The sequence below is a fragment of the Dasypus novemcinctus genome, chromosome 23 (genome assembly GCF_030445035.2).
Source record: "Dasypus novemcinctus isolate mDasNov1 chromosome 23, mDasNov1.1.hap2, whole genome shotgun sequence".
NCBI lineage: Eukaryota > Metazoa > Chordata > Mammalia > Cingulata > Dasypodidae > Dasypus > Dasypus novemcinctus.
The window spans coordinates 10590758-10662846 of NC_080695.1; the positions used below are offsets into that span (position 1 = coordinate 10590758).

General features: G+C 43.3%; 1 protein-coding gene across 2 annotated transcripts; it reads left to right on the forward strand.

The window, feature by feature from the left end:
* Positions 1–31928: 31928 nt before the first annotated feature.
* LOC101442567 (cytochrome P450 3A12-like) lies at positions 31929–58819 on the forward strand. 2 transcript variants are annotated; one of them, XM_004453947.5, is made up of 13 exons: positions 31929–32093; positions 35535–35628; positions 37466–37518; positions 40304–40403; positions 42296–42409; positions 42663–42751; positions 43950–44098; positions 47433–47560; positions 48557–48623; positions 51016–51176; positions 53744–53970; positions 55481–55643; positions 58442–58819. In XM_004453947.5, the coding sequence occupies exons 1-13, from the start codon at positions 32023–32025 to the stop codon at positions 58535–58537; spliced, it is 1512 nt and encodes a 503-aa protein (XP_004454004.1). In that variant the 5' UTR covers positions 31929–32022; the 3' UTR covers positions 58538–58819. The 2 variants fall into 2 exon arrangements, with proteins under 2 accessions (XP_004454004.1, XP_004454006.1); XM_004453949.4 differs by lacking the exons at positions 31929–32093; positions 35535–35628; positions 37466–37518 and adding an exon at positions 37556–39375.
* Positions 58820–72089: the final 13270 nt, after the last annotated feature.

Below are 72089 nucleotides of genomic sequence, written 5' to 3' on the forward strand. Positions count from 1 at the left end.
AGTAAAGATGTGTGGAAGATTATGTTTCCCAGAGTGGCTGCAAAAGTATCTTCTAGAACCTTGCCTCTATCCATCATGTCCACTCCCCTTGAGCCTGGACAGGCCTTGGAGATGGCCTCAACTAACAGAGAACAGCAGAAGCAGCGTGGAGTGACCTCTGGGCTCAGTAATAAAGCGTGATGGGGAAGCCTACTCTTGGAATGCAGCTACCACGAAGCCCTGCTGGCCCTGGCAGAGAGAGAAACTGAGGATGTCGATGAAGTTGTTCCTGCCAATGGCCTGGCTGAGGGCCGACATGTGAGCAAAGCCGCATCTGGATGGTTCCAGTCCCAGCTCCAGCTGAGTCCCCAGCATGATGGAGCAGCGAGAAGCTGCCCCTGTGCCCGGTCCAGATTCCAGGTACACAGAGGCTGCATCCCCAGTTCTCCTGCCATTCCAGGTTCTGAGGGTGCAGGTCCCCTTTCCATCCCTTCCCAGGCCCAAGTGACTGGGACCCTTTGGCCTCCCTAGGCAGCCCACCTCCACCTGCTCTGGGGGTGGCCGCAGCATTTGAGGACAGCTGCCATAAAGACTTCACTTCATAAGGAGGGGCCTTCATTTGTTTTGGGCCAGACCTGGAGGAAAGCATAACACACCCTTTAAAATTCAAACAGATTAGGCTCGAAATCAATTTAAAAACCTAAAGAAGCTGACCTGAGAAGCAAGGCCAGCTGAAAGGGGAGTGAATGAGTGTCGAGCCCCAGACCAGGGCCCGCAGTGCAGCCGGTTCTGCTCTGCTGATGGAGTTGTGCCCTTCAAGGAGGCGAGTCGTCTCTGCTCTTGGTCCTCATTAGGACGTCACGAGCCACTGCCTCAAATGCAAAGGGAACCTCCAACTTGGGGACGTCCAGCCCTGACCGCCATCCGCGGAGGTTCCCTGCTGCCCCAGCTCTGGCTGCCCCAAGGCCCGAAGATGCCGGCCCTGCCTCTTAGGGAAAGGCAGCAGGGCTTAGCCTGGCCCTAGTGCCGCTTGTGTCACGTCGTGACAGCTGGGGGGGCCCATGCTGATGAAGTGCTCCTCTCCCCCAGAGTTCACGTGCCAGCTCAGTTCAGCACCAAGAGGCCTCCCCGTCCTGGACCTAGATAGAGGAGGTGTTTGAACAACACGGTAAATGTGCTAATGCCACTGACTTGTTCACTTTCAAATAAGTCATTTTATGTTCTTTGAATTTCATGGTGAGAAATTTAAAAAGAAATAGCTCCTTGACAAGGATACTATTCTGCCATTTTATGACGAGGGCTTGAGGCCCAGGGAGGTCACTTGCCCACGCTACCAGCTGGTTCACGGAGAGGCTGGGGGTCCAGTCCTGGTGGGCTGACTCCAGAGCCCAAGCTTTTAACCACCAGGCAATTTGGGAAATATTTTGCAAGGCACAGATCCTTCTTTACACGTGTGAGGCCGTGGTCATGGATGATTTAGAGGTTTTTGAGAAAATGCTTTCTTCCATGAGAAGCGAGCCCATGCTCATGGTATTTAGTGGCCTTTATATTGCCTCTGTATTTTGCATCTTCTGCTTCTGGTTTTTCGAGACTCATATTAGCTGGGCATTGTGGGACCCCAACATCAGACCTGCATGAAATGTTCATGTAAGCCACAGAAAGGCAGGAAAAAGAAAAGAGAGAAAGGAAAAACAGAACAGAGAGAAAAAAAACTAAAATGGCAGACTTAAACCCTAAATTTTTATGTATTAGTTTCTTTATCTGTAAATCGGGAGCATTAATATCACATATCTCAAAGAAGATGCACTATATAAAAGGAGTTTAACTCCAAACTCAGTAAAAGTAAGCTATGGTTATTATGGTGATAATCAGTATTATTTCCCTATTAGTTTTATGCGGTTTCTGTGAGGGTAGGAAATTTGCTCCTTTTCTTCCAGTTGATCCAGCTTTTTTTAATTGTGTCTGGCACGCAATAAATAGTTAAAGGAATGAACAAATAAGTTCTGTAAGTATTTAAAATCCAGAAAGTCTGGGCTTTATCGTTAGAATTTGGATTGCAATGTACCTTTTCCACTGTTCTGCTCTCTACTTCTGTGCAAGCCCCTCGTGGCATATGACAGAAAAGACAGTACCCAGGAGGCTCTAGGAAAGGCTTGCTGAATGAATGATGCATCACAGAAACTCACTTGGCTCATGTGAGTGTGGAAGATTTTGGTCATCAGCGATGCCATGGCTGGAGTTAGATCGTTCCTAGAAGTTGGATCCAGCTCCATCAAGCCCAGGAATGCTCACATTAACTCCAGAAGCCTTGAAGTCCAAGTGGAACCCTGCCAGGTCCAGTGGGCAGCAGCGTGAGGAAGGAGTGACACATCCAGAGCTGCTGGAGGACAAAGAGCCCATGCCTGTGTCACTAATCCCATGGACAGTCCATCCCCCATGCAGTAGGAGTCTGCCCACAGATGGAGACTGGCAGAACATGGGGGCTCAGTGGGGTGGCCAGTTACTGCCAATTGGTGACCCAATCGGGTAGCGGGACTCTGAGTGAACAGGTGGACCAGGTACATGGCCTATAGCAGCAGCCAGTCCACAGGCATGAACATTTCCAGACAGGGAGCCTTCCAAAGAAGGTAGAGCAGGAGACCTGGCAGGAACAGAGAGGGGAGTGGGCCGGGGGAGGCTCACTGCTCCCACCTAATGCTAAAATTTTGATTTTGTCACATCCACTCTTTTGTGACACTCAGTGAGAGCCCCACGGACTTTCCTCCATTACACTGAGTCCAAACTTCCATGTGCCACCCAATAAAAGAACATTTTGCTCAGAGACATAGCGTTGCTACCCTCATTTTTGGACCCTCAGGGCATGTTTCCACAAACATTTGAATTCTTTACTATGTTTTGCCTGATTATCTCACAAATAATATTACCACAAGTTTTCTAGTGCTAAAACTAGTGATGAGAAGTTTTTGAATGCAGAAGCAATCCAAATGGAGAGGAAGACAAATCTCGAAGTGTAGAAAGTGGAGAACCGTTACCTCAGGTAAATTCAACAGGGAAGGAAAATCAAATGAAGGAAAGTGTAAAAACTTGAAATGTATCAACAAAGACTGTCTCTACAAGCCTTTGTGCTTAATTAGAGATTTTACAGTGTTGCTGGGCTCTCAGAGGAGCCTCCCCAGGGACAGGGGGGTTTGGGTGTTGATTGACCTTTCGAATGTGTGAACTATAAGCCTGATTCCAGAAATATATTATGCATGAAGTCAGAGGGCTAGTGGAGTGTCTTTATCTTCCTACAGCCTTTTTGACATTCTTATCTCCTTCCTGCAGTTCTGGAAATCTGCTTCTTCATTTTCTGATAGATTGTTTTCTGGAACATCAATAATGAGATTTTCTAGGCCTTCTGATTAACATCCATTCCTTCAATCTCTTTAGATTCCTTTCTTTTTTTTTCTTCATTTTCTTGGTTTCCAGATCTTCATTGTTCTGGAATAAAGCTGCAGCTGTGGAGCTTTATAGACAAAATGTTGTAGGTCATCCAACAGTTAAAGGAGTTCCCTTTGTCTTCACGGGGCTGAGGGAGGATACCAGTGCCCTTCAGCTGGAGCAGGTGCATCCTCTGAGCCTTCGCCTCCTGCAGAGCTAGTGTCAGATAGCTGTGCATCCTTTCTCTGCTTTTTCTGGGAAGCTACTGATAATCCCGTCTTTGTCTTTAAACCTTTAAAATTTGACATTTACACTGTGGGCCCTGAGGGAAAGGGGAGAGGAATAGAATAGATAGAAGCAGGGTAACTAGGGGGCAATGGAAGAGTTCTACAAGATCGTGCAATGATGGATATAGAACATGTTAAATTACACCAAAAATGAATAAAAGTCTATAGGCTAAAATATAAACCATAATGTAAACCAAAATGTAACCATGTTTGGTAGCTATGTTTCAATATCTGTACATCAGCTACAGCAAATATAACATGAGCATATATGAAAAGTCATTGCTGGGGAATGGGGAAAATGGTTTGATGTTGGATATAAGGGAGTCCCTGTATTGTATATGTGACTTTACTGTGATTTAAAACTTTTTTGAAGACAAAATTTAAAATTATAAGAAAAAAAAAGGATGTAGACACTGAGGAAAGAATGAAAGAAATTGCCTTGACCCTGTACAAACAGGGAAACACTTATTACACTGATGAAAATTAAAACATCAAAAACAAAGTTTTGTGATATTTTTCATTTTTTAATACCCTAATTTATTTTTACTTTATTTTCGTTTTTCTAAATTAGTATGTATTCTATTTCTAATCTTTAAATTTACCACTACTATTTCATTTTCCTATTAATTGAATTTAGCAACATATTAGGCTTCATTTTTTAAGAAGTTTTGGACCACAGAGGGGTTCAACTATGGCAGGGGAGGAACACTGGTGTGGGGTGTTATTGACGGGGGATACATGGTTGGGAGGGATTTCTCTAGGGTATGTATATAGAGTACATAAAAATGTTCAGATATATGTTGGGCATTTTCATAGTAGTTACAGTTACATGACAACTGTGGGAGTGCTCGGTTACTAGCCAGGGGAGCTCTGTCACATTTCCCAATGAAACAGCAACAATCCCCCAAGTGCAAGGGCAAAGACCAGTGAAGAAGGATGGTCCAATGATGAGCCATTGATACTTATGATTATGTTTATGAACCTGTGTGCCTGAAATTTGAACTAGGCCTAGAGACGCAGGGTGCCTAAGAGTTACCTCCTGAAAGCCTCCAAGTTGCTCAAATGTGGCCACTCTCTAAGCCAAACCCAGCATGTAAATGCATTACCTTTCCCCCACCATGGGACATGATACTCAGGGATGAGCCTCCCTGGTGCAAATGGATTACTACCAATCACTAACTGGTGATTCAACTAGAAAAAAGGGGGAAATGTTAAAGACAAATGAATATATATAGCTAAGAGTCTTCAAAAAAGAGCCAGGAGGTCATCAGAAGGGTCGCACTTATACACGTATCAGCAGGATCCCAGAGACAGCCAAAGTGGACACAACCCTGAGTACCAGTGCTCCTGAGGGCTACGGAGACACACAGGTTCTACGATCATGGCAGTTGCCTCTGGAATTCAGTGCCTTGTCAGTGGGCCCTACTTTGGAATTTGTGCTCCTGGGTGTGATGGAGTTGGGCTCAGATGTGAACTTTCTACCCATGTCTCTTCTGTCACTTTTACTGAACCTGTGGTTGGTGCTGGAGTTGGTAAATATGCAAGAGACATCAATCTCTGGACTGGCCATGTGCCAGCAGAGTTGCCGCTCCTACTCTCAGGTTTGTTGGACTTGCACAGGTCAGCTAACAGGGAGGTGAAGATGGTCAACCACCACATTTGGGAACCAAAAGTGCCTACAACTCCAAGCAGGAGAATTGCATGCATCAACCATGTGGGATCTAAGCCCCCTCTCAATATAGAGGTGGAGTGGACATCACCAACCCAGGGTTCAGAGGATGGAGGAACAAAATATGGATTAGAGTGAACTTACTGGTATTCTACTACAGAACTATTGTGCCTAGTAACGGAAGAAACTGTGGTTCTGGAGAAAGTGGCCACAGTAGTTGCTGATTGCAGAAAGAGGGAAGAAGAGATTAGATGTGGGGGCATTTTCAGGACTTGAAGTTGTCCTAAATGATATTGTAGGGACAGATGCTGGACATTATATATCCTGCCATAACCTACTGAATGGACTGGGGGAGTGCATAAACTACAATGTAAACTATAATCCATGTGGTACAGCAGTGCTCCAAAATGTATTCACCAAATGCAACGAATGTGCCACAATGATGAAAGAAGTTGTTGATGTGGGAGGAGTGGGGAGGGGGGTGAGGGGTATGTGGGAACCTCATATTTTTTAATGTAACATTTCTTATTATCTATGTACCTTATAAAAAAGACAATTTAATAAAAGAAAAAAGAAAAGAAAAGAAAACGACATTTACTTCTTAGGGAGGGTTCTTGTAATTGTTTTATTTCAGACTGTCTTACAGTTCAGAAGTTTTGCCTTTAATACCTCCCCTGAAGATGGTTTCCAATTTGCGGCATTTCTGGTCTGGTACTGAATCTCCTTGACCCGTTTTCCAGGTCTTTCTGCTCCCCTTTCATTCTTTACCTATGAATCAAGCTAGTTGTCTTGGCACAGCCTCAACACCCCTGATTCTGTGGCAGATCCATTCTCTTCCCAAGATGTCCTCTAGACTTTGAGTTCCCTTAATGTTTTTGAGTGTGACCTTGTTTTCTTGTGATAGGTTTCAAAACTGGAGACTCTATCTCTACCAGCCCATCATAATGCTAAGGGGTTGCTGCACCATCCCTGCCTCATTCCAGAAAAGTCTTTGGAAAATCCTGGCTTCTGTTGTCACTAAAGCAACTTCATCAGCATCAGGCTTTTTTTATTAAAGTCCCTCAGATAATTTAATGGCTGTGAACCTATTATGTATCACCCAGCTTCTACAGTATATTTTCTTTAACAAATATAATTTCTGGGCATATAAGTAGCTGCCTTTTAGGTGGCAGATCAAGGAATATATTCTACAAGAACTGAAATGATTAAAGAAATCTCAGCTTGTTGTTAAGTGGCAAGTACTTATGTCTTCCTACAGTCAGCCGAGTTCATGTTCTCAACTTCCCAGAAGTTGACTGATTATAATCTGAGTTCCTAAGGCCATCTGTCCAAGCGAGGTCATCATTTAATATTTAACAAGAATTATGCCACCAAGGCAATGTTGTAACAAAACATAAGAAAGGTGTCATTACTGGTGGTTTCGTTCAAAGTGCAACACCTACCAGCCTGCTGTCTGAGTCACCAACCCTGCTTCTAACCCAGCCTTCTTGGAAGTTTTGGACTTTGGTCACAGAATCCTAGTACATGGACACTGAAAACATTTAGGGCAACTGCCCTCTTTGCCAGACGGAAATGGAGAGAGGGAAGGGCTTGTCTGAGATCATGTAAGTGAATGACAAAGTTGGTACTGAGCATGAGGACCCGAATCCCATGACGATGACCCCCCTGCTGTATTAGTCAGGGTTCTTGAGGGAAACAACTGACAGGAGATACCTGTAAATAGTATGAGATTTTATAAAATTCTCTCATATGACTGTAGGGATGCACAAGTCCAAATTCCAAAAGGTATGCTGAAAAACAGGGGCTCTGATGAAGGCCCTTAATGAGTTCCTCAGGAAACACTGGGTGTCTGAAGGAGAGATGGGAATTCTCTCTAAAAGCTGAAATCACTTCCCCTTTCAAGGCCTTCAGCTGATGGGATGAGATGTCACTCATTGCTGACAGCAACTCCTCAGTTGATTGTATATATAATCAGTCATCTATGCAATCAACTCACTGATAATTAAAGTCCATGAAATGCCCTTGTATTACAATTAGTCCAGTGCTTGCTTGACGAGACAACTGCACCCCATTACCTGGCCAAGTTTCACATTAGCCTAATCATCATAGTCCACCCCTTGTCAACTACTCAGGCATACATATCGGCCTAAGCCATACTTAATCTCTAAATAGAAACACTAACAGACATTTTCACCTAACAATGCTCATCTGTCCTGGGCACAACCAGAAATGCACTAAATCCCTCCAGAACAGGGTGCAAATCCTTGGGTAATATTCACTCTCAACCTTGACATCCTTAATACAAGATGAAACTAACACAACTTATGTCTTATGATAAAGGGAAAAGGTAGGTAAGGAAAAAGAGATCATTGTTTTACGTACATATACAGACATACTCCTAATAACACAGGGAAGAAATATTCATGACCATTACAGTCCTTTTTTCTGTAACTGGACATGTTGTCAAAGTTTATATATATCACTCCCTTCTTCCATTACCCATTCCATGTTCCCTTTACCCTCAACAAGCTCCTTGCTGGTCATGCTTCTTTGTCTGGTGGGTGACATAAACCTTCATTCCTGAATATTCTCAGCCACTGTTAGTCCTGTCTGGATTGGGTTATTGCAGTTTTCCATTGATTTTAATCACAGGCCATGGTAGTACTAAGAGATGCTGTGGGGATCTCCTGTATTCCAGGCAAATTCTTCTTTACCTCCAATGTGTAGTTGCAGTCCCATTTACCCTTGATAGGATCAATCATTCCATCCTGTGCAGTAATTCCCTTCTTTGCCTGTTGATGTAGAAGCATGAGAAACCCAAACTGGCCAGGTGGCAGTCTTAACTTCCAGTTCAGTGAAATCATTGTTATGTTCCATGGTAGAAGCACTCCTCCTTTTGGACCTAAGGCCTATAGACCAGCAGAGCTTAAGGTTGAAGAGAAAAACTTTCCTAGTGGATCACTAGGGATAATAGAGAGAGGTGCCACTCCCATTTTCATCCCTTGACTCCTGACCCATAAATTCTAGCTATGGGAGAATCAGCACCATAGAGTGGACTCTAACTTAGAGCATACACACCCTCGTACAGAATCTCACCTCAGCCCTGCACGGTATTGCCACCTGGTTGGAGCCATAACTGAGCCTTCAAAGGGCCATTCCACAGTTCTTCAATCCAGCTGCTGCAGGATGATGGGGAACATGGTAAGACAAGTGAGTTCCATGAGCATTGCCCATTCCCACACATAATTTGCTGAGAAGTGGGTTCCTTGATAAGAAACAATGCTGTGTGGAATACCATGGCAGGAATAAGACATTCAGTAAGTCCACGGATGGTAATTTTGGAAGAAGCATTACGTTCGGGGAAGGCAAACCCATATCCAGAGAATGTATCTATTCCAGTTAGAATAAACAGCTGCCCCTTCCATGATAGAAGCAGTTCAGTGTAATCAACCTGCCACCAGGGAGCAGGCTGATCACCTAGGGGAATGATGCCATATTGGGAACTGAGTGTGGGCCTCTGCTGCTGGCAGATTGGACACTCAGCAGAGGCTATAACCACGTCAGCCTTGGTTATAGGAAGTCCATTTGCTGAACCCATGCATAACCTCCATGCCTACCACCATGGTCACTTTGTTCATGAACCCATTGGGCAATGAAAGGAGTGGCTGGGGAAAAAGGCTGACTGGTATACACAGAATGGGTCATCTTATTCATTTAATTATTAAAATCTTCCTCTGTTGAAGTCACTCTCTTGAGTATTCACATGAGAAACAAATGTTTTCATGGTTTTTGCCCACTCAGAAAGGATGATCCACATACCTCTTACCCACATCTCTTTGTCACCAATTTTCCAGTCATGTTCCAACTTCCTGACCATCTAGCCAACCACTTGCAACAGCCCATGGACAGTGTACAAATGCATCAGCCATTTCTCCTTCCAAGAAAAATGAACAACCAGGTGCACTGCTTGACATTCTGCCCACTGTCCTTCACAGATATCCCAGAAAGGGGCTGGATTGCTGCAGCAGTCTACTTTTGGGAGTACCTGCATATCATGCAGAATCATCTGTAAACCAGGCCCAAGTATTCTCTTCCTTAGTCAACTTATTGTCAGGAACTGTCCAAGAGTCCATAGCTGTGGGCTAGTAAAGAAAAGGTAATGTGGCAGGTGTAGTGGCTATGGGCATTTGGACTACTTCCTCATGTAACTTACTTGCACCTTCAGGACCTGCTTGAGCCCTTTCTTGTATATACCACTTTATGATGGAGTGCTGCAGTGCACACCCAATTTTATGGTTTGGCAGGTCAGATAATACTCAGTTCATGAAGGGCAACTCAGGTCTCACAGTAACTTGGTGGTGACCCTTGGTTAAGTGATCAGTCTCTCCTAAGGCCCAAGAACAGGCAAAAAGCTGTTTCTCAAAAGAAGAGTAGTTATCTGCAGAAGATGGAAGGGCTTTATTCCACAATCCTAAGGGCCTATGTTGTGATTCCCCTATAGGGGTCTGCCAAAGAATCCAGATGGCAACTCTATTTGCCACTGACACTTCCAGAACTACTGGATCTGCTGGATCATATGGCCCAAATAGTAGAGCAGTTTATACAGCAGCCTGGACCTGTCACAGCCTGTCCTCTTTTTCCAGTCTCCACTCAAACTACCAGCTTTTCTGTTCACTCAGTAAATGGGCAAGAGTAGCACACCCAATTGGGGAAAACGTTGTCTCCAAAATCCAAAAAGGCCAACTAAGCATTGTGCTTCTTTTTGGCTGTAGGAGAGGCCAGATGCAACAGCTTAGACTTTACTTTAGAAAGGATATCTTCACATACCCCACACCACTGGATACCTACAAATTTCACTGAGGTGGAAGGCCCCTGTATTTGTGTTGGATTTAACTCCCATCCTCTCTCATGCAGATGCCTTACCAATAAGTCTAGGGTAGTTGCTGCTTCTTGCTCACTAGGTTTCTAATCAATATAGGATATCATCAATATAATGGACCAATGTGATGTCCTGTGGGAGGGAGAGAGGATCAAGGTCCCTGCGGACAATATTATGACAATATTATGGGTTGGAGAGTTGATATACCCCTGAAGCAGGACAGTGAAGGTATATTGCTGACCTTGCCTGCTGAAAGCAAACTGTTTCTGGTGGTCCTTACTAACAACAATTGAGAAAAAAGAATTTACCTCATCAATAGCTGCATACCAGGTACAAGGGGATGTGCTGATTTGTTCAAGCATTGATACCATATATTGAATAGCAGCTGCAACTGGTGTCACCAACTGGATAAGTTTACAATAATCAACTTTCATCCTCCAAGATTCGTCTGTTCTCTGCACAGGCAGAGGAGAACTGAATGGGGATATGGTGGGAATCACCACCGCTACATTCTTCAAGTACTTGCTAGTGGCACTAATCTCTGAAGTCCTTCCAGGAATCTAGTGTTGCTTCTGATTTACTATTTTGCTAGGTGGGGATAGTTCTAGTGGTTTCCACTTGGCCTTCCTACTATAATAGCCCTCACTCTACCAGGGTAGGGATTCAAACCAGTAGCTAAATACGTCTATTCCAATTATGTGTCCAGGGACCCACTGGAACCACTGTAACACAGATCTGAGCTAAAATTCCATCAGTCACCTTGTGTCCATAAGCTCTGACTCCAGTGGACCACAGTGACATTTAGGTCTTCTGGAATTAATGTCACTTCTGAGCCATTGTCTAATAATGCCAGAAATATCTGATCATTTCCTTTTCCCCAAGCACAGTTACACTGGTAAAAGGCCATTAGTCTCTTTGGGGAAAGCTGGGAGGACAATTAATAGTATAAATTTTGGGCATTGTAACAGGGTCCTTCCCCAAGGGGCCCCAGTCTTCAAGGGTCTCTGGCTCTGTAAGCTGTCTCAAGTCAAGGGATTGATTAAGGGGCAGTGACTCTGTTTCTGTAATTCATTAACTTTTGTTCACTTGACCTAGAACTCTTCTGCTTATATAGATCAAGTAGAAATTTAGTAGACTGCCCATCTATTTTACTTCTAGTGACCCCATGTTCTATTAGCCAATGCTATTGGTCTATGGGACTCAGGCTCTTTTGATTGCTGCCTTCAGTCTGCATTTCACGTGGCAGCCATGCCCACCTGGACTTTAGCAATTAAATGCTGCTACTTGGCTTCTGCCAGCCCAAGACCCAATGATCCCCATAGTGTTTAAGGATTCTAGTTCTATGACAGCAGTTCCCACAATAATATCTGACCTACAGAGAAGAGCTACCACAGAGCTCTTCTCAGTGAAGATGGAGTTAGTCTCACAAATTTATTCCTCACAGTCCTGGGGAAGTGTGTCCTCTGGACATTCCTGGGGTGGATGGATAGGTCTTAAATGGTAAATCCATTCCAGCATTCTAATCTCTCTAAGCCTTTGGGTCCCCTCATCTATAGCATACCAAGGTAAATCAGACATCTCAACCTCAAGCATTGTAGGCCATTTTTTGGCCCATGTTTCAGCCAGACACAAGAAAAAAATATTAGAGCCCTTTGAGCTACAGCATTGAATCCAGTATTTCTCTTAGTGGGCCCATATCAATAAATTCAGCCTGATCCAATTTTATGTTCCTTCCACCACTATCTCAAACACTTTATATTCCTATATATATTCCTCTTATTTCTGTCCATATTAATTGAAAAGCTCATGCAGTTCTTTTAGAGTATAGCATACTTCCTTATGAGTCACAAGTTCTCCTTTACCTTTGCCCAATGTGACTTTAGTCTAATTATAGGTTTGGAAGAGAGGAAGAGTGGTAGGAGTGAGTAAGAAGAAGCATTAGAAGTGTCTTGCTAGCCTTGCTAGTGGGTTACCTCAGGGCATTCCCTTGCGGTTTCATCTGGTGACACAGGATTAATCTCTTCAAGTAGGGGATGGATGGCAGACTCCTTAGGGCAGGGTGTAGGTTGGGTAATGGTTTCCTCAGGGCAGTACTGATTGAGGTTGGCCTGGACCATCTTCCTCTCATACCTCCTTCTTGTCACTCCAGATTCATGCTAACTTGATTTCGTCAGAGAGGACTTTCCTGAGTGACCATCCTGAGTGACCCTCCATCATTTCCTGGGGCTATTTTCATTGCTGCTAATCTGACCATCACAAATTCCTTGTTTATGGTCTGGTTCCTCCCACTAGAGCAGGGGGTCTTAACAAGGGGTCTGTGAGCTTGAAGTGAACTTCAAAAAAACATTATTCTTGTGAGGAAGTGTTCGTACAGGTGTGATATATTTATTAAATAATAAACAGTGTAGTGTGGACTTAGTAAGGGGTCCATGGGTTTCACCTGACTAGCAGAGGGGTCCATGGAACAAAAAGATTAAGATCCCCTGCACTAGAATGTAAGCTCTCCAAGTAGAGACTTTGTTGATTGAGTTCATTGTCATATCTTAAATGCCAAGAACAGAAAGTGGTAAAGAATAGGTGCTCAGTAAATACTCCTTGAGGAATGAATGAATCTGGACAATGGACTGGTGTCTATCAGCCTTTCCAAGTTAATAGACATATTTGCTATTTGCATAACTAGATGGTGAGGTCCTGTCAGGAGTAACTACTTTTCCTGATGCTATCGCACCCCAGAGCCCTCAAGGCTGCGTCAGGCCTGCATCTGAGGAAGATGTGTGGAAAGTGTGACCACTTCCTGCCCGGAGGCCCCACGCTCTCATGGTCTTCTGGCGTTCCCCTTTCCTCTGCTTCTCCCCATCTCTTCCTCTTTTGCTGATGCAACTTGTGAATCACGGTGCTTTCCTCACCTGCAGGTGCTCTACTTTGTGAAGACATCCTGAAATAGGTCGACTCCTCCTGCGATAACAGACATGTCTCTCTCCTAAGAGCTGGGGCTCTCTTATGACTTAACCCTCGCAGGAAGTTCAGAAGATGCCCACAGGAACTGAATCTTATTTGAAACCATTTTTGCCACAGCTAGCTTGAATCCTTTTTAATTTCCTAGGGCACAAACTTTGTGGCTTGAAACTACTGGAATTTTATTCCATAGACGTGGAGGTGACAAGTTTGAAATGAAGTTGTCAGCAGCACCTTGTCCATGCTCAGGCTAGAGGGAGCTTCCTCCTGGCCTCTTCCAGCCTGGGTGGCCCCTTGGCTTCTGGCCACATTACTCCAATCTCTGCCTCGGCCTTCACACAGCCTTCTTCCCTGCCTTGTGTGTTCAATTCTCTCCCTTTTCTCATAAGGACACCAGTCATTGGCTCTAGGGCCCACCTTAATTCTAGCATAATCTTTTCCAAAGATCTCAATTTAATTCTATCTGTGGAGACCTTATTTCCACATAAGACTACCTTTGCAGGTACCACAGTTAGGACGTGGACACATCTTCTTGAAGGGTATATTCAACCCTCTATAAAACCCATTTTGCCTAGCACAAGAAAAAAGCATTTGAACGAATTGCTGTTTCAGTATCTGGCAAACCACCACTGGGTCATGTAGGCGCAAGAGGGAAGGGTGGCCCAGTCTACTCCAAACATCCACCTGGATTCAGTCACTGACTTTTGTGCACTAATGTGGTCTCCTTCCCAGTCCTGATGGACTATTTTAAGTCTTCCACACCTCTCTTCAGGGAAACTCCTGAAGTTTTAGCTCCAGGCTAAAACTTGGGTGGTTGGTGATTTCTTGGATTGGGGGAAGGGGAAAGCCAAGTTGTGTCAAGTGCCTGGAAGTTAGGGCTCTCTATGCTATAAGGTCCTCTAAGAACCAAATTCTCCAGATGACTGTCACAGTAAGCTTAAATTTAAGCCCCGTGGTCACCACAAAGAAAATATCAGAGAGCACACAAGCTCACAAATTCGAGTACAGGTGCCTAGGGACAGGGGGCAGTGGGGAATTAATGCAAGACGGGTGTCTGGTTTCTGCTTGGGGAGATAGAAAGTTTTAGTAATGGAAGGTGGTGAGGCTACGACAACAAAGAGTGTGATTCATCCCCCTGAATGGTGTTCTTGGGAGGAGTTGAGACAAGAAAGTTGACATTGTATGTATGTTCCCACAATAATAGAAAGAGAAAAGAAAGAGTATTAAGCAGACAACGACAATGAAAGGCAATTCAATGGTTCTGTACAGGTTCCAAGAGAGGAGAAAAGGCTCAAAAGGACACTATTGGAACAAAGGAAAATTGGAATATAGAATGTAAGTTTTATATCACTGTTAAACTTCTTGAACTGGATAACTGTTTTAAGGTGGACACATAAATGAATATCCTTGTTTCTAGGAAATATACATGGCAGTATTAACTGTTCAAGGAGCATGTTGAATACAATCTACACCTAAGTGTTCAGAAAATGGCTTGATAAGTAGAAATACAGGTAGATGGATACATATAGTTGAACTGATAGATTAAGGAATAGATAAGACAATAGGGCAAATGTGGCAAAATGTTTAAATTGGTGGATCTGAGTAACTGGGGATGTAGAAAATGTTAGAATTCTCATATGGGGTTTGTATTATTTTTTTAACTGTCCTGTAAGTTTCAAAGTATTTCAAAACAAAAAGTTTAAAATTTAAAAAAAGAAAGAAAACACAACCTATCCAGAAGAGTCAGGATTTCTGTCATCCTAAACACTGAAAACTGCCTGAATGGGAAAAAGGAAAGTTGAAGAAACACATTCAGAAAAGAGAGGAAGGCTTGCAGGCAGATGGTTGGACGAAAAGCTATTTATAAATCCTTCCTTTAGCTAAATCTAAAATACTTCACTAGCCCACTCTGAGTAATAGTGATTTCCACTATAAATACACATATAAGTTTGTTTATGATACATCACGCACTTAGAAAGGCCTAATTTAGTTATCTAGGGATGGTCTCTAATCTGTTATTGAAATTCATTGCTCGCTTACATTTCATCTGGAATTGGGAAGACTGGACAGGTTATAAGCTACCTGATTCTGCCTCTGGTAGCTTGAATTTAATGTGAAATGCAAAAAATGGAGACTGCAAATCTCTGATCGCAACCCCAAGGTTCTGCATAAAAATTCTCAAAATTCTTCAGCAAAAATCAAATTCAGATGTCATTTTTCCTTATTCAAGCTCAGTGACCTTCAGTCATCCCATCATCTGTTTTTACAATTCCATGAAAAGCTTTATCTAAACCTCAGGCTCAGTGGACTCTATTACAGATTATACATCTAAAACTATGTCCAGTATTTACCATCCTTTACATCGAAATATTATACATATTTATAACCAGGAAATAGCTACCATTTCTCTCAGATCCCTCTCCAATTATTTCTTGGTATTACACAAATGTATCTCAAATTTTGTTTCCTACTCCTTTTTTTTCTCTAGTTTTTTTAAGCAAATTTTTATTGTTTTTTAAAAGATACACAGATCACACAAAATATTACATTAAAAAATAAAAGAGGTTCCCATATACCCCACTTCCCACCCTACCCCAATTCATCCCATATCAACAACCTATTTCATCAGTTTGGCACATTCACTGCATTTGATGAATATTCTTTCCTACTCTTTTGAATTCTTCCTTCCTCTTTCTTATATTATGCTCTATTATTCTTGCTGGTGCCATTGTTTTGTTTTTAATTTTTAAATTTCTTATTGTGGTAAAACATACATAACACACTATTTACAATCTTAACCATTTTTAAGTATAAAATTCAATGGAATTACTTACATTTACCATGTTGTGCAACCGTCACTTCTATCTATTTTCCTGTACTTTTTCACCATAAGTAACAGAACTCACTACTTGGTCCAAAAGAAGTCATCAAAATGATGTTGATGCTGATGGCAATGATGATAACACCAGGAAGACTTTTCCAAGTTCTTAATTTGCGACAGTCCCTGGGCTAAGCACTAGTCGTCCGCTTTTCTTTTTTAATCTTGACAAGCACCTTTCAGGAATGTTATTAGAATTATTGACCTTCATGCTATGGGAAATCAGAGGCCTATAATGCAGCTGAATTGGACGGTGACGAGACTCTTTCTTGGGCACTTAGTCATGTTGTTGTGGCCCTTTTCCAATTGTTTCCATAATCAGATTTCTATGACTTTTTCATCCTGCTTAGTTTAATTTGGGCTTTAAGAATATTTATAAATATAACTGCATATTTAATTTTTAACAATTTGAATAGACCTCTTTTAAGAATTTTTATTTGTTAATTTGATATTATCCTGATGTATGAAGACATACATTGAGCTTTTTTTTTTTTAAATGGGCAGACACAAAGAGTTAGACACAAACACAACTCATTGATATTACTTATAATTTGCATTATTTTATATACTGTTTAGCTTAATTAATTAGGGGTCCAGAAATACATATTACTTATATAACTGCATATTTAACCTCAACAATTTGAGCAAATAGGCAGACATGAATAGTTTGACACAACAACATGACTTTAGTTACTTTAAACTTTTCAAAGACTTTTGAAACTCTTAATTTGCACTATGACCATGCAGTTTACCACAAGAATTTTCTTTCTTACTTAATGGATTGTAATAACCAAAATGTTCTCAATGCCTTAGCAACATTTTGTTTTAGAACTTTATATTTTACTTTGAAATTAGCAGAATTTTGGATAAGCAACAAGATTAATTTTATATATATTTACTGAGGCTATTTGAAGCCTCAGGGAGACAGACTGCTTTCTCTCATGAATTGCCACTCTTAGGAACACTGACCGTCAAGGCAGGAGACTTCTCCCCCTCCACCCCCCTTTTGCCAAGCCTAGAGAGAACGGCTTCCCCCCAGCCTTCTGGGGCTACTAGGGTTCTCTTGGGAGGTGATCAGTCTCCCCTTCCTAGCAATTAAAGCTAGGGCCTTCCAGACTGTGCTCACCCGGGGAGTCTTACCTTCTTCCATGTTCGGAGTTCTTTTTCGTTCCCAGAATCTTTCTCTTCAGACCTTCCATTGCCCTCGATTTTTGTCGGGAAGATTCTGGTGGAGCCCACATCTTTTCTGGATTAAATTTAATCCAGGGGCGCCCAGATTTGGGGTTCACCCGAGTCCTCCCGGCTTCCTCGGGGATTTGGAAGGGGCAGCAAAATGCTACCGTCTCTGGCCTTCATTTGTAGTCCCACCAGAGTCGCCAAAAATGTTGTGGAATTTAAGAGAAGTTCAATTATTTGAGTATAGAGAGGCCAGGACTCAGGAATGATTTTGAGAAGGAAAAATGGTTTATTGACAGCCGGCCGGACTCGGGAGCTTTCAGTTTGAATCCCGAGCCCTGAACAAGATTTTCAAACGTCTTTTATACAGAGAGGAAAGGCCAAATGGTCCCTTTGTTTCAGTTCTCAATAGGCTTCAATTAGCATATATATCTTCCACATCTTAGGTAAGCTTTTAGCATGGACTCCAGACATTCTAGATAAGCCTTTAGCGTATTTGGTTTTTGCATTTCCCCTAAATACTTAAAGTTTATAGCCCTTGCATTGTTAAACATTTCCTGGGACTGGAGCCGCTGCCAGTCCCTAAGGGCAGGACTGCAGCCTCTTACCGTTCCACACCCACAAGTCAAACAACTTAGTTATCTCTGAAGAGACAAAGAGCCTTCCACCCATAGCCCACATCAATGTGAGACAGAGACACTCGGTGAAAATGGTCGTTGTTGCCGCAGTCACAGAAGCAGCAGAACTGGAGACAAGCTGGGGCAGGCGGGTGGCAGGTTGCCAACGTTGCTCTCCTGTTCACGGTGACGTTTCATCAGGGTAATGGTCACATGGCTGCTCAGATAATGTAGAGGTCATCACTGTGGCTTCCTCAATGGTCATTCTCCTTCTTTCCGCCCCACAGAGCCCCCACCTCATGCGCGAGGCAAGGTGTCCAGGCACAGGTATGAATTATCAGTGGTCGAGGCCAAACATGGCAGCCCCACTCCCCCTTGGCTGTGATTGGTCTAGGGCGGACATGTGACCCACTTCTAACCAATGAGAAGTAAGGGGGGATTTTCCAGGGGCCTCTGGGAAATACTTTCCTCCGTGATGAGAGCGGTATGTGAGAAGAGAACTGCTTTTACCCTCCCCAAACTTCCCTTTCTACATTTCCCCATTTTTCTGTGAAGATGTGAAAAAAATAGGTGGGGATTTTTTGACCCTGGCAGAATTGAAAGACGAAAGGAGCTTTGTGTTGATGCCACCATTGCACCAGCCCTGGCCCTCCCTACCCACCTCCCCCTGATTATGGGAGATAATTAAATATCCTTCTTCCTACTCTGGCCCCTATGATTTGCCTGTTACTAGAAGCCAAGGCATCCTTTCCGATATCGTTGCTATCTGACTCTTTTCAATATCCCAGTGTCCTGGGAATAAACTTCCTTTCCCAGTGGTCACCGAACCATATCTCTGTTCTCGGCAGCTTGAAATAGCCTGACACCACGTGTCCTTCCCCTGTGTGAGGCAGGGGCAAGCGTACGATCTAGGCAGTAGGTTCAGACCATTGAAGTGGCAGTAAGGGGGAGGCTGTGTGTGGTGACACCTGTTGAGGGGAACCACCCCTCCCCCGCTCCCAGGCCGTGTGTTTTCCTTTGGGTTATCCTGCTTCTGGAATGTGCCTTTGAGCCAAGCCTGGTCCACTGGAGTCAAAGCACCTGGCTAAGGGATGGGCATGAGTCCAATTTAGACCAGTAAGGCCCAGGCTTGTCATTTTTGCTGGAACAATTGAGCAAAAGGTATGTTCTTTCAATTTTTTGGAATATTAAGCTATGAGGATGTGAGCTGGGAATTGTTCCTGGCTGCCTTGCATTACCAGGGTGGAAATGTGTCAGGGAATGACGCCAACACAGTACAAGAAAGAGGTTACTTGAGCCAGATAATGCCCTTTTCTATTTAAGCCCATTTACGTTAAGTCCATTTTTCTTACTCACAAAGGTGAGAAACTTCTCTAATACACAGTGCTTCCTTTCCCCCCGCCCCCCAAACCTGTTCCCCAAGAACTTTTTTCTTTCCCTGCTGGATCATATCAGGGTTTCAGGGTTACAGAAAAGACTTGGCACCAGGAATGTTTCAAGTCTTGGCCCAGCATGCTCCCCTCTAGTTTGTGCAGGATAATCTTGTGTCCGGCCACACAGTACCCCTCCCCTGCCATACAGGGACACTGGGTCAAACTTCTTGAACCTGGACCTTTTCATGCAGATTACAATGACGTCCTGAGCTAGCGGGAGACTCTGCAGTACAGCAGACGGTGTCGAATGGAAATGGGACACAAGCCACTTATGTAACTTTAAATTGTTTAGTAGCTAAAATTTAAAAAGTAAAAAGGAAGAGGTGAAATTGTAATCCATATCTATTATTAACCCAATATCTCCAAAATCATATTATTTTCAACATGCTATCAATGTACAAATTAACAGTGAAATTGCTTACGTTCTTTTTAATATCAAGTCTTCCAGATCCAGTGTGCATTTAACACATTAGAGCATCTCTCCATCCAGGGAAGCCACATTCAAGTGTTCAGTGGCCATGTGTGGCCAGCAACTACTGGATAGGCCAGTGCAGGGCTAGAGAGTTACCTGGGGAAGGGAAAGGAGTCCTCAAGAGGGACAGGATAGGTGGGAGTAAAGGAATAAAAGGTGCATGGATTTCGATTCAGGAGTGTTTTGAACACAGTTGAAAGTAAAGTGAGCAAAGAGGCCGCAGATACTGCCACGAGGAGCATTTTTGCAGACGGGAACATGGTCCAGGCACTTGCCCCAGGTGTGAATCACAGCTCCAGCACAGACCAGTCGTGGGGCCCGTTGCAGCTTCCTTCATCTCTCTGGGCTTCACTTTCCTCATCTGTACAAGGGGGACCTTGACAACACCAACCTCGTAGTTATCGGGGACTCAACGCGCTGAGCTCATCAGGTACTTTGAGAAGTTCCCGCCACTTTGTAAGTATAGCCCAGCAATGTTCTGCTCCTTCAGGATTGTTTCCAAGGTGGCACTCCCAGGAGGGGGATTATGGGAGTGCGGACCTCTCCTTGGCTGTCAGCAAGGGAGGGTCATATTGATTCAAGCCGGGAATTCTGTTTTGGAGTGCTCCAAACTCTTCACCTGCTATTAGGCTGTCCTGAGGGATGGGTGCTGAATCCATAGGAGAGAAGTTGCCAGTTCCTGCAGAGATGTGAAACTCTGGGGACAAAAGGACCACCCACTCCTCCACAGGGAGAGGGAAATTCCTCATGGGAGAAGACGTGCCAAGAACCAGCCACTCTCAGAAGCAGCAGGTTCTGGAACAGGAGACTGGAGCTACCCGGAGAATCACACATGTGTTCCACAGCCCTCCAGAATTTGGGTTTAGTCAACTGCTATTTGTGGAAGTCCTGCTGGACAGATGTGCTCCTGGTGCTCACATGGGGAGATGGACAAACAACCAATCCAATACTGACACGTTGCTTAAGTGCCAAGGAGGAAACGTACAGAGGCCTAGGACAGCAAGTAGCAGGAGGATTGAGCCACTGCCCAGGGTCAGGGAAGGCCTCTGTGAGGAGGAGAGATTTTCATCTGATGTGTAGAGTCAGGCACCAGCCCCATGCACAGCGGAGCATTTCAGGTGGTGCCAACAGCCTGTGCAAAGGCCCTGCAGTCAGGAAGGGCTTGGCTTTGTTTGAGGCCTGGCAGAGCCATGTGACCAGACAGTATTTGAGTGAGGCAGGGTAGTAGAAGGAGATGAGGCTGGAGGAGTGGGCAGGGGCCGCAGGGGCCAAGGGCAGGGGGTAATCAGTGACAGGCCCTGGCTACCATCCAGGACAGAAATGAGGAGGGTCAGATGGGGCAGGGATAGTGGGGAGTGAGGAGAGAGGAAAATGTGAAAGACCTCTGAACTCTTCAAAGGAATTGCAAGGAGTTTTCCCCCAATATTTTAAAATGACCATTTTCAATACCAAACATTTGAACAGAAGGAGTGTGTACACCTGGGGCCAAGAGAACCTGAGGGGGCCGGCACAGGCGGACACAGGTGGGCCTGCTTCCAGCGTCCACTCAGCACTGCAAACACCACCAGCCCCACTAGAATCCAAGAAATTGAGATCAAAGATGTAATTGGCAGACGGCTGATTATTTTTAAAAGCAAGAGATAAGAAGGACAAGGCACATGGACCCAGCTGGGTGGACTTCCAACCTTTCTCTTACAGATTCCAGCCAAAACGTGAACTCCCATTGCCTTTTGCTGGTGGCGGAAAGTCCATTGTGCACCCGCTGGTTACTCAGTAACTCTTGCCCTCACTCAACTGCTCCTCTCAACTGACCGTTTTCCACGAGTTCACACTGAGCAAAGATGCCTGGGGAGGGCCGGGGGCAGGGCCCAGGCTAGCCCAACTCAGGGTGACTCATGGAACCACCACCCCCTGGGCTCATGTCCCCTGTAGCCCTCGTCGGTCTGGCCTCCTGTGGAAGGAAAGGTGTAATGGTCAACTCCCATTTTACAGATTAGGCAACTGAGGCGGGGGGGGGGGGGGGCGGTGGTTCAATGACCCCTACGGGGCCTGTGTCTCAGCGGAATTCTGTGCTCCCTCCTCACCAGCTGTCTCTGGAGCAGAGAGAAGAGACAACCCCAAGGCACAAGGCCCCCGGGGCAGGTCCCCAACCACACCCTTTCCTTACTGCCTCCCCACCCACATTTCACCTGCAATGCCAGGGGGTCCCTGAGGAGGCACATCCTCTGGTGCCCGCCACGTCCAGTGACTTTTCCCAGGGCCCTGCCCAGCCCCTGGCTGCTGGTGCAGGCCTGCGCCCTCTTTGGGAAGCCAGAGAACGCCATGTTACCAGTGAGCTGGATAACAGGGCTCCCCTGCGGCACTGCGCCTGCATCCCAGAAACAACGAAGGCCTGGGCCATGGGGCCGGGAGGGGGCCGTGCTCTCTCCCCTGTCCTTCTGCCCCACTCCTCTCTGTCAGGGACACCTCTGCTGTGGCTCCCATAGCCTTGATCCCACCTCCCCCACATTCCCAGTGCCTCTATGAAGTGCTCCCTGCCTGATTGCCAGAGCTCAAGGCCAAGGAAGACCCAGTTCAGTCTGCCCGGGGGTGGCCACGTAACTGCAGAATAGGGAGCCCAGTGGGGGCTGGAGTGGGAGGCAGCACCCTTGGAGAAGGGCAGGGCGTGGCGGGTGCCAGGGCCTCAGGGCTCCTTGGGAACTCCTTGGAATGGCAAACACCAACGTGGCTTCTTTCCTGGAGAGAGAGTTCGTTACCTTCAGTGATCAAAGGAGGCCGAGCCTCATGAAATGTCAAGGACCTCAGTGAACCCCCATCAACCAGCAGAGTCACCCGCTGGCTGACCCCTGGCTGCTGCCCCTTGCTGCCCTTGGACCTGGTCAGTGCAAGCTGCCCACAAGGTAGAAAATATTTTTATTTGGCTAGTCAATTTTTAACTTTACCCGGTTCATGCTGAGATCCATGTGCTAGATTCCTGCCAAAAATGAGGTCGTCCCCTTTACAACCAAAAGAAAAAATCAGTGGGATTTTCTTGATTTCAAAACTCTGGTTACTGTTTTTGCAAAGATGATTCATGCACTTAGCAAACATTAAAATGGTCAAAAAGGATCATGCTTTCTATTACTAAGAATGATATGTTTTTGTTTATTACAGAAGTTATGGGAATGTGGGAAATGAAAGGTTTTAGGTACTTTTCCCAGATTAAGGAAATTCCCTGTTATTAGTAGTTTCTCAAGGTTTTTTAAGTATTGAAAATGGGAGATTGGATTTTATCAAAAGCTTTTCCTGGAACAATTTAGATGACCGTATAACTTGTCTCCCTGAAGGTGTTAATGTGATCATGGATATTTGTATTGTTTCTGGTTAATCGTGCTTGAGTTCCAGGGTTGAAGCCAGCGCGGTAACGGTGGATCATCGCTGGCTCACTAGGAGATTTGGTTTCCTAATACTTTGCTTAGGACTTCTGTGTGTTGCTCATGGGTGAGAGTGGCATGGAGAAGCCTCCCTCCCTTGTCCTGTTTCTGTCGGCCTTGGATCAAGCCGGCCCTGCCTCTCACCATGAGTCGGGCACGATGCCACTTTTTGGATCCTCTGGAATGATCACATGCAGCTCCGCTCCTGGAGGCTGCCTCCACGATGGCACCCAGGACCCCGCCCTCCCCCTTGCTACGGCCCTGGGTCGTCCCTCTCCTGGGATGTGGGCTGCATCAAGCGACTTCCTTCTTCTCGTGAATGGAACACGGCGAAAGGGATGGGTGTCTCTCCTGAGACGAGGCTGCGAAGACTGTGGTTTCCATCCGGGGCCCCCTCCCACTAAGCCGGCTGCCGTGTTGTAAGCGCGGAAAGACCTTCGTGGCCAGGAACAGAGGGCAGCCTGTGGCCAGAACCCAGCGAGGAAGGGAGCCCACGAGCCTGCCAGGAACTGGATCCTGCCAGCCACCACGTGAGTGAGCTCGGAAGTGGGTGTTCCCCGTCCTGCTAGCATGGTTGGAACCCATGGGAGGCCTCGACAGAGGCTAAGCCACCTCTGGATTTCTAACCAAGAAACTGCGAGATAATAAATGGTGGTAGGTTTAAGCTGCTGTTGGGGAGGCAGGGGGTGATTTGATGTATAACAACAGATAGTCGATTTACCCCTCCTAGTTTTTGGCTGAGTTGAAGAGTCGCCCCCAGAATTCATGTCTGCCTGGAAGTTCGGAATATGACCTTATTTGGGAATACAGTCTTCGCCAATGTCATTAGATAGACGAAGATGAGTCTGCACTGGACTGTGGGGAGCTCAAAATCCAGGGACTGGTGCCCTGCTAAAAGGAGAGACATAGATTAGTAGACGCACAGGGGAGGATTGCCAGGAACTGCTGGAAAAGCTAGGAGAGAGGCACAGAGATGCAGGGGCCAAACGGCCTCTCAGAAGACAGTCTCTTTTGATCAAGGAATCCGTTTCTCCTCGTACCAAGTGCTGGACAGGTCGATATGAAGCCACATGTCGGCTCTCCCTCCTGCCATGTTTCTTTCCTGTTTTCTTTCCCTCTTGCCCCTCTGAGATTTTATTCTCTAATAAAATAGTAGCATCAAGCCTGTATCTCCAGCTCTGCTTTCTTGGGAACTAAAACATATTTGGGCTAAAACATAGTTGTTCCTTGAAAGTTACTGAAAAACTACCTGGGCATGATGTTTCCCTTATGGGAAGATTTTTACTTCTGAGTAATTTATTTAGGAGTTTTAGGTGTATTTAATTTTCTATTTCTTCTTGGGTCCATTTTGGTAAATTATGTTTTCCTAGGACCTAGTCTAGTGCTTCTAATATTTCAGTTAAGATTTTTAACAAGTATTGGGGAAAATGGACTTGGCCCAGTGGTTAGGGCGTCCGCCTACCACATGGGAGGTCCGCGGTTCAAACCCCGGGCCTCCTTGACCCGTATGGAGCTGGCCCATGCACAGTGCTGATGCACACAAGGAGTGCCCTGCCACACAGGGGTGTCCCCCTCGTGGGGGAGCCCCACGCGCAAGAAGTGCGCCCCGTAAGGAGAGCCGCCCAGCGCGAAAGAAAGTGCAGCCTGCCCAGGAATGGCGCCGCACACACTTCCCGTGCCGCTGACGACAACAGAAACGGACAAAGAAACAAGACGCAGCAAATAGACACAGAGAACAGACAACCGGGGGGTGGGGGGGTGGGGGGAGAGGGGGAAACAAGTATTGAGAAAAATTAAATGAATGGATATGATTTTCTTGAGTTTAGGTCTTCATCCCAAAGGTTTTGAGAGTTACCAGCATGTGCTACTAAACTGCTTTCATGTAAGTTCCTGCATCTGAGAAAGTGAATGCACAAAAAGCAAGCGAGTATTAATTGAAAAACTGATAAATGCCTTTTTCCTGATCTTGTGGACCTGTAGATATGATTTTATATTACAAGACATAAACCATAGTCTTATTTGTTGCTTAGTAATATATCTCAAAGCTTATATATGAGATTAAACTTATCAGTATTTCATGAAAATAAGATTTGGAGCTCGAGGAGGAGTTGTCTCCTAACCAGGCCTGAGAACCGCTGGCTTCTCAGATGCACGCCGGGCATGGAGCCAGCTGCACCCACTGTCCTTCTACCAACTCCCTGGTTTGACTCAACTCCAGCGAAGTGGGGGGCGGTGTTTTGCCCAATATTCTTGGTCAATAGAAATATCCAGAGACTCTCAAATCATAATGGAGATAAATTTATTTTACAATGGAAAGTATTTTGTCTCTCTCACCTCTATTACAAATGAATGCTGTCAAAGCCCTTAAAATAAGCATTTTCCTCAAAAGATGCTTACACTTCTTTTCCATGAGTTGTTGTTGCTTCACATTAACTGGATCCTTACTGGTTGCTGCTCTCATCAAGTGACCATTTCCAAAATTTATGTCCCTAGTTGCCACCTTACCAGCTCAGGAGCTACTCACCATTTGGTTTGTTAAGGTGCATGATTTGGGTTTTCCAGGCTTTTCCATGGTAGCCTCTGCCTGACTTTTTTCTAGGCATCATATATTTTATTTTTTCAGTCTGTCCTCTCATGCAGCAAACATCTACAAAGTGTCTGTGATATGCCAGGAATTGTCCAGGGGCCAAAGATTCAAAATAAACAGGACAAACTTGCTGCCCTCAAGGACAAAATCAATGCACTGCATCCCACCAGTAATTCCCATTGGAGGCTGCATGTTAGATTCTTTTGAAGGGGAGATTCATTTTTTGTTGTTTCTATCCCATGTGAGGCTGAATCAACTCACGATGTTACTTTAGGAGCCTGTCGGGGTCAAAGCAGGCAGGCCACGGGCACAAATTGGACTCATGAGGTCTGGCTCCTGGTTCAATCACTTGGGTAGAACACTTCCCACCCCTGAGGTTGCATGTCCACATGCCAATGGGAATCACAGTATCACACTCACACACACACACTCTTCACAGAGTGGCCATGAGGGTCGGTCAAGAGAGATGTGAGAGTCCTTTATAAACTATAAAGTGCTGTGGAGTGTTGGGGATTGCACTGTAAGGAAACACTTGGGATAATGGAAAGTGAGCAGCCAGGAGGAAGCCCTCCCCTCCTCCTCCTCTTTCCTTTGCCATGAAGTCCTGGGGCAAGGGGCAGAGAGGACATCACCCACCTGACCCCAGCCCTGATTGAGGAGCTTGCTGGGGCCCTGGCCTTCTCCCTGTAGAGGGGACAGGGGCCTGGGTTCTGGTCCTGGTCCCACCACTGATTCTTGTGGCCTTGGGCCTGTGTTAAAATGTCAAGTGGGGGAGACAGATGTGGCTCAGGTGACCGGGCTCCCATCTACCATATGGGAGGCCCGGATTTGATTCCTGGGGCCTCCTGGTGAAGGTGAGCTGGCCAGTGCTGCCATGGAGATCTGAGAGCAGACAGTGAGTGTAAACAACAAGGGAGGGTGGGATAAATTAATGAAGTAAAATAAATAAATATTTAAAAACAAAAAAAGAGATCAAGTGCTGGGGCTCTGAGCTAAACAGTCTGCATCTGAATGCGGTTCTACTAGTTGGTGTGACCTGGAGACAATCACCTAACTTTATGTGCCTCCATTAGCTCCCCTGTAAACAGGTATTCTGGGGCTTGTGGGTCTAGCCCTTGAAGCAGTAGCCTGCATCAGCTGTCCTTGCTCGGGTTAGATCTTGTTCCACCTGTGTGTGGGTGTGGGTGTGAGTGTGGGTGGGTGTGGTGTCCCTCTCTCCGCATCCCCAGCTCATGTCCCACCCTAGAAACTGGAGCAGAGGGCCTGGGTACCTCTTGCCTCCTCCAGGCCCATCCTATTCTTTCTTTGCTCTCCACCATGCCTGGGGAGCCTGGGGCTCCACGCCGGGCTGGAGGACCTGGAGGACCATGAAAGACCTTCCAGGGAGATATTAATAGAATGAAGGAGGAGGTGGGAAGTCTTAGAAAATCCCAGCAGGTCACAAAAGGCTGAGAGAGGCAAGAGGCCCTAAGGCTCCTGAAGTTTGGGGGTGGGAGGACCTTGGTTGTCTCAGGTCCACTCGGGTCAGTTTCCTACACAGACATGGGCAGAGATGGGCCCAGCCCTGCCAAGGCCACACTGCTCCCTCCCCAGCCCCCACCCCCAGGTCCTGTGGGTTCTGTCATAATCACACTTTCCAAAGGACGAGAATTTAAAGAAAGAAAGAAGGGTCAACTCTGCCACATACTGTTGGGAGCCTACATATCAGGGTTCTTTTTTTTTTTTTAAAGATTTATTTATTTCTCTCCCCTTCTCCCCCGACCCCACTTGTCTGTTCTCTGTATCTATTTGCTGCGTCTTCTTTGTCTGCTTCTGTTGTTGTCAGTGGCACAGGAATGTGTTTCTTTTTGTTGTGTCATCTTGCTGTATCAGCTCTCCGTGTGTGCGGCACCATTCCTGGGCAGGCTGCACTTTCTTTTGCGCTGGGCGGCTCTCCTTACAGGGCGCACTCCTTGCATGTGGGGCTCCCCTACGCGGGGACACCCCTGCGTGGCAGGGCACTCCTTGTGCGCATCAGCACTGCACATGGGCCAACTCCACACAGGTCAAGGAGGCCCAGGGTTTGAACTGTGGACCTCCCATGTGGTAGACGGACACCCTAATCACTGGGCCAAGTCCACCGCCTCAGGGTTCTTTTACTTCATAGCACTTCCTCCAATTTGTAATACAGGGTTCTTTGATGTCCTAGTGTTTCTCCAATAACCTTCGGTGTCTATTTGTGGAGTTACTTGCTCAGTGTCTCTCTCCCATTAGAGTGTGAGTGACATGGGTGGGAAGGAGGATTCTATCTCCTTTCTCCTTTATTTGTAGTGAGAGGCACATTGCCTGGTATATATACCAGATGGTCTGCAAAACAAATGGACGGATGAATGAGTTAGAGAGGGCTTGAGGTGCACCCGTTGGTCCATGGGATCAGGCATTTACAATGTCATGGAGAACTGGAGAAAGGCAGTTTTAAAAAAGGAATCCTCACTTCCTGGAGGAACTGAGGACTAAGAGTGGAGACCGAGACTTAAACAAAAGTAATGAGATGATATTTTAAAGATAAATCAATCCCTCACAATTTCTTGAACATTAGCCTTTCAGAATTTAGTCAGAGCTTCCAGTGCCCTGGGGAGGATTCACAGGGTTGTGGAAGCAATGCAGAGAGAGAAATAGAGTCAGTGGTCAACTTTTGGGTTGCTATATGAGTATTTAAAACACATGATGTGGGAGGTCTGCGGTTCAAACCCCGGGCCTCCTTGACCCATGTGGAGCTGGCCAACGCACAGTGCTGATGCGCACCAGGAGTGCCCTGCCACGCAGGGGTGTCCCCTGCGTAGGTGAGCCCCATGTGCAAGGAGTGCACCCCGTAAGGAGAGCCGCCCAGCGCAAAAGAAAGTGCAGCCTGCCCAGGAATGGTGCCGCACACATGGAGAGCTGACACAAGATGACGCAACAAAAAGAAACACAGATTCCCGTGCCGCTGACAACAACAGAAGCAGACAAAGAAGACGCAGCAACAGATACAGAGAACAGACAACCGGGGTGGGAGGGAGGAAGGGTAGAGAAATAAATAAATAAATAAATCTTAAAAAAAAAATAAAACACATGATGTAAAAACTAGTTTTCCATATCCCAGGAGAAGAGGGATGAAGCATTCTTTTTCATACTAGAGCCCAAGGGTAGTGGATGGGGGTGAATTTTCCAAAGTCTACAGAGGTGTGGGGGATACCTGTGGAGAGAAGAGCAGCTCCAGCTTTCCTAGGATGTGTTCCAGATCTTTCTGGAAAAGGAGTCCCCCAGCATGGTAGAGGGGTATCAGAGTGCAGTATCAGAAGCAGGATGCCTGAGGGGGGACCCTTCAGTGTCCTCACACTTCAGGGTACAGGAGGGAACGTTCTGGAGGGACACAGGGCCTAAGAGAGCAAGCTGTCTCGAGGAGACCTTGTGGAGGCAAAGGGAGGACGGCTCCACAATCCAGCAGGAGATAGAGCCCACCAGTATACAAGGTTATGGGGTGAAGCACACACCTCCCCAAATGCCAACAGAGGACCTAGAGTGGCCAGTATCGCCTCACCACCATCCCTCACAATGAGACACACGAGTTGGCTATTCCCCTCCTCCAACCACCCAAACTTACCTGGTTACCCCAGTTTGACAATGAAATTTTCCACTACTGGAAAGATTGGGGGCTTGAACTGAGTCACAGACAAATAATCTTACTTTCCTTTTGGGCACACTCAAGATCATAACCTGTAAAAGTTGCTTCTAATATGCAACTCATTCCAGAGCAAAAGTGTCTACCTATACTGTGAGTAGTCAGCGTGGACAGTGGTAGTCAGTGCAGGCTTCCCAGAAGACATACCATGTAAGCTTGGTGGTTTTAAATATATATATATTTTTAAATGGAAATAGCAACCTGATGGTGTTCCCTAAGTCACTGAGTGAACGGAAAACACTTCAACTTCTGCTGGGACCTGAGCCTCATGCCTCTCTGAATGGTAGATGAGATTCAACTTTGGCCAACTGTTGAGGAGCCCAAGAAAGAAATTAAATTACTGTTGATAAGGCGGCACATTTCTCATACCTGGATTATTACTTCTCCTTGGCTATATTATGATTATCTGTTTATTTGTCTCTTATCTAACCTGAATATTATCCATACTTACTCAACTTTGTGTTCCATGTACCTTGAGCAGAGCTTTAAAAGTACATGATGAGTACATTAACTCACAAATGAGTAGAGCACATACACATAAATGGGATGTCTTCCCTCACATGTGCAGCACAATTCTTAATCTGTAAGTCTTTTGTGTTAAGTGATAAAACAGTAGAATTAAGTAGCACAAACAACATGCCTTCTATCATTTTCCTCATGAAAGAGGACCATTTGCATAAGTTACCACAGGGTGCTGGCTTCCTATCCTCCCAAGCAAAGTCCAGCGATGACTGTTAGTACAGATTGCAACCAGTCAAACCAGTCCTGGAGGTGAGGAGGGTGCGGGACAGTCACATGAAGCTTAGCTGTAAAATCATCCCAGCGGAATGTCTGTTTTGCAAGAAGAGGAAACTATCTTAGTTTCCATAGGGGTTTGGTTTCCAAAAAGATTAAGAAGGACTCTGGGTTTATGTGAGTTAATTGAGTCATCAATAATTATCCAAAGACACTCTACTCGTTCCCTGTCTGGGTGGGTTCTGTGCACCTCTCTGCCTGCGAGCACGGGCAGGGAGATCCTCCACAACCACACTGACGTAGCTGTCATGACTTGTGTCTTTCTTTTTCTGCTGAGATGAGGTGGAGCCCTTTGTTCTGTAAGATCCATGCGGGAGCTCTGGGAGTAAACATGGAGACAGGAACCAGAATTTTATCAAACTTGCTGTTGCACTCAGGGGTGGGTTTTCCTTAGTAACCTTATCAGGGAAGGGAGGCTGTAAAATCCACCCACAGAGGAGTTTAAGTACTTTCTTTTGTTGTTATCAAGCCTTGTGGGAAGCCACTTGCAGTCGCTGGGGATTAGTTTCCGCATCTGTAAACTGGGGATCAGAGCAGTGGACCCTGTTGATCAGTACCCGGTGAAGCCACCGAAACAGGCAGAAACGAATGGGAATTCTCTAGACTTTCTATGCTACTTTCCCTGGAGATTGTCTCCAGCTTCCTCTGTCTCTCTCTGTTGGTGTGGAAGCTTGCTGCCACGTCTTCCCTCAGTTATCACTAGGACGTAGTTGTCCCAGAGGACCCAGAGGCGACATGCTCAGGCCTCCTCCTGACCACCTCGAGCCTCTCCCTCCCTCCCTGGGCCTTGGTCCTCCTGAGGAAGGGACTGTGTGACTTCCAGCCATGGCCCGGGACATACAACATGCACATCCACCCACCTGGTCTTGCATCAGTGCCTGGAGGAATAAATGTGCTCCTAGATCACACTTTCCAGGGGCAGCTGTGGAATTTAAGCAGCACCTCCTGCTCCAGGATGAAGGCAAAACGGCAGGTGGTCGAGATTCCAGGCTACATGACAAGCTCCCAGGGAAGAGGGGGCAGGTGAGAAAGCTGAGACTTCATTCATTTTACCAGTGAGATGCCCACCTACTCAGTGGGGTCCAGCAGCCCTGGGGACATACAGGTCAGAGGGAAGGTGAGGAAGGGAGAGAAATGAGTGTCAGGTTCTGCAGCAGGGCTGAAAGTGAGAAAGGATCAAGCAAGAAGGAAATGCACAAGCACAGCTAATAGTTCTTATATTTCAGTTGAACCTTAAGATTGTGCAGATAGTGTTTCTCACATGATCCACATTTTCAGGCAGAACAGGACTTGGGTCAGAATAATGACGATGGCTGAGCTGCCACGGGAGATGTGTGCAGCGGCATCAACCTCAGCCCTGGTGGCTAAGGTGGTGGGGTTCACGTAGCCAGTGGGGCTGCTGCCCCCACAACCCAGTGGCTTCATTCGGATTTCTGAAAATAATAACCTTTGGGCTTACTGATAACCATGAATTGTTTAATTATTGCGATTTCCCAAGACATGAACTCAAGGGAGGTCAATGTGGGCTTGTCCGTGCATATCCCACACCCTGTCAAGTTGGAGGAACATCTTGGTCTCTCAGAGTAGTAGGAGCCGGCAGGTGCCCTTCCACTGGCTGCAGTCCGAGCCCCACCCACCTTCGCAGTGTATAAACTCCCCAGCCAGGCTCCCCGAACCACTGCAGAGCTGGGAAGACAGGCGCTGCCCATCAGCACACACAGCAGATAACAGCTCAGAGGAGAGCGTCCTGGGGTGTGTGACCATGGACCTGGTCCCCAGCTTTTCAGCGGAAACCTGGGTTCTCCTCGCCACCTCGCTGGTGCTCCTCTACCTGTGAGTGTCTGGCCAGGCTCCTCCTCTGTCACCTTGGCCTGGGGCTAGGGTTCTGATCCGGACTTTTCCCAGGCTGTGCTGAACGTCCAGGAGATAATGGAGGGGAAGCTGATTAAGTGTTGGATGCTGCAGAAACACTTTCATTCACCTTATGCTGGTCCTTTTTTTAGGAGGTACCAGGGATTGAACCCAGGGCCTCATACATGGGCAGCAGACACTCATCCACTGAGCTACATCTGCTCCCCCATGAGAGTGAGAGTTGAATTTTTCATTTGTTTGTTTTAGGAGGTACCAGAAATTGAAACCAGGACCTCATGCATGGGAAGCAGGTGCTCAGCTACTGAGCTACACCTGCTCCCCACTTATGCAGATTCTTAAAGGGGTAACAAGCACTCCCTAAATCCTGATTTCTGAGGTCAGGAGAGTTTAGTGGCATTTTTCAGTCCTGGGATGACTTTCGGCTTTACCAGTTTGGACCTACACTCACAACCAGAATTTAGCAGAGGTGGAGTTTTTAAAACTGGTCACTGTGTGCAGTGGGATCCTTGACCTTTCCCAAGTGTGGGGATTCTGGATTCAGAGGGGTGGCCTGGGGGCTCCCCACCTTGTCTTCGCCTTGCATGTTTGTATCAGCCTAAGAGATGGGCAGGAGGATTGGCCCGGTAGCCATGCGGGGGGCTCCTGCTCCCCCTCCCCACCCCAGTGCATGGCTTTCACGGGGCCCCACGGTGCACCCAGGATCCCTGGGGGCTGGACGCTGCCCCTTCTTCAGATTCAGTTCTCTTCTCTGTGCTCTGACCAGGGACTCCTCTCAACTCAGCCCACCCTGCCTAGGCAGAAGACTGACTCCTAAATGAGGAATCTTTAAAACAGATGAGACTAGCAGAAATATTAGTTTTATTTTTTCTTCACCTTTCCCTTCCAGTCTCTGGGAGGGTATGCATAAAAGAGAGATTTATTTTCCCCCAATAAGAAATCTGCTGACAAGTTTTGAAGGCAGAAGTCCCTAAAGCAAGTTTGGGTTTTAAATTATTTTTCTCCTCTAAGTTGCATACAGGAGGATGAATCCAAGCCACTTACAGAGGAACTCCATGCCATGGTGCAATTCCTGGCATCACAGAGGGGTTGGGAGAAGAGCTCTGGGGAGGCCCCTGAAGTCACACTTGACCTCTCTCTCCGTTTCACTTCTATTAATAGGAGGAAATCATGATAAGGTGAAAATAGAAACTATAAGCCTGGATTTCATTCTTTGAAGGAAAGGGTTCAAGGTGTAGGGGCAGCATATTTTCTGGCTAAAGGCATTTTGAAATTAATGGTTATGCTTTAATTTCATTCTATTTAACTCCAGATTTTTATGGAAATAAGACTATTCCTAGAATCTTTTTTTCTAAAGGATGAAAGTGAGCCTAGATCTTCTAGCATAGTGTAAGGAAAGTGAGTGTAGAACACAAACACATCCCTCTGTGTTATAGATTACATGGGGATATTTAAATGTACCTGGTAGCAGGTGACTGTGGCCTCGGATTGGGGGTGAGCAGGTGTGAATGCAGTCCACACAGGATAGGGAAGCCATCCAGGTGGGGAGAAGAAGGAGCATGTTCTCCCTCTGGGAGGGAGAGTTCCCAGAAACATTCGTGAATGCTGACCCCTCTGGGAGGTTCTGGGGAGGAGAGCAGTACTGACATCCAAATCCCATTGGCGGGCCAATCTGGCAGTGGAGCTGCCCCTAGACACTGTGACTGCACTCAGCCAAGTGCAGCCTGAGAAGATGCAGGACAGAGGCCAGGAGCTGGACAGTGGAACATGCCCTTGCCATGCCAACACAACTTAAAAGCAAGAAAAAGGCCCATTTTCTTGTTATTAGCCCATCAATTGACCAAAAGCTGCAGTACTTGACTGAAATACGGGAGCTGGAAGGAAACTTAGAAATGCACCCAGCCTGCCCTCTGACTTTACATGGGCCATGTGAGTTTAGACACTAGACAAATCTTTCCTGGAGCTAATGCTGCTGAAATATTAAGTCAATGGCTGGGTCTCACCTGAGATTTCGTAGAACATCCTGCATGTTCAAAAGCCAGAATTAGAGTATTGCTTTTGCCATGGATGCAGCAGCCAGGGAAATAATGGAAATAATGGATGCTGCCTCCATTTTGACCAGCAATGGGCACTCATTCACTGACAGATGTAGGGCAGAGAGCCAAACACCCAGCTGGACTTGTCTAAGGGACCTCTCTATATGGTCCTCCAAGCACACTGCAATGGAAGTTTCAGGTTTTATTTTATCACCTATCATGTGATTTACTGGGTTTGGACAGAACAGTTGGCTCTTAAACAGACTTACAGTGCAGAGTCCAAAGAATAGGAAACAAAGTTTTAATGCAACTGCCTGGAACATTTGATAGGAACTTATTTTATGTTGTGTAACACATCTTTTGCTACCAGCAGGAAACTACCTGGATTTTGGAACACTCCCTATCTCTTAACTGAAATCTACTGTAGACATGGTGAAGCATTAACCCTTCTCAACGATATTTTCCAAATTTGCCTCTGTGGGGCTCACCGTGTAGACCGAGCAGCTGCACTCTCAGTGGCTGTCAGCAGCCTCTTCCTCAGCCTCCATTCTTCTATTCTACAATCTCTCTGTAACACTGGAGTGGGAAGACTTGCAAGGACCCAAAATTCAGTTACAGGATCCATAGAAGACCAGTCAAAGATGAGGTGTAGGCAGGCCTGCCAGAAGAGCAGCAGCCTGTTACTTCTTCTAATAATATCAGTTAAGGGAACATATTAGTCAATCACCCTTCCTATAGCTCATGCCAACCTAATTGTCCAGCAATGGAGGCCTGGCTGAAGCAAAAGAGCACTTTCATTTAACAGAATCAATGGAAGTCTTGCACAGGGTTTTCATTCTATAGAAATAAGAACGCTGTGGCTGCTCTGAGACCTCTTTGTGAAGGGCTATTTAAGGACTATTTGCTAAATTGGGGACAGGCCATGTAGTGAAGGTAAGGCATAAAAATGTTGAGTACACTGCAGACCCATGTCTTCACAGGCTCATGGTAACCATCTGTGATTGGTTGAATACAGTTGCACAAACCCTCAGTATCAGAAGAGAAAGAGTTCTCTTTCCCTTTCTACCTAGAAAGAAATCCCTACATCAAGGGAGAGTCAAATTACCAAATAGACATAAGCGAATCTTCCAGGACAGTTCCATACAGAACCTCCCAGAAGCACTGAAGTTTGGAGCCGTTTATCAAGTGCTCACTCTAGGATTGGTACCATGAAGATTTTTTAACTGCTTTTAGCTAATCCTTATTATGATAAAATGTAATTGTAGCCTTTGGAAATTTTATTATTATTGAATGCCTGCATGTTGCATGGGTCCTGCATTCATGACTGGCCCACAAGTCCAGTGATCTGGCTTTCTCTTTAATTTTATAGATATGGAACCTACAGATTTAGTACATTTAAGAAGCTTGGAATTCCTGGGCCGACACCTCTGCCTTTTTTGGGAACTCTTTTGTCCTACCGCAAGGTGAGTGTCCCCCTTTTGCTTCTTTTGTTTGCAAACACCCGTTTAGTTCCATCAGCAAAAATGCCCTTCCTCAAGTGGTATTTCTGAGGTTCCACACATTCTGCAAATGGTGTTGTAGGCCCCACACAGCACACTGGCCTGCTGTACCTCTTGGGTTCTGGTGTTCTGGTAGAGCTAGCAAAGAACTCGATGTTCAAACGCTGTGACCATCATGAAGATGGTTCACTTTCTGCCAGGTGCAAACTCCAGGAAGGCACAGTAGTCCTAAGGATTAGAAGTTTAGCTTGATGGGAACTATGAGAAGCCCATTAAGCTTAGTGTGCTAGATTCAAACTTCCCTGTTAGTCTCATGAACTCAGCACAGCTTTTTTTCAACATCCCATAATGAGGCAGATGCCCAAGTATTCACATCTGATCATTTGCACATACTGGAATAATCTTGAGAACTGTTAACTCCCATGTGGTTTTTTCCTTTCTTTTATCCCAACTCCTGCCACCCATGAGGCCTTTGGGGGTTCTGAGAGCTAAACAAGAGCTTTCTGCTTTAATTCTTTTCCTTCAAAGCAGGCACCCTGGGATTAGCTGAAACTGAGACTCAGGCAATAACTAAAACTGAAAAAAGATCATGGCTGATCATTGCTGCCTATCAATTTCAGATATTTACCACTAAATGAGGTTTTTAAAAATCTTAACTCAGGCATAATCAGTGATGAAAAAAACACACATAAAAATGAGATGCTTTGATAAAATTATTAAAGATTGAATTTCACTTTCCAAACCAAGCTGAACAGAATGGGCTGATCTTCTCAATTTTGCTGGATGCTTTGTGACTACTCCAGTGGAAGTTCTGCCCAGGCCACCAGCTCGAAGGTGTGGAGCTCACCTCCAGAAGGACAGTCCACATGGCCTTGGGCACAGGCTACTTTCTGCAGACCTCAGCCTTGTTTCACAGGCTCCAATTCTCCAACTGAGGACTCCATTTCGTAATTACCATCTAAGACCTTACTTTATTTCTTTCTTCCTCTAAAAAAGCAATAATTTTTTCTCCAACCTTTCCATATCAATACTTTAGTTGGTGAATAACAAGGTCCATATTTCTAGGACCTTCTTTTGGGTCGTTAAAGCATCACAACTGAAACGTAGTAAGGGGAAATTGCTTTTCTAAATAATAGAAGTGAAAACTCAGAACAAGTATTTTAACTTGCTGTGTGCTTTGTATAGAGGTAGCATTTCTACGTGTTATCCACGCTAGATGGAAAACAGGAACGCTGAACCTACTTTGTCATGCTTTCACACTCACTCACTTTCTCACTTAACAAACATATCTTAGATTTATTTTAATCTGTGAACAACAAGAGTCATGGGTGTCCTTAATTTCCTAGGTCTGCAAGCTTTCTAGACAGAGCTCATGAGGTCAATGGAAAGAAGGCTGTACCAGGAGGGAGAAATGTTTGCTGGACTTTGGAACATCCCCTCAGTTTCTCTAAGCCTCATTTTTCTCATGTGCACATGGAGGTTATAATTCAGAGGGACATGGGATTTTAGAGATAGCAAATGCACAAGTAAAACACGTCAGAAAGACAAGGAGTGACTTATTATTCAGGGACAGGCTTCAGTTATTCTCTATCTACAATAATGAAGAAACTTCAACTCTTACTTAAAATTCTCCTTTGACATATCTCCTCTATTTTTGCCCCCCACTCCTAAGATATCTCTAAATAAGAATTCCCCTTCAAATGCCAGTGAAAGCCAGAATTCATCATTTTTTCCCAGGAAAGAGCTAAGGTTAGGCACATTTTAGTTAATTATCTACATTCATTTCTTATTCTCTTTACAGGGTTTTTGGGGTTTTGACATGGAATGTTCTGAAAAATATGGGAAAATGTGGGGGTGAGTATTCTGGAAACTTCTATTGGGTAAACTTTAAGTTATGATGAGGCACCCGCCTGTATGGAGGACAATCTCAGTCCAGAGGTTCTTGGAGGAAACCATTTATTGTTCAGATTTTGGAGACTTGTTCTGCCAAGGATCCCGTGGTTCAACAGGTGTCCAGGTCTACCATCTGAAACTGGGCCAGAAGGCAACAGGTTGTCACCTTTCTCCAGACTTTGCCAGGAGCTCCTAGCCTTACTTTCTATTCAAAAGTCTATTGCTCTTGCTCCATTTTCCTTCCTTATTCTCTTTAATTGCATAAGCATGGATTATTTCAGATCTTTCTAATATGTGCTAATAAATACATGTGATTACCCCTTTCCCACATGGATTCACCTGCAATTAAAAGCCAAATTCCTTTATTTAAATTTAGTATTTAATGTGCATATTTGAAGGAAGGTCTGTAGAAGAGAGGTAAATACATTGGGAAACCAATATGGTCAGCTTTTTTACTTCCTCCCCAACTGTGAAATTGTTTTTGAAGTTCTCAATAGAAATATATACAGGTATTTCGTTACATATTCCATCCCTACTGACTTTGAAGGAGAAACGTAGAATATTTTGAAATGCAGTTTTCCTGGTGGCCAGCTGACTTTATAACTGTTTAAGGGGTCTGGACCAGCACAGTGGCCATTCCCTTCAGAGCTGCTGATGATTTAGTGAACGAAGCGGAAGAGGACTCATGGATGCTGGACCTTAACCCAAAGCCTGACCTCTTCAAACCTCTGCATCTTCTCCCACCAAGTCTTCAGGGACCATAGGACTGGGCAGGGACTCTGCTGATAGCATGGTCCATAAAGGGCACACGATAGGGTGGGAGACACACACAGCACGGGATTTCCACTGGCCCAGTGGCCCTGTCAACACTTAGAAGTTGGGAGCACTTGATGGAATCACTTCATCATTACAGACCATTTTCTCTTTAAAAATGGTTCTCAGGCTAGGTGGACAGAAGGGACCCCTAGAAGAGCTTGTTAGAAATGCAGATCTTTGGGTTCCACCCCACCAGTAACAAACTAAAGGATATGGGGGTGTGGGGGGTGTTATTTTTGCATTTTAACCAATGGTTGAAGAAATACTTGGGCTGGTATGAGATGAAGAATTTTAACTAACCAGTCAAGGATTGTGTATTAGTCAGGGTTCTCTAGGTAAACAGAAACAATATAGTGATATTTATAAATAGTATGAGATTTTATAAAATTCCCTCACATGACTATGGGGATGTACAAGTCTAAATTCTGAAAGGCAGGCTGCAAGGCAGCAGCTCCAGTGAAGGTCTTTGATGAGTTCCCAGGAGAAACGGGCTGTCTGAGGCAGAGATGGGAATTCCCTTTCTTCCCCTTTAAAGGCTTTCAGCTGATTGGATGAGACGTCATTCATTGCTGATGACAATCCCCTTAGCTGATTGTAGATGTAACCAAGCCATCTATGCAATCAACTCACTGATGATTAAAGTCCATGAAGTGCCCTCATATTACAATTAGCCTACTGCTTGCCTGACCAGACAACTGGGCATCGTTACCTGGCTGAGTTGATGCCTTACTCTAATTATCACAGATTTCAAAGAGAAAAATGATATGGAAACTTCCACTAGCTGTTGGTCAATTTTGTTATCTACCACTTCCCTTTGTCCCTTCCCCACCAGGTTATTTTTGGAGAAATAATAGGGGAAAGGAATCATACAAGAAATGTGATCAATCTGGTTGTGGAGGAGACCTAGGCCTCCCCGCAACAGCTCGTGTCACGGCTCAGCACTAGGACCTTGATACCTACAGAAGCTTCTGAGCTTCATACTACTTTTGGAAATGTACAGCAGTAAGTGCAGTGTTTCTCACCAATTTTTAAATATAACCAGAAAACCCTTTAAAATTCCTCTTTGAATAAAAACAATAGATAATTTTGGGGAAATCTTCCATTTTGTTCTGCATGCTTTGTTCTTCCATATTACTTTATATCATTATCTATTTTATTAGAACTTTTTTCTAACCTCAACACTACCAGAGATCGCTCTTTAAGAGTTAAAATGATCTTTCCTTTTAAATTTTTTAACAAATTTTAGAAAATAGGGCAAAGAAATCATTTATAATCCCAACATAACTTTTGGAGCATTCTATGACTATATGCACGTGTACGTTTACATATTACTGATCAATATTTCATTTTCATCTACTTGTATCATATGCATCTTTTCATGTTTTAATGTATCTAAAATTATAACTTCTTATCACTGAGCAGATTGACTGTCCTTCTGTAATTATTTTTTTTTTTTTGGTCAAGTAAATTACTTGCCTTCAATTTTTCATTTACCTACTGTCCTCCTTGGTAATGAAATATTTTATTTTATTTGTTAATTATCTTTTTTTAAAGTTAATAGATCACTCAAAAATAATGAAATATTTTAAACATACAAAAAATTATAGGGAAAGATGTCATGAATACACCTATGGGCACCCCCTGGGATTTACAAATGTTCTCATGTTATCTGCAGCCGAGATATTTGTCTTTACATGTGTCTATCCTATTCAAACTACTCTACTCTTCATTTCATGAAGACTCATGGCTTCTGTGGTCTTAACAGTGCTGTGTATCATACCTTAATTTGAACTAGAAGGAAATGTGCTGCATATTATACAACTAGGCATATAGATTGTGTGAAGTCACAGTGAAGTCTGGCCTCCCAGGCATGGATCCAGCTGTAGAATACAACTTGGAAAGTTTAATCAGGTGTGTTTTCTTGGCACAGGTTTTATGATGGTTCACAGCCTGTGCTGGCCATTACGGATACAGGTATGATCAAGACAATACTGGTGAAAGAATGTTACTCTACCTTCACAAACCGGCGGGTAGGTAGCTTCCCTTAACTTCCCATTTATTCCTCTAGTTGTCCTGTGGTGACATATTCCATAACTATATACTACAAGATCAAACCAGGAGTATGACTTCAGAAAAATCCACATAACTAATGTGGATTTCATCAGTTCCTGGTGCACTCATTTATGTGTGTGTGTGTGTATGTGGTTTTGTGTGTGAGTGTGTGTGTAGCTCTATGCAACTGTATCACAAATGCAGATCATGTTACCACCATATCACGATACAGAACTTCCATCACCACATCTTTCATACTCGCAGGTGGTGACTGTCTTAACAGAATTATTATAGAGGAAAGAAAATTTTTGATGAGACCCAAACTATCCATTTTTTTTCTTTCATGGATCGTGCTTTTGCTGTTGAGTGTGAAAACTCTTCACCAAGCACTAAGTTCTCAAAGATGTTTTCCCATTTTCATCCCCTAAGAGTTATGGAGTGTTACATTGAAGTCTGTGATCTGTTTTGACTTAAGTTGGGTATAGGGTGCGAAGTTTAGGCCAAGGTTCTTTTTTTTTTTTTTTTTTTTTTTGCCTATGGGACATCATTTGATCGCTCCTTTGAATTGCTCTTGCACCATTATCAAAAATATTGACCATATTTGCATTGTCTGCTTCTCCTTCTCTGTCCTGTTCCACTGATCTCAGTGAAAATCCCACTGCTAGTACTGCACAGTCCTGAACTCCATAGCTCCATTGCTCCATTCTAAGTCTTATCATGTAGAGTCATTTCTCCACTTTATTATTCTTTTTCAGAATTGTTTTAGCCATTCTAGATCCTTTCTCTTTCCAAACAAATTTTGAATAAGCTTCTCTGAGTCTATAATAGTCCTTCTGGGGATTTTGAAAAGAATTGGATGAAATTATAGATAAATTTAGGGATGATCACTATCTTTGCCATGTTGAATCTTCCAAACCTTGAACACAGTATATTTTTCCAGTTACTGAGGTTGATTTTTAACCCATTCTTCAGCATTTTATTATTTTAGTATAGAGATCCTGTACATATTTCAATAGGTTTATATCTAAGTATTTCATTTACTGTCAAGTGTTTGTTAATAGTATTGGTTTTTTTATTTCAGTTTCCCTGTTTCTTGTTATTACATAGAAATGCAGTTTGTTTTGTGTTGCATCCTGTAACATTGCTGAACTCATTTATTATGGTTAGGAGGCTTCAATTTTTTTTTCCTTTGTGTATTCCTTGAAATTTAGATTTTTTATGTTGACAATTGCATCATCTAAAAATTAGGTGCAGTTCTATTTTTTCCTTTCCAAACTGTATATCTTCTATTTTTTTTCTTGTCTTACTGCACTTTCTAGGACTTCCAGTATTATGTAGAGAAGAGTCATGAGGTGGACACCCTTGTCTCATTCCCAGTCTAAAGGGGAAAGTACTCAGTCTTTAACCATTAATATGATGTCTGTAGGATTCTGTGCAGATACTCTTTATTAAATTGAGGAAGTTTCCCTATCCTCCTAGTTTGGTGAAACTTTTATCATGAATAGCTGTTGGAGATAATCATTTGAAATAAAATACTGTCTTGTAAAATGGAAGAAAGTTTTCAGGCACTGTGGATTGATAAGCCTGCCCCAACTGGGAGATAAAGTGATCCCTCTGTTCTCCTTTCTTTCTTTGGGGAAAAATGTTAGAGAAAAGCACTGCCATGTAATTTTTTCGTAGTAGCAAATGGATTCCTGACTTCTTAAACATTCACAGTATTTTTTTAATTGAGAACCTAGCATTGAGCCTGCATGTAATAGACAGTCACTAAATATTTGTTCAATAAATGATGCTTGTTCAAGAATTTCCCGCAACTGTGGAGACCTCTGAATCTTATGTTGGGAAAAATGTCTTCTGCTTTGAACTCTAGTCCATTGGTCCAGCGGGATTTATGAAATCAGCCATCTCCCTATCAGAGGATGATAATTGGAAGAGATTGCGAACGTTGCTGTCTCCAACATTCACTAGTGGAAAGCTCAAGGAGGTAAGAAAATAAGAGGACTTTAACTAGAAACTTGAACAATGAATCAGGGGACAAGTGGAAATAATGTCATTGTCCCTTTCAAAGGGGTTATTCAACTGAGTTTGAGATTTCTAAAAATTATCCTCTATGGATAAGTCCAGAAGAGATGTACCTGATTCATTATAAATGTCCCTTATGCTCCCTGCTAGGCTAAGCACAGTCCTTGCAGGCCTCGGGTCTCCTCCTTTACTCACCAGTGGCGCTTTGTGTGCAGATGTTCCCCATCATGGGCCGGTTCGGAGATGTGCTGGTGAAGAACCTGAGGAGGGAAGCAGAGAAAGGCACACCTGTCACCCTGAAAGAGTAAGTGGGAGCAGGGCTGCTTGGACTCTGAACGTGGTCACAAGCCTTCTCACTGCCTGCAAAGAGCTGATTCTCCCACTGTCCAGTTACACTTGTGACCAAACCAAAGCCAGAGTGTGCTGTAGAAATTGTAATGTGCACCCCAAGAGGGGGGTTCCCATCAGATGACAGGGCAGCCAGGAGAGAAGGGTCCTCCTCCCTGTGCCCACCGGCCAGAATAGCTCACCTGCCTTGTTGTCACCTTTTCATTCAAGAGAACAAAACAAATAAAAAGGTGGAGAATGAAAAACCACGATCAATAGCACCAAGGTTCAACAAGTGCATGGTACAGCCTGGGGGGAGGGGAAGGCGTTGCTGCATGTGGGCAGGCAGAGGGGAGCAGGAAAAGTCAATGTGGAACTCGAACGACTGAGACCCCTTCACACTTTTGCTGAGGAAACAAGGAAAATGCTAAATGTTACACATTCCCTCCACGTCTCCTTCCTTCAGTCTAAAAGAGAAGGCCCTCTACTGGTTATGGGTAGCGTGACCATTTCATTTATTGTCTAAACTGAGACCATCCTGGGCAAAGGCAGGACAGATGGTCACTTGCCTGTGGGGTGCACCAGAATTTTGGAGTGATTTTTTAACCAAGAACATTCTTAGAACTCATATTTTATGGAAATGATTCTGTCCTCACGAAAACCCTCGATGACAGGGGTTGGGGAAGAGCCGGTTTCTCAGGACCTTACCGGGTAGTGTAGGGAAGGTGGGACAACATTCCTGGCAAGTCAGAACAGGGAGTGGTGGTTCTGGAATGTGCTGAGGAGGCACAACCCGAATTAATGTCACCTTTCTTGACCCGGAGCAGAGTGAATTTTTCCATCCTTGGTCCTGCCCTGCACTCTGCTTGCACATCTACTGCCTGTCACACTCCATACACACTAGTGAAAGTCACCTGATTATGCCCCATTTCCTTCCATGGCTGAGCTCCTTGCCCCAGAGGAACGTCCATCCCCAGCCCTGGGCAGGGCCCGCAGCATCCAAGCAGCTGGGGAAAGCCTCAGGAGGAAGGGAGGGTGATGTCCCCCAGAAGCTCCCCGCTGTGCGCTGTCTTGTCCAGGAGTTTGACTTTGCAGGCACTTCTGGTTGAAGGAGCTAGGGAAGGATAGCGGGTGATGCTGATTTTAGGTTTCCCCGTCTCTCCTTCTCTACTCAGTGTCTTCGGGGCTTACAGCATGGACGTGATCACGAGCACGTCATTCGGTGTGAACATCGATTCCCTCAACAACCCACAGGATCCCTTTGTGCAGAAAGCCAAGAAGCTCCTGAGATTTGATTTCTTGGACCCATTCTTGTTATCAATAAGTATGTGTACCACTGCTTCTTTCTCTTTATTTAAAAACTACTTTATTAACACATAACTCACATACCATGCAATTCACCCACTTATAGTGTAAAATTCTCCAATTTTTGGTGTATTCAAAGCCATGTGCCCCTCTGTCATCGCAATTTTAGAGCATTTTCATCACCTCAGGCAGAACTTCCTTACCCTTCACCTACTGCCTTCTCTGTCCCCCTCATACTTATCCCTATGAAAGTTCTAATCTACCTTCTGTCTCTATATATTTTGCTATTTTGGACATTTCATATAAAAGAATCATTATATTATATGGATTTTTGCAACTGTTCTTTCACTCAGCATATTTCAGATATATGGTTTGTAAAATTTTTCTCACATTCTGTAGGTCTCCTTTTCAGTCTTTTGATATTATTCTTTGAAGTACAAAATGTTTTAATTTTGAAAATGTCCAACTTGTGTAATTTTCCTTTTGTCCCTCCTGAGTTTGGCCTCTTCTCTACAAATCCACTGCCAAATCAAGGATAATAAAGGTTTAACTCTTTTATTTTCTTCCAAGTGTTTTATAGTTTTAGCTCTTACATTTAGGACATTGATCCATTTTGAGTTAATTTTTTACAAATGGTATAGAGGAAGTGTCCAAATTCATCCTTTTGAATGTGGCTACCCAGTGGTCCCAGCAGCATTTGTTAAAAAGGCTATTGTTCCTCCCCCGTTGAATAGCCTTGGTAATAGTTGTTGAAAACCAGTTGAAGACTGAGGTTTATTTCTGAATTTGATCCTATTCAATTAATCTGTATGTGTCTCCTTATACATTTACCACCTTGCATTGATCCTTATAGCTTTGTGGAAAGTTTGGAATTAGGCACTGTAAGTCTTCAATTTACCATTCTTTTTTCAAGATTTTTTGGCTTTTCTGGATCCCTTGCAATTCCATATTTAGAATGAAATTGCCAATTTTTAGAAAGAAAATGGTTAAAATCCTGTTGGACAATCCATTGAATCTGTAGATCATTTCGGGGAGTATTGCCATCTTATCAATATTAAGTCCACTAAACCAAGAACATGGGATATTTTTTATTTATTTAAATGTCTTTAAATTTTTTAACAATGTATTGTAGTTTCTCAGAGTATAAATTTTGTTTTCTTTTGTTAAATTTCTTCCTAGGTATTTTGTTCTTTTTGATAGAATTATAAATGGAATTGTTTTCTACATTTCATTTTCAGGTTGTTCATTGCAGTGTATAGAAATACCACTGATTTTTGTATATTGAGCTTGTATCCCACAACTTTGCCAAATTCATTACTTCTAATAATTATTGGTGGATTCCTTAAGACGCTCTATATACAAGATCATGATATATCAGAATAGACATAGTTTTCTTCTTCCTTTCCAATCTGGATACCTTTTCTCTCTTTCTTTCTTTTTTCTTTTTTCTTTTTTATTTTTTGCATAATTTCATTACTGGTACCTCCAGTATAATGTGAGATAGACGTGGTGACAGCAGGCATCCTTGTCTTCTTCCTGATATTAAAAGAAAGCATTCCTTCTTTTACCATTAAATGTGATGTTAGGTATGGATTTTTCATAGATTTTCTTTGTCAGGTTAAAAAAATTCCCTTCTAGTCTTAGTTTTTTGTTTTTATCATGAAATGTGTTGGATTTTGTCAAATGGTTTTTCTGCTTCTCTTGAGCTGAACATGTGGTTTTTGTTCACTTGATATGATATATAACTTTAATGGATTTTTGGATATTAAACATTCTTGCTTTCCAGGGAGAAACCTTACCTGGTTATGGTTATAATCATATTATATGTTGCAGGATTCAGTGTGCCAGTATTTTGTTTAGGACTTCTGATCCATATTCTTAAGAGATAATAGTCTGTAGCTCTCTTTTCTAGTGATATTGTTGTCTGGTTTTGGGATCAGGGTAATACTAGCATTAGAATGAGTTAGAATATGTTCTATCCTCTTCCAATTTGTGGAAGAGCTTGTGAAGAATTAGCATTTATTCTTCTTTAAATATACGATAGAATTCACCATTGACGTATCTGAGTCTGTGCTTTTTTGTCAGTAAAATTTGAATTAATAATTAAATCTCTTCACTAGTTTCCAGTTTATTCAGATTGTCTATTTCTCCCCCCACCCCCTGAGATGGGTCCCTCATCTGTTTGGCATTGTTGTTTTCACTGATTGGTTGCAATCATTGTTTGTGCTCATTGTCTATTCGATTTATTTATTTTGATTGTCTGTTGTCTGTTTGTTTTTTTCTTTTAGGAGGCACCAGAAACCGAACCTGGGTCCTCCCATGTGGGAGGCAGGCACTCAACTGCTTGAGCCACATCCACTCCCTATTTCTCTTTGATTCAGTTTCTGTGTTCTTAGTCATTCTAGGAATTTGTTCATTTCACCTCATTCTCTGTTTTATTTTTAGATAAAAGAACATTTGCAAGTTACTGTTCATATTATTCCATTGTAATCCTTATTGTATCTCTTATGTCAATAGTTCCTCTTTCAATGATGGTAAAAATTTGAACTTCCCTCTTTTTTGTGGGGGTCAATCTAGATCAAGGTGTGCCAATTGTAACAATATTTTCAAAGTACAGCTTTTGGTTTCATTTATTTTCTCTACTGTTTTTCTATTTCCAATACCATTAATTTTCACTCTCATCTTTATTATTTCTTCATTCTGCTTGCTGTAAGTTTGGTTTGGTCTTCAATTTTCAGTGTCTTAAGTTAGACTGTTAGTTTACTGATTTGAGATCGTTCTCCTTTTACAATATAACTATTTACTTTGTCACTGATTTAGCTGCAGTCCATAAATTTTGATATGTCATGTCTACATTTTTATTCACCTCAAAGTAATTTTTAATTTCCCTTTGGATTCCTTTGGTGACCTAGGGTTACTTAAGTGTGTCATTCAATTTCCATACATTTGTGAGGTCCCAATTTTCTTTGTTATAAATTTCAAAGAATTATTTCAATGCTGGCTACTATTTCATGAATATCATGATTACCTGGAGCAGCAGACTCTCTGCTGGTTTATCCAAGGACATTCTAGTGCATGGATAGAAGGCTAAGTAGTCAGGGAATGTAATTGTGACCCTTTGGTAACCAGAGATGAGAAAGGGACAACTGGTCTCTCTCATTGTGGGGTCCTCTGTGTGCACTTACCCTTGCTCAGCCATGAACTTGAAGCCTCAGTTGTTCCTGAGGGAAAGGCTTCTGTTTGAGATCCAGGCATCTTTGACTCCTCTTAATGATATCGTGGATTAAAATTCATCCAGGAAAAGTACACATTTTCACTTTAATTTCCTTTTTTTTTTTTCCTTTTCCCTACAGTGCTCTTTCCATTCCTTACCCGATTTTGGGAAGCAATAAATGTCACTCTGTTCCCAAAAGATGCTATTGATTTTCTCAAAAACTCCGTTGAAAAGATGAAAGAAAGTCGCCTCAAAGATAAGCAAAAGGTAAAACCTGCTGTAGGTTACACAAGTCTTACATTTTTATAATTTGTTGAGCTGTAAACCTATGATTTCTATACTTTACTGTGCTTTTATAAAAGACGAACAAAGAGCCCTACGTTAGGAGCAGAACAGTTTCCACATTTTGGGGGAAATGCAGAAGGTGGAGTTTGGAGATGCAACTAAGAATGAGTCGCAGAGCATATTCTAAGATTTCATAATGGGCATAATGTGCATTTCCTTCCCTCAATACATCATCAAAGGTTAAAACTTGCTGTTTAAAGTTATGCTACTGGCATTGTAGTTGTCCTGATCTGGACTGGCAAAAAATCACTTCAATCCCAAGCCTCTTATTTGAAGCATCTTCTAGTGGATGATGTCTTCAGGCTGCCTGGTGGAAGAGAGTCCACTTTAAGTTTGAGCCTTCCAATATCTGGAGTGGAGAGGGTCCTCTGTGTGCACTGAGGCTGCAGTGGCTCACCGGGGGACAGCAGGAGGAGGTGTGCAGTCGGGGGGGCAGGGCTGAGCCCAGGGCCACTTAAGCAGTGCAGAGTCCTGGGAGTGGGGGGCACTTAGAGATGCTCACACAAGAGCAGCCAATGGGCTGGCAACATCAGGGGAGGAATCTCTGTGGCCATCAGTTAAGAATAAGGTGCAAGGGGTGGAACTGAGGTAAAAGAACAAAATTGTGTGAGGTCAGGGACTTCTTCCTGAGCAGGCAGTGATGGTAGGTGACAGAGCGGCAACTCTTTGTCCAGGAATCTGTGTTTAAATGCCAGAGACCAAGGACCAGGGGGAGCAAGGACCAAAAAGCAGTGGGGTACAGTAGCTGTATCTGCCTGGGAACCATCCTCCCTCTGAGATTGGCAGAGGATGTTTGTGTTTGCGGGGACCCAGGCAGCACCAGTCAGACCCTGGCCTTCGAGAGGCCAGACGCTCAGGAAAGCTTTTCCTCTGAGTCCATAAGTGCCTTTCTGTCATGGCATTTCCCTCTGTTTCCAGCACCGAGTGGATCTTCTTCAGCTGATGATTGACTCCCAGAATTCCAAGGAAAACGAGTCCCACAAAGGTAATTAAGGAGTGTCATGTAGGCTGCAAAGCCCAGATGTGGGAGATGGTTTTGAAAATGTGTAGGAAGTTGTCCAGGAAGATGAGAATTTCTGTCAATAGCAGAAAGAGGCATGTTCAGATATTTTAAGTGGTTGCCGGAGGCACTTTCCATGTTCTAAGCTAGAAGGACAAACATAAAACAAGAATTTGGCGCACAAAAGTCAGTCCGTGGTTTGTGGGTCACCTTCATCAGAACTCCTGGGGTCCTTGTTTTAAATGCTGATTCCCAGGCATTGCTCAGCCTCCCCAAGTGAGAGCCCCTGTTGGAAACCTGCATCAGAACATAACATCAGAAGGCACCTTGTCCCAGGATTGCTGATGTTGACTTGGAGACCTTGGTTTAGGCTGTGCGCCCTCATTAACCCACTGCCCAATTTTACTCCTCCCTGGGTAATTAATATGTAATGTGGGGGAGGAAGGCTTTAAGACAAACTAAACCTCTCTTTCCTCTTTGAACTTTCATCCATTCCTTATTTCATTTATTGTTGATTGTTGGTAATTTCCTTACTATGATGGTTGCAAATGTTGCTTCTCTAATTCCATCATGCCTTCTACATTTATCAGTAGATATTCCAAGAGAGTGTTCCATTCTCCCCCATTTGTTTGTATCAGCATGGTCTCTTAAATTATTAACTTACTGTCTCACTAACACCATTTATTTTGATGCTTAAGTCATTTGTGTTCCATCCAAGAGAAGCAATTTCTTGTTGCTTCCTGTGTCCTTGTCCTGTCAAAACCATTTTCCAAGTGCATCCTTGCTTTCTGGTGCAAAATATTTCAGGTTTCACTTGTATTTTCTTCACTAGCCCTGGTCATATCTCTCTCTCTCTCTCTCTTTCTCTCTCTCTCTCTCTCTCTCTCTCTCTCTCTCTCTCTCTCTATATATATATATATATATATATATATATATATATGTATATATATCTGTGCCATACAATACCATAACCACTAACCACATTTGGCTACTGGGCACTTGAAATATGGCTAGTGAAACCAGTATTTTTCACATTATTTAATTTTAATAAATAGAATATAATTTAGATAGCTATCTAAAAGAAGCTACCAGCTATTGGATGTACAGCACATCTCTACACCTTGATGGTCCACTCCAAATGCAATTCAAGACCATGAGATTTATGTAACTGGGGGGATGAATTTGATCATATAATTTACCCAACACTGTGCCACAGAAGTGATCATTAGGAAATCAGAACACTTGTAGGCCTTGTTCACAATCACTTGTGTTATTTTTACTAATGAATTACATGGCTGGGGAGGCACCATGTTCCTTTCAGGTATCCCAGAGTCGAAAAGCCCTAATCCAGCCCTGATCCCACAGACCACAGCCTGCTCACCCTCAGCTTCTCTGGGGAGGAAATCCAGGAGGGAACCAGAGAACAGCTCAAAGGATGTTTGGGAGCATCAGGTAGAGCGAGGGCAGGGCCATCCTCAGGAGGACAATGTAGCGGCCAGGATGGAGGGAGCATAGATCGTTCCCTCTTGGAATTGGGCCCCATGATTCTGGGTGTCATGGTGGCCACTGTCCTTCTGACACGTGCTTGCTTCTGCTAGTCACATGCCAGTGATTAGTGTAGTGCCCACCACCGCTCTTCTGGTGGTTTGTCTGTTTCTGTATTTTCTCTACATATTTGAGATAACCTATTAAGGACTTGTGTCCAGGCCTTCCAGTACCTGATGCCTGTCAAAGGTATGAGCCATGCTTCCCCAGCTGGACTGCTCACAGATCCCCTAGAGATCTGGCTAAAATGCAGGTTTTACCTCCATAGCTCCAGGAAGCAGTTTGGGGCTCTGCATTTCTCAAAGCTCTCAGATGGTGCCGATGCTCCTGGTCCTGAGACAATGCTCTGAGCAGGCAGAGTCCACCTGCAGCCCAGTACCACTCTCTTCAGTTCCACCAAGCAGGTGTGGAAGAAGGAACCTTCAAGTTTTCCTGATGATAAAGCCTCAAAATTGTTCAAACTATATTTGAGCTGGAATCTTTAAAATTTTTTCTGGGGTGAGAATGCTCCCTTACATGACTTACAGCTAAATCACTCTTAGGATATTCTGCACAGTAGACAGAAGCACTGTAATGTGAAATCCATCACCTGCATTGGGGGAGAAGGTGGCGTGTGCAGGAGTAGAAGGCCAGGATTAGCATAGACCTCAGAAAACTGAATGGAAACACTTTTGCCCTTTGCAAATTCCATAAGATCCATATCCCAGGACAACAGAAATGCTTTTCCACTTTTTCCTAGGGATTTGGTCATTGCATTTTCATTTTCCTTCATCTAGCTCTGATGTTTTCACACTGACCTACTTTACCTAAAATGTCTTTCCTCTCCTTGTAGCACTGACTGATTTGGAACTTGTAGCTCAATCAGTTATCTTTATTTTTGCTGGCTATGAGACCACTAGCAGTGTTCTCTCCTTCCTTATGTATGAATTGGCCGTGAACCCTGATGTCCAGAAGAAACTGCAGGAGGAGATTGATGCAGCCTTGCCCAATAAGGTGAGTGGGTGATCCCTGGAGCCTCCTCACCACATCCCAGGAGAACTTCCACAAAAAGCCTAAGTGCTGACCCTTTCACCTGTACTATTTAGGGAGATTCTAAAGAGACAAAGGGAAAAAATCAATTACCCTGTGCTACTCTACCTGCAGCAATATAAGAATTTGATAAACAGAGCTGGTCCTGGCATCTCAGTGACCTGTCACAATAGAGCCAAGGAAAGGAAACCACAAAGCCCCTGGGCATCTGAAGTCAGCCCTTGCTGCTCTGTGTCTGAGAAGATTCGCTCTGTTACCCTGGGCTTGCTCTGGGCTGCCTGGGCTGCTCTGAGCTGACCTCAGCTGGGCTGACGCTGGTTCAGGAGCCCTGGGGCCTCTCAGTCCCCTGCAGATGAGCCTGGGCTCCCTTCTCAGGGGCAGAGGGAGAGAGCAGGAAGCCCCCTTGTATGAGCACCCATCAAGGCCCCCCACCAACATACCACTGGTACAAAGCCAGCAGCTGAGACCCGGGTCAGACAGGGAGGGTCGTGCAGAGCCAGACAGCAAAGGATGGACCCAGGGAGCGCTGGGGTATGAGGGTCACCAGTGCCATCTCCAGGCCTGGGGAAACCTGGCAGAGCTGGGGCAGCCTGGGACGGTGGAGAGAGTATAGGGTGTGAGTAGAGGATGTGCCTGAGTCCTGGAGTGGGCTGTGGACAAGTCTCACAGCCGTACATGGTCATCAGTACCTCCATATGAGCCTAAGATAATTTAAGGGGCAGCCTAAGTCAGAGAAGATCTCTCTCTGGTCAGCCCATACGAGGACTCTTTTGAATGCAGTAAGATGCAGGTCCCTGAAGGATAGAGACTGATGAAGGGCTGTGTCCTCCTCCTTTATGAGAATATTTCCAGAAGCAGCAGCAGCAAGAGTCAAACAGCCTGTGACATCTTCCTCTTCATGTCAGACCCTGCTCTAAGTTCTCAGTACTCATACACGAACTCAATAGTCACAACCTTGCATTATTCACATAGGGTTGTTCAGCCTCAGGACCAAATGAACCCCAAACTCAGTGGCCTCCCACAGCAAAGTTCATTTCTCCTTCACCCTCATGGAGCATGATGTAGGGAGGCTCTGCTGTGCCCAGCTCCTCAGGGATCCAGGCTGTAGGCTCTGCTGGCTCACAACTGCCCTGTCTGCAACCTGAGACCTTTGTGGTCACCTAACTGGGGAATAAGGGCTAGAGTGCTGCCCACTGGCTCTTCAGGGCTTAGCCCAGAAGTGACCACACAACTCCTCTGCTCATAGCTATATCACAAAGCTGGCATCAGCTTGTGGCTGGAAACAGCACACACGGGCACTGGACGAGCAGTGGATGTCTTGTAAGTCAACCATTAGCACATCCTGGTGAACCTGAGGATCCAGAGTGAGAGATGAAATAACTTTCCCAGAGTCATAGAGCTGGTGGTGAAGAAGCAAAAATACATCAATGATAGGTAGAGAGTAGAAAGATAGATGCAAATATATGGTGTGTGTGTGTAAATGTATATATGTATATTTATATATTTAGAGAGAGAGAGGGTAGAATGATCCTGTACATGTGGCAAGATGTTAAAAATTGAAGTATCTGGGTCCCTGTGCCTTAGGGCATTTGCTGGAATTTTCTATATGAGGTTGGTATTATTTTTGTAACAACCCTGGAAGTTTGAAATCATTTCAAAATAAAAAGGTAAAGTATACATAATGATTTATAAAACAAAGTGACAAAGACAAACATTGCCAGCCCTGTGCTCAGCTCTCTGCCTGCACTCAATTCCTCTAGGTGAGGAGATCTCATACGTGGGGCTGAAGGCCTGGCTTGGCAGGGAGGTGAAAACAAAGGGATCCCTTCAGAGCTCAGATTTAGACCCTGGAGCTACACCCAAACAGTTACAAATTGAGTGGGATGCACGTGTGCTGAGCAGGGGTCCTGCATACATTCCCATCATCTTTATGACTTTTCATGAAGTGAAATTGTTGCTAGGAGAACATCCAAAAATAACATTCTTTTGTCATATTTGGGATGGAAAGGAGCTAGATTCTCCCCAAAATTATTCATAGAGTTTCTATATAATGGAGAGTTTTTCTCCAATTTCTTCAAATTTATCAGAAGAGTCAGCAAGCAGAATTTCCAAGCTAAAGAGCCTTAGTATAATGGGGATCAGGCTCTTCTACTCATTCTCTTCCTTGACACATATGGCCTCTCACTGGGGAGGGGCCAGTGCCTTTGGCCTGTCTTACTTGAATCCAAAGACTATCATCTATTGGTCACCTTTGTTCACCTGAGAAAGCATCCTTCCATGGTTATGCTAAGACTACAGGCTCTGTTTAGAGCATGGTCCTAAGTGTCTCCCATATACATGACTGCTCCTCAAATCTCGAAGGAGCACTGAATAGGTCAAAGGACATGATAGGTGTAAAAATGCTCTGTAATTGTTCCTGTCCCTTTCCAGTGAAATTTTTTCTTTGGATCTCCTAACATTTCATAGCATTGCACAGAGTTGAAAATCAATAGTGAATCTAAACTTACCCAACTCGGTATCTTGCTTTGCAGGCACCAGCCACATATGATGCTCTAGTCCAGATGGAGTATCTTGACATGGTGGTGAATGAGTCTCTCAGAATTTATCCAATCGCTGGCAGACTTGAGAGGGTCTGTAAGAAAGACGTGGAAATCAATGGGATGCTCATTCCCAAAGGGACAGTGGCAATGATACCAATCTTTGTTATCCACCGAGACCCTGAAATCTGGCCAGAGCCTGAGAAGTTCCGTCCTGAAAGGTAACTGGAACCTGGAGAAGGAAACCCTTCCTGACCCAGGCTGATTGAGCACATGGCAACATGTCAGGATGAATGACAAATGTGGGCCTTGATGATCACTTGATTGTATTCCTTATATTAAATGTCTTTTCTTAATACAAGAGACAAGGTCAGGATTTGGGCACAGTTTTAACTCTGGAAGGACTTGATGCTGTCAGATTTAGTGTGTTGGAAAGCAAAACTTAGAGTAAATTTTCAGGGACAATGGCTGGCAAGTCAGGACTTATCTAGATTTTCTTAGCCACTGTCAATAAGCTTCCTAATACAGAATCCAGACCTTATTGCCATAGGGTCTCTACCTCTACACTGACCCTACTCATAGTACTTATTGGAAGAGAAACTCAAAGATGACTAAGTTCTCTGTTTTCTGGACCAAAGGAGTTCTCTGTTCCTACAAGTTCAGGAGCTCCAGCACTTGGACTTTCATTAACATAAAATTAGAGGTCACTCTCTACTTCTCCTAGATTCATTCAAATATTAAGTGCCTACCATGTGCTATGAACATAGCCAGGCTGTAAGAAATCCAAATGTTAAAAACCATCTGCTAAGAATTCTTGAGATGCTCATTAGTCTACAGAATTCTACTGTTGCATCTCCATACGCCCATCACAACCCAACAGCCATCAGCTCATGGCTGCTGCTCCAGTCCACATGCCACCACTGCTCTGCCCTGACTCATACTATTTTGAAGTGTATCACGTTATTTAACCTGTAAGTATTCTAATATGTTCTCCAAAATTCTGGGACTTTTTTTAAAACACAGAAGCAAAATCCTATTATACTTTCTCCAAATCAAAAATTTTCCATAATGGAATCAAATATGCAGGAATCAAATTTGGATAAAACATGGGCATAACCTTTAAGTAATATTTACAGAGGGAAGCTCATAGACAAGGATACCAGTCATTATACTACCGTAGTGTGTAGGCCTATGTAAATTATCCAACCTAAAACTATTTTAGGAGACAGAGATGGAGGAGAATCAAGAGGAGGAGGGGAGGAAGAAGAAGAGCAGGTTGAAGAGAAAGAAGGAAGAAGGCAAGAGCAGAGAAGAGAAAAATAAAATAAATCCTGGGAGATATTTTCTCCTGCCTTCTTCCAAATGAGCATATGAGAAGCATAAACAGGAGTTTAGGCAGGCCTCCTTACTTTCAGTCAATCTCATGTGCAATTTAAAGTATGAAATCTCACCACCCTGAGTGTTAGATTAGTCTTGACAAATACATTTTCTATTAAACAGCATTAATCTCATCTCCTCAGCAATACTACAAGCTCCTCTAGGATAAGGGGGATGGAAAGACAGCATAGCTTTCAATTCTCATAGCAGAGCAACCAGAGCAGGATTTCAGTGATGAGCCCACAAAAAAATCTTGTAGGCTAATGATTGAGGGTTCTATGTAGATGCCCAAACATGTAGCTCTTGTGCTTGTTATGTTCATTAACTTGTTTTCATCTACCATTGTCCATCCAGGTTCAGTAAGGAGAACAAGGAGAGCATAGATCCCTACACATACATGCCCTTTGGAGCTGGACCCCGAAACTGCATTGGCATGAGGTTCGCTCTCATAAACATCAAATTGGCTGTCACCAGTCTCCTGCAACATTTCTCCTTCAAACCTTGTAAAGAAACACAGGTCAGACAATAAGCTTTCTGCATTGATATTATTCTATTAGGAGCTATCTTTTTAACTGAGCGGTCAATTTCCCCAAGAAAGAAAGTGGTCATTCATCCTTAATAAGTTATTCTATTGGCCAAAGATTCTACTTTAGGCCATCTATGAGCTTTAAGAGCTCTTCAGTTCTGGAGTTCTAATTCTGAGACTTTATAAACAATGTTGGCTTCATAGACAATGCTAATTAGTGTGATGGGATTACTTGCAGTTCATTTTAACTTGAGCCAAGTTTTAAATTCTGTTTTCAGAAGTGTTGTGCATGATCATGTAACAGTGGCTACCTAGTCATGACTTCTGTATGATCTTCTCCTCCTCCAGCACTTACAGAATCTCCCTTATGACACTGGTTCTCAAACACTGGGTAGACATTAGAATCACCAACAAACATAAAAAATATCACAATACCTGGCTCATTTCAAAAATTCTAAAATAATTAGTACAGAGTGTGGCTTTAAAAGCTCCCCCATGGAATTTCAAATAAAGTGACTTTTTATTTAATATAATTTTTAACTTCAGAAAACCTTTCTATGAAAAAGAATTTTCACATATACCATCTTGTATGTATTCTATGAGAGAACAAAACAGAATGAAACTTAATTCACTTACAAATTGTAGTAGGTCATAGGGAATCTAACTTTGATCTTAGAACATGCCCCAAACTTAATGCATTCATACATTTATAATGAACGTTTTAAAAGCAAAAATACAAATGGTGTGTGCTATACTTGTGCTTTTTTTTTTTTTCTATTGTTCAGATATATTTAGAATCATGGACAAAACATGATGGAGATTTTAATTTTTGAGAATGTAAATAATGTGTATTTATGTTACAAGTATATATTTGTTACTTGTATATTTGTGTATTTGTTTTATATTTATTTTTGTAGGACCAGTTTCTGATACAATATTTCTGCAAATGCATTTTATAAAAACTAATAAATGCAAGGATGAGTTTAAAAAAAAACAACTCCCACATTAAGTCACATGAGTGGCCAAGGTTGGAAACTGCTGATTGAAAACTTTTCTGCAGGTGTGAAGGACTACCACAATCCAGGGACACTTTGGCCATTTGGGCAAACTGGACTCCCATTCCATACTCATTCATTAAGGACAAATTCAATCCCCATCTCCTCTATGGAGATTTACCTATCTACTCTGGGGCCCATCAACTTCTCTGCTCTTTTATTAGTCACTACAGACAGTTATTACTCACAACTCTCAAATGCTACTTAGTCATAACCACCTAGTTTGGTTCCCTGTTTTCTTTGTCCATGAGAATGTCTTTTGGGGAATGGATGTAGCTCAAATAGTTGAGAGACTGCTTCCCTGCTGCCCCTAAAGAGGTCCTGGTTTTGATCCCTGGTACCTACTAGAAACAAACAAAACACAAACAAAAAAATCTCCCATTGGGAAGTAGATGTAAATCAGTGGGTGAGTTGCTGCTTTCCATGTATGAGGTCCTGGGTTGAATCCCTAGTACCTCCTGGGGAAAAAAAAAAAGAATGTCTTTTCTCCCTCCAATCTAGCACCTCATTTTATTCCACCAATAGACTCCCAACAGTGCTTTGTATGGGGCTTTGTCCAATATAGGCATTCAGTAAATGCATAAGAAATGATTTGCAGTGTGTCTTGGAGTATTGGGGAAAATTTTTAAATATTTTAATTTGGAATGGCATTTGTGTATACGCATGTGTATGTGCATATGCATGTGTGTTTGTCTGCAGGGAAAATATATACATGCCATTTGAAATTAAAATTATAACAATGAGCTCTTACATTTACAGATAGGTTTAAAATCTCTCTTCTGAGGAACCTAAAGAACTATTGTCACTGCTTCACAACACGCAAGGCCATTAATTCTTACTTCTAGGACTAGTGCATTTCATGTGTCAACTTCTCCTCTTGAACATGTTCTCTGGAGGGGAAGAGAAGAGGAGATAGAGCTGGTTTGCATCTTATTTGATATTATACCTTTTGGAGTGTACATACTTGGGACACAGCCCAGAGAAAAGCAGAGCTCTGGCTCACCTGAGCTGAGGCACTATGTAGCCTGGCAGCTCCCTGTCCTCCAGAGGGCTGCTCTGCTCACTCCCCACCTCAGGTTTCCTGATTCTCTATTAGGATCATAATTTTACACAGTTGGTAGCTCCACCACACTGAAAGAGTGAATGGACATGAATGGGGCTCAGACTTCTGGTCAAACACTGAACACCATCAGAAATCCACCATTTGCCTTTCACTTGGGAGCTGAGAAGAGTTGTTAGGCAACAAAGACATAATGCTTCCTGCAGACTTCTTTCTATCATTAATCTGAATGGATAGTGTCAATGAGTAGGAGTGACTACTTGGAAGTCAGTAACTGCCCATACAATTAAAATGTATATTACCTGCTCATGATTACCTGATATATTTCAGCATACATACAACTTACTTTATATGGATTCCCAAAAATAATTTCATCATGCCTAAGAATCTAGTTTAAATTTTTTTAATTTCATTTAAAGTTTAAATTGAAAAAAGAACCCAAAGCAACATGGTTTTGCTTGAACTGGTACACAAATGGTTGAATGAAAGGATGCTTCCCTGTGTAATGTTGACCTAACTTATAGAATAATTGTAAAGAACCAAAGCTCTCTAAGGTCAGTAGTAGATTTATGTTTGTAGAGCTGTATTGTCCTTGAAGTATCGTATCTTCTTAGCTTCTGTTCTACTTGATGCTTCATTTCCTGGTTCTTAATATGTATGTTTAATTGTTGCAGATCCCATTGAAATTTAGCCATCAAGGACTTCTTATGCCAACAAAGCCTATTGTTCTAAAGGTTGAGTTGAGAGCAGGAACCGTAAGTGGAGCCTGACTTTCCTGAGAACTTCTGCTTTGTCCATCAAGGAAGTTGCATCCTAGAGAACCAGACACCGCAATTTACTTTGTGAATAAAACCCAGAAATGAATTCTGGTGAGTGGCTTGGGATTCTGTGCCCTCACTTTGCTCCCCAGTGTCTCTGTAGAGCAGTGTGTCTTATTAATGTGAAGGAGGACATGGGGCATCTCACCGACCACAGGCCTAACCCACCCAGTTACTTCCCTCAACTCCTGTGCAATGACCAGAGAATAAAATTTACTGAGCAATTATGAACAACTTTGAGCAAACATCAGAGTTCTTTGGTGACTGTATCACATGCATTATTTTTCATATTCTCTTATTTCAAGTATTCTTTTGGGCTCATTAATGAACTCACCTCTACAAAAGCATTATCTGCAGCCTTAGTACACAGCAAAGGGGGATCGCTCAAACTGCCTCCATGAGAACCAACGAGCAGACATCTTTGGACATCACAGTCATTGTGTGAGGCTTTTTTCAAAACTCTAATTTGATTATTAAGATAGGTGAGAAATAATCCACCATAACTGCTCATTGCTTAGAATATATTTCTTATTTTAACTCTACCTTTTTGAAGCATGTATTTTGGTGACCACAATTATTATTATTATATAATTATTATTATATTATTAGTTTTGATATAGTGTTTTATCTCCTCTCCCCTAACATTTATAGAAGACTGCAAACCTGTTTCTTTTTTTAAAGGATGTTTAGATTACATAAATGTTACATAAAAAAGAGGGAATTCCCATATGTCCCACTCCCCACACTGCCCATGTTTACCCACATGAATAATATCTTTCGTTAGTGTGATACATTCATTGCAACCGATGAACACATTTTGGAGCATTGCCACTAAGCATGGATTATAGTTTACATTGCAGATTACACTCTCTCACACACGATTTTGTAGATTATGGCAAGATATATAATGACCTGTATCTGTCACTGCAATGTCATTCAAGACAATTCCCAAATCCCAAAAATGCCCCCATATTACACCTGCTTTCCCTCTCCCTTTCCTCAGAACTTCCAGTGCCCACTGCGTCTACATCAATAATATAAGTTCTTCTGTTGGTAGAATCACAATAAGTTCTGAGGATTCTGGGATGGTGATACCCACTCCACCACTAATTGAGAAAGGGCTTCAGTCCCATATGGCTGATGGATGGGACTCACTTGCTTGCAGTTGTAGACCCTCTCAGTTCCTTGGTACAGTGGTTATCCATCATCACCTCCTTGTTAGTTGTTCTGGGTGAGTCCAATGAACTGGAGAGTAGGTGTTGCAACTCCATTGAGGCTCAGGGCCCAGCTGGCACATGGACAGCCCAAAGATTCAAGTCTCTTGGACATATACCTCCCAACTCCAGCGCCAACTATAGGTTCAAAGAGAAGGGACAGAAGAGCCATGTGTAGGGAAACCACAACTGAGTCCAGTTCTGTCACACTGGGGAGCACAAACCCCAAAGTAGGGCCCACTGGCAGGGCATCAAATTTATGATCTATATGCACTGACCATAGTGCCTGGGTGTCTCCAGAGCATCTAGGAGTCCCACTATTTGGGATAGTGTCTAATCTGGCAATCAATGAGATCATGCTGAGACATGCAAAAGCGTAATCTCTGGGATGACCTCCCAACTCACTTTGAAGTCTCATAGCCATATAAACTCATTTGTTTCTAACTATTCCCCCTTTTGATCAAGGTCTTTTTCCATTTGCATTGCTAGTTGGTGCTTAGTAGTAATCCTTTGGTGCCAGGGAGGCTCATCCCTGAGAGTCATGTCTCATGCTGGGGGGAAATTTTTGAATTTATATGCTGAGTTCAACTTAGAGAGAGGCCACGTTTGAGCAAAAAAGGAGGTTCTCAGGAGGCAACACTTAGGCACCCTATAATACTAGGCTAAGTTTCAATTTCAAGAGTAAATGTTCATAAGCACAGTCATCATCAAGGGTCCATCAGTGGACCATTCTCCTTCACTAGCCATTACCCCTGTACTTGGGGATTCTTGCTATTCCATTAGAGAATGTGACAGAATTCCCCAGGGTGGAAATTCAATATTCTTTCGCTTGTTGTGTGAATCTCCACCCACTGTGACAATGCCCCATGAACATTTGAACACATCTATATGCCTTTTATGTATGCCCAGCTGAACCTCCTCCCATGTATCCCCCATCACTGACACCCCACATAAATGGTCCTCCCCTGCCACATTTGTAACCCTTCTGTGATCCAAACTTCTTCAAAAATGAAACCAATAGAATAGCCAAATATAATTAATTTTAAAATGGAATAATGATAGCTTTAAAAATAAGAAATCAAATATAAAAATTTTTTTAATTTGGGATAATAAAAAATAATGAGAAAATATTTAAAATTTTTTGACATTTTGCCTTTCATCACTGTAAGATCTGTTGTCCTGTATGTACAGTGTCATTTTCTTCCATTTATCTCCCCAGTGTCTTACTTTCTTCATTTTTTCTTCAAATAAGTTTTAGGTAACAGCAAAGTCATGTACATAATACAGGAATCCCATATATCCAACAGCCTCCCCCCTTTTCCCCCTTCTGCTGTTAATAACATTTTATATATGGATGGTACATTTTTTACAACTGATATAGAAATATAGAAGCATACCAACCATGGCCAATGGATTATATTATGGTTTACATTTTGGACCATACACTTTTGTAAGTTTAATGAAATTTGACTGGCCTGTATCCATCATTACAAGACCATGTAGAACACTTCCCTTGCCCTCAAAATGACGCCTGTTCCATCTATTCTGTTCCTCCCTCCCCCTCCCTTTGGGACCCACAGCAACCACCAGATTCATAGTTACTTGCAACAATACTGAGGGCTTGACACACTGGTCTGTCCTCCCCTATTGGTCACAACCCATGCTCTCAAAAGACTACCTCCCCTCTATTTGAGAACATAACAGGCCTCCCCAGGATGGGAGTCCAACATCTTCCCACTCATTATGTGGATCCCCACCACTGATATAACACACTATGTCAAGATGAACTCTCACACACTCCCTAGATGCCTGCCCCAGGGGCACCCTGTCCCAGATGACCCCCACATCCAACACCCTAACCAGTAACCTTACCTTCCCCTATTGCCAAAAGAGCATTCCCAACATTGTAGTTTCAACCATGTACCCACCAATCTCCAGTGTTCACCTGCTCCCTCCCCCAACCCTCCTCCCACTTCCATGGACAATACAAACCCTCCCTCCACTCCCTACCCCCTGACACACCTGCACCACTGTGATGCCCCTCCACTGCATAATTACACACTTCCACCTAATCATAGATTTTACCCATATGAGCATTGGCTCACAACCTTCTTCTCCCTTTCTATTTTCTGTAAACCTATATTCCAGACTCTAGCTCTTGAAGTCTGCTCAATTTGCTTACTTCATATCAGTGAGGTTCATGTAATGTTTGTCTTTCAGTGCCTGGCTTGCTGCACTCAACATAAGGTCCTCAAAATTCATTCATGTTATTCTGTGTGTTAACACTGTATCCCTTTTTACAGCTGAGTAATATTCCATTGTGTGTATATATCACAATTTGTTTATCCATTCATCTATTGAAGGGCATTTGGGTTGATTCCAACTTTTGGAAATAGTGAATAATGCTGTTATGAACATTGGTATGCATATATCTGTTCATGTCCTTGCTTTCATTCTTCTGAGTATATACCCAGCAGTGGAATTGCTGAATCATATGGAAGTTCTGTAGTTAGTTTTCTGAGGAACAACCATACTGTCCTCCACAATGGTTGCACCATTCTGCATTCCCACCTGCAGCGGATGAGGGAGCCCATTCCTCCACATCCTCTCCAATGCTGTAGTCCTCTGTTTTTTAATAGCTACCAGTCTAATGGGTGTAAGAAAATATCTCATTGTAGTTTTGATTTGCAGGTCCCTAATAGCTAGTGATGTTGAGCATCTTTTCATGTGCTTTTTAACCATTTGTATTTCTCCTTTAGAGAAGTGTCTATTCAAATCACTTGCCTACTTTTTAAATGGAATTGTTTGTCTTTTTATTGTTAAGTTGTAACATCTCTTTATCACAGTTATTAAACCCTCATTGGACATGTGATTTCCAAATATTTTCTCCCATTGAATAAGCTGCTTTTTCACTTTCTTAACAAACTCCTTTGAGGAGCAAAAGTTTTTCATTAAGGAGGTCCCATTTATCTATTTTTTCTTTTTCTGCTTGTGCTTTGGGTGTGAAGTTCATGAAACCATTTCCTATAACAAGATCCTGTAGGTGCTTCCCTACATCCAAGGTCTGTATGATCTTGCTCTTATGTTTAAATCTCTGATCCATCTTGAGTTAATTTTTGTATAAAGTGTGAGATGGTGTTCCTCTCTTATACTTTTGCATATGGGCATCCAGTTCTCCAAGCACCCTGTGTTGAAGAGGCCATTGTTTCCCAGTTGAATGGGCTTGGTGGTCTTCTCAAATATTTGTTGACTGTATATGCAAGGAGCTATATCAGAACTCTCAATTCAGTTCCTTCTGTCAGTATGTCTATCCTTGTGCCAGTACCATGCAGTTTTGACCACTGTAGCTTTGTAGTATTTTTTAAAGTTAGGTACTGTGATTCCTTTGATTTCATTTTTCTTTTTCAAAATGTCTTTGGCTATTCAGGGCCTCTTACCCTTCCAGATAAATTTCATAGTTAGTTTTTCCAATTCAGTAAAAGATGCTATGGTGATTTTTATTGGGATTTCATTAAATCTGTAGATCAGTTTTGGCAGGATAGACATCTTAATGATGGTTAGTCTTCCTATCCATGAACAGGGAATATTCTTCCATTTATATAAGTCTTCTTTTATTTCCTTTAACAGTGTTGTGTAGTTTTCTGCTTGTAAGTCATTTACGTCTTTAGTTAAATTTATTCCTAGGTATTTGATTCTTTTAGTTGCTATTGTAAATGGGATGGTTTTTCTTGATTTCCTCCTCAGATTGCTCATTATTGATATACAGAAATGCTACTTATTTTTGCACATAGATCTTATGACCTGCGACTTTACCGAGCTCATTTATAAGCTCTAGAACCTTTGTTGTAGATTTTCTAGGGCTTTCTATGTTTAGAATCATGTTGTCTGCAAATAGTGCAATTTTTACTTCTTCCTTTCCAATTTGGATACCTTTTATATCTTTTTCTTCTCTAAGTACTCAAGCAAGTAGTTCTAACACAATGTTAAATAGGAGCAGTGAAAGTGGGCATCCTTGTCTTTTTCCCAATCTTAGAAGGACAGCTTTGAGGATTTCTCCATTGAATATGATGTTAGCTGTGGGTTTTTCATATATACCCTTATCATGTTGAGGACGTTTCCTTCTATTCCTATCTTTCATAGTGTTTTAATCAGGAAAGTGTGTTGTATTTTGTCCAGTGCTTTTTCTGCAAATATAGAGATGATCATTTGATTTTTTTTCTTTCAATCCGTTCATGTGGTGTGATGGTTAGGCTAATGTGTCAACTCAGCCAGGTAATTATGCCCAGTTGTTTGGTCAAGCAAGCACTGGGCTCATTGTAATACAAGGACATTTATGGGCTTTACTCATAGTGAGTTCACTGCATAGATGGCTGATTACATCTACATCAACCAGGGAAATTGCTGTCAGAAATGAGTGATGCCTTTTCCAATCAGCTGAATGCCTTAAAAGGGGAAGTGATTTCAGCATTCAGAGAGAATTCCCCAGTTCGTCTTTGGACAGTCAATGTCTCCTGGAAACTCATCAAGTACCTTCACTGGACTTTCATCAGAACTCTTGGTTTGCAGCCTGCCTGCAGAACCTGGACTTGTGCACCCCCAAGATCAATGAAAGACTCTTATAAAATTTCATACTATTTACAGATATCTCCTGTTGATTCTGTTTCCCTAGAGAAACCTGTCTAATACAGCTTGGTACTAGAAATGGGGTGGTTCTTGAGGAACAGAATCTTAAACATGGGATGTCTGAGGTGGTTCTGGGAATTTTGCAATTGGCTTTCTACTCTAATTTGGCTCAAAGGTACTAATGACTCCCTTTCCAATAATGAAGAGGCTACTAACATAACAACCCATGGCATGAGTTGGCAATGGAGATATGCAAAATATCATCACTGGATTCCCCTACTTCCATGCTTATAAGAGGCAAAGATCTGGGTGAGAGTGTTTTCAACACCTTAACAGAGTTTTGGGGGGTCGAAAGTTATAAAGATATTGGCTGATTCTTCCTAGATACCCTGGATACAGTAACAAAAGAAAGAGATGAGCTAAAGACTTCAAATTTGAAACTTAAATGGCATGAATGATTGGAAAGTTTCTATGTATGCTCTGAAAGAAGATCTTTCTCCTGCAGCCACAGGCTTGAGATATCTGAGAACCAAACTCAAACTCTCATTGTATGAGTAGCAGAGTTACAAAGGAAACTAAAATCTCAACCCTGCAGCATTTCTGTGGTTAAAGTAAAGGCATTGATTAGAAAGGAGTGGAACCCAGAGGATAGGGATGGAAAAATATGGGATGATGAGAATATTGGTGGGGGCATTGGAACACTAAATTCTGCTGAGACTTTACCAGATAAACCTGCTTTGGCCTGCCCTTGGAGACCACACCTTGTCAACCTTGTATCACCCAACCTCCAGCCTGCCCCAGGGAGTCTCAACCTCCTTCTGGCCCTACGGCAGGTACCAGCCAAACCCCAATGTGCACTGCCCAGCCTCCACCCTGCCCTGAGGAATCTGCCTTTCAACCACTGCCTAAAGAGATTAACCCTGTCTCATCAGAAGAAAATGCAGAGAAATGTCCTGAGGTCAATAGCTTGCAAGATGTTTCTAATCCTTCTCTTCACACACCCCCACAATCCCTCTTCTCTTCGAGACCTATTACTAGACTAAAATCACAAGTCCCCAAAGATGAAATACAAAGTGTGGCCCATGAGGAAGTATGCTATACTCTGAAAGAAGTGCATGAGTTTTCCAACTTATATAGAAAGAAATAAGGGGAATATGTGCGGGAATGGATACTAAGGGATCCAATGGGATAATGGTAGAAGGAATATAAAGTTGGATCATGCTGAATTTATCGACATGGGCCCACTAAGCAGAAATTCTGGATTCAATGCTATAGCTTGAGGGGTTAGAAAGGGCTCTAACAGTTTGTTCAGGTGGCTGACTGAAACATGAACCAAAAGATAGACTAGCTTGTCTGAGGTTGAGATCCCCAATTTGTCCGGCTATACAGTAGAAGAGGGAATTCAAAGGCTAAGAGAGATTGGAATGCTAGAATGGATTTACCATTTGAGACCTGCCCACCCACCCCAGGAATGTCCAGAGGACACACCTTTAACCAGGATCATGAGGAATAAGTTTGTAAGACTAACTCTACCTTCCCTGAAGAGCTCTGTGATTGCTCTTCTCTGTAGTCCAGATATTACTGTATGGAGGGCTGTAATGGAATTAGAATCCTTAAACATTGTGGGGATGATTGGCTGTCAGGCCATGAAAGCCAATTATCGACAGTTAATCACCAAAGAAAAGGTGGGCATGCCTATTGCAATGAAAGGCAGATTCAAAGCAGCACTCAAAATAGTCTGAGTTGCGTAGAGATATAGTGTTGGTTAATACGTCATGGGGTACCTAGAAGTGAAATAGATGGACAGTCAACTAAATTTCTTCTGGATCTGTATAAGCAGGAGAGTTCTAGGTCAAGTGAACAGAACCCTAACTCAAATTCAGATGCAGAGAATCACAGTCCCTTCATCAATTCCCAGACTGGAGACAGTTTACAGACCTAGACCCCCTTGAAAGAGAAGGCCAGGTCCCTTGGGGAAGGATCCAGTTAAACTGGCAAAAAATTTATACTGTTAATTTTCCTTCCACCTTTCCCCAAGGAGACCTATGGCCTTTTACCAGAGTAACTACATTGGGGCAAAGGAAATGATCAGACATTTTGAGGATTATTAGACACTAGCTCAGAAGTGACATTAGTTCCAGAAGACCCAAAACGTCACTCTGCTCCATCAGTCAGAGTAGGGCTTATGGAGGTCAGGTGATTAAGGGAGTTTTAGCTCAGGTCCATCTCACAGTGCATCCAGTGGGTCCCTGGGCCCATTCTGTGGTTATTTCCCCAGTTCCAGAATGTATAATTCAAATAGACATACTCAGTAACTGGCAGAATCCCCACATTGGATCCCTGACTTGTGATGTAAGAGCTATTATGGTAGGAAAGACCAAGTGGAAGCCACTAGAACTGCCTCTACCTGGCAAAATAGTAAATCAAAAGCATACTGGATTCCTGGAGGAATTGCAGAGATTAGTGCCACCATCAAGGATTTGATGCAGTGCTGATGCGCACAAGGAGTGCCGTGCTACACAGGGGTGTCCCCCGCGTAGGGGAGCCCCACGCGCAAGGAGTGCACCCATAAGGAGAGCCGCCCAGCGCGAAGGAGGGAGCAGCCTGCCCAGGAATGGCGCCACCCACACTTCCCGGCCGCTGACGACAACAGAAGCGGACAAAAAAACAAGACACAGCAAAAAGACACAGAAAACAGACAACTGGGAGAGGGGAGGGGAATTAAATAAATAAAAATAAATCTTTTTTTAAAAATTTTAAAAAAATAAAGGATTTGAAGTATGCAGGAGTGTTGATTCCCACCACATCCCCATTCAACTCTATTATTTCGCCTGTGCAGAAAACAGATGTATCTTGTAGGATGGCAGTAGAGTATCATAAACTTAACCAGGTGGTGACTCCAATTGCAGCTGCTGTCCCAGATGTGATATCATTGCTTGAACAAATCAACACATCCCCTGGTACCTGGTATGCAGCTGTTGATCTGGCAAATGCTTTTTTCTCAATTGCCATTAGTAAGGACCACAAGAAACAGATTGCTTTTAGCTGGCAAGGCCAGCAGTATACTTTCACTGTCCTACTCTCAGGGTTATATCAACTCTCTAGCCCAATGTCATAATATTGTCTGCAGAGAATTTGATTATCTCTCCCTCCCACATGACATCACATTTGTCCATCATATTGATGATATCGTGTTGATAGCACCTAGTGAACAAGAAGTAGGAAAGACTCTAGACTTATTGGTAAGGCATTTGTGTGAGAGAGGCTGGGAGATAAATCCAACAAAAATACAGGCACCTTCTACCTCAGTGAAATTGCTAGGTGTCCAGTGGTGAGGGGCATGTCAAGATATCCCTTCTAAAGTGAAGGATAAGCTGTTGCATCTGGCCCCTTCTATGACCAAAAAAGAGGCATAACTCTTAGTTGGTCTCTTTGGATTTTGGAGACAACACATTACTCATTTGGGTGTGCTACTCCAGAGCATTTACAGAGTGACCAGAAAAACTGCTAGTTTTGATTGGAGACTGGAAAAGGTGAGGCTCTGCAACAGGTCCAGGCTGCTGTGCAAGCTGCACTACCTCTTGGGTCATATGATCCAGCAGATCCAATGGTGATGGAAGTGTCAGTGGCAAATTGAAATGCTGTCTGGGGCCTTTGGCAGGCCCCTATAGGAGAATCACAATGCAGACCCTTAGGATTTTGTAGCAAAGCCCTGCCATCCTTTGCAAATAAACTCTCTTTTTGAGAAATAGCTTTTGGCCTGCTACTTGGCATTAGTAGAGACTGAATGTTTAACCATGGCCATCAAGTTACCAAAAGACCTGGGCTATCTATCATGAGCTGGGTATTGTCTGACCCACCAAACCATAAACTTGGGCATGCACAGCAGCACTTCATCATAAAATGGAAGTGGTATATACAAGGTAGGGCTTGAGTGGGCCCTGAAGTCACAAGTAACTTTCATGAGGAAGTAGCCCAAATGCCATGGTCACCATCTCTGCCATGTTATCTTCTCTTTCCCAGCTCACAGCTATGGACTCTTGGGGAGTCCCTTATAATCAGTTAACTGAGGAAGAAATAATTCAGGCCTGGTTTACAGATGCTACTGCACGCTATGCACATACCACCCAAAAGTGGACAGCTATAGCACTGCAGCCCTTTCCTGGGACATCCCTGAAGGATAGTGGTGAGGGCAAATCCTCCCAGTGGACAGAACTTCAAGCAGTATACCTGGTTGTTCATTTTGCTTGGAAGAAAAAATGGTCAGAGGTGCTTTTGTACAATGATTCATGAGCTGTTGCCAATGGTTTGGCTGGATGGTCAGAGACTTGTAAGCAACATGATTGGAAAATTGTTGACAAAGAGGTCTGGGGAAGAGGTATGTGGATATACCTTTCTGAGTATGCAAAAACATGAAAATATTTGTGTCCTATGTGAATGCTTACCAGCGGGTGACCTCAGCAGAGGATGATTTTAATGATCAAGTGGATAAGATGAACTGCTCTGTTGCTAGCACTCAGCCTCTTTCCCAAGCCAATCCTGTCATTGCCCAATGGGCTCATGAACAAAGTGGCCATGGAGGTAGGAATGGAGGTTATGCATGGGCTCAGAAACATGGATTTCCCCTCACCAAGGCTGACTTTGTTACAGCCACTGCTGAGTGCCCAATCTGCCAGCAGCAGAGACCCACACTTAACCTCCTCAATATGGCACCATTCCCCGAGGTGGTCAGCTGCTACCTGGTGTCAGGTTGACTATATTGGACCATTTCCACCATGGAAATGGCAGTGATTTGTTTTAACTGAGATAAACACATACTCTGGATATGGGTTCACATTTCCTGCATGCAATGCTTCTTCCAAAACTATCATCTGTTACCTTACCGAATGTCTTATCCACTGCCATGGCATTCCACACAGCTTTGCTTCTGAACAAGGAACCCATTTCACTGATAATGATATAAGGGAATGGGTACATGCCCATGGAATTCGCTGGCCTTACCATGTTCCCCATCACCCTGAAGCAGCGGGATTGATATAACAGTGGAATGACCTTTTGAAGGCTCAATTACGGCATCAACTAGGTGGCAATATCTTGCAGGCCTGGGGTGATGCTCTCCAGGGGGCTGTGGATACTCTAAATAAGCATCCTCTCTATGGTACTATTTCTCCCATAACCAGGATTCATGGGTCCAGGAATCAAGGGGTGGAAATGGGAGTGGCACCATTCACTATTACCCCTAGTGACACACTAGGAAAATGTTTGCTTCCGGTCCCTGCAATCCTAAACTCTGCTGGTCTACAAGTCTTCATCCCAAAAGGAGGAGGGCTGCAACCAGGGAACACAACAATAATTGCATTGAACTGGAAGTTAAGATTGCCACCTGGCCACTTTGGGCTCCTCTTACCTCTGAATCAACAGGCAAAGAAGGGAATTACTTTACTGGCTGGGGTGATTGATCCTGACTATCAAGGGGAAATAGGACTGCATCTACATAATGAGGGTAAAGAAGAGTTTGCCTGGAATACAGGAGATCCTCTACAGCATCTCCTAGTATTGCCATGCCCTGTGATTAAAGTCTATGGAAAATTGCAACAACCCAATCCAAGCAAGACTAACAATGACTAAGAATCTTCAGAAATGAAAGTTTGGGTCACCCCACCAGGAAAAGAACCACAGTCAGCTGAAATGCTTGCTGAGGGAAACAGGAACATGGAATAGGTAGTGGAAGAAGGTAGTGATAAATATGAACTTTCATTCATGACCAGTTACAGAGACAAGGACTGTAATAGTCATGAATCTTTCCTCCTTGTTTTTTTATGAGTATAATTGTATATGTACAAAAAACTAAATTCTTTGTTTTCTTCCCCAATGTTTTCCCTTATCAAGTTGTATTAGTTTCATGTCATAATGTTTAAGGACATCAAGTTTAAGAGTGAATATTAGCCAAGGACTTGCACCTTATTCTGTAGGGAATTAATGTGTTTCTGGTTGTATGCAGAAGAGTTGAACACTATTAGGTGGAAATATATCTATATGCATGCCTGTTATAGTTTTCACTTAGAGACTAAGTATGGTTTAAGGTAATGTGTATTGTTGCCAAGTTGACAAGGGGTGGACTATGATGGTTAGGCGAATGTGTCAACTTGGCCAGGTAATTGTGCCCAGTTGTTTGGTCAAGCAAGCACTGGGCTCATTGTAATACAAGGACATTTATGGGCTTAGTCATTGTGAGTTTACTGCATAGATAGCTGATTATGTCTTCATCAATCACGACAATTGCCATCAGCAAAAAGTGATGCTTTATCCAATCCGTTGAATGCTATAAAAGGGAAAATGTCCTTAAGAGGCTGTTCTTAATAAAGGTCAAATTCTTACACTAAAAAAAAAAAAAAAAAGAAAAATGATTTCAGCATTCAGAGAGAATTCCCCAGCTTGTCCTTGGACAGCTCATATTTCCCGAAAACTCATCAAGGACCTTCACTGGACTTTCAACAGACCCCTCGTTTGCAGACTGCTTGCAGAACCTGGACTTGTGCACCACCACGGTCACATGACAGACTCATAAAATCTCATACTATTTATAGATATCTCCTATTGATCCTGTTTCCCTAGAAAACCCTGACTAATACATACAGTGTATTACATGGATAGATTTTTCTTATGTTGAACCATCCTTGCATACCAGGGATGAAACCCACTTGGTCATGATGTACAATTCATTTGATGTGTTGTTGAATACAATTAGCAAGTATTTTGTTGAGGGTTTTAGCATCTAGGATCATTAGAGAGATTGGTCTATAGATTTCCTTTCTTGTGGCTTCTTTGGCTTTGGTATTAGGGTGATGTTGACATCATAGAATGAGATGAGCAATGTTCCCTCTAATTCTATTTTTTGGAAGAGTTTAAGCAGGATTTGTGTTAGTTCTTTCCAGAATGTTTGGTAGGATTCATCTGTGAAGCTATCTGGTCCTGGGTTCTTCTGAGTTGGGAGGTTTTTGATGACTATTTTGTGATTGGTCTCTTGATTTCATCAATTTCTTCTTTCATGAATGTAGGCTGCTTGTCTGTTTCTAGGAATTTGTCCATTTCCTCTAAACTATCCATCTTGTTAGTATATAATTTTTCAAAATATACTCTTATGATACTCTTTATTTCTGTGGGGTCAGTGGTGTCCTTCCTCATTTTTTATTTTAGGTATTTGCATCTTCTTTCTTTTTTTCTTTGCTAGTCTATCTAAAAGTTTGTCAATTTTGTTAATCTTCTCAAAGAACCAGTTTTTGGTTTTGTTTATTTTTTCTAGTGCTTTCTTGTTTTCAATTTCATTTAGTTCTGCTCTAATCTTTGTTATTTCCTCTTTCTACTTCTTTGGGGTTAGCTTGTTGTTCTTTTCTAATTCCCCCAGGTGTGCAGTCAGGTCTTTGATTTTAGAGCTTTCTTCTTTTTTAATATAGGCATTTATGGCTATGAATTTTCCTCTCAGTACAGCTGTCACTATACCCCATTGGTTTTGATATATTGGGTTCTCATTTTCATTCATTTCAAGATAGTTGGTGATTTCTTTTGTGACTTCCTTCTTGGCCCACATTTTGTCCAAGAGTGTGCTGTTCAACTTCTATATCTTTGTGCCTAATCTGGTTCTCTGTCCCTAACTGATTTCGAGCTTC

Excerpts from the sequence above, each read along its gene's own strand:
- LOC101442567 (XM_004453947.5), top strand. The coding sequence starts at position 32,023 with ATGGACCTGGTCCCCAGCTTTTCAGCGGAAACCTGGGTTCTCCTCGCC. Across the intron at positions 35,629-37,465 it reads CTCTTTTGTCCTACCGCAAG|GGTTTTTGGGGTTTTGACAT; the intron begins GTGAGTGTCCCC and ends TTCTCTTTACAG. Across the intron at positions 42,752-43,949 it reads ACACCTGTCACCCTGAAAGA|TGTCTTCGGGGCTTACAGCA; the intron begins GTAAGTGGGAGC and ends TTCTCTACTCAG.